Source organism: Cetorhinus maximus, chromosome 30 (genome assembly GCF_964194155.1).
Source record: "Cetorhinus maximus chromosome 30, sCetMax3.hap1.1, whole genome shotgun sequence".
NCBI classification, from domain to species: Eukaryota; Metazoa; Chordata; class Chondrichthyes; order Lamniformes; family Cetorhinidae; genus Cetorhinus; species Cetorhinus maximus.
The window spans coordinates 20,591,740-20,642,241 of record NC_135908.1 but is presented as its reverse complement, the minus strand read 5'-3'; the positions used below and the strand labels follow the sequence as shown (position 1 = coordinate 20,642,241).

The 50,502-nt window shown below is 46.3% G+C and overlaps 1 protein-coding gene across 1 annotated transcript; it reads right to left on the bottom strand.

The window, feature by feature from the left end:
• Positions 1–17,164: 17,164 nt before the first annotated feature.
• On the bottom strand, positions 17,165–48,254 carry LOC144670126 (uncharacterized). The gene is made up of 11 exons (XM_078532573.1): positions 47,526–48,254; positions 43,140–43,199; positions 41,006–41,058; positions 37,184–37,328; positions 35,825–36,252; positions 31,155–31,383; positions 26,838–26,955; positions 25,862–25,982; positions 20,551–20,662; positions 19,124–19,236; positions 17,165–17,429 (listed from the first exon to the last, which is right to left on the bottom strand). The coding sequence occupies exons 1-11, from the start codon at positions 48,243–48,245 to the stop codon at positions 17,357–17,359; spliced, it is 2,172 nt and encodes a 723-aa protein (XP_078388699.1). The 5' UTR covers positions 48,246–48,254; the 3' UTR covers positions 17,165–17,356.
• Positions 48,255–50,502: the final 2,248 nt, after the last annotated feature.

Here is a 50,502-nt window from a genome sequence, read left to right as displayed (position 1 = left end):
TGGTGTAGTGGAACATAATCCCAGAGCACCTGAAGAATGGTACTGGAGTGATCGGCAGTAAAACCCATCACTCCTGCCACCTCCTGGAGGCTGAGAGTATTGACGGAGCCAAGCACTTCACACAGTCTCTGCTCATGAATAATAATGAGGTGACCTCAGTGCCTCTTTGTTCATTTTTGCTGCCTGAAGGATACTTCCCACCACAATTGATATAACCTGCGGTGACCTATTGCCGACCTCTTGTGCTTCACTCAAAATATTTGCTCTAAATGCAGGGCCTCCTAATTTGGTGCCAATGGCTCAGCAATCTCCCTCAGCAGACCTGCTAAATTCTTCATGTGGAACATGGTTCAGAGCTGATCTGTCTAATGCTTAAAGTCCACTTTATCCCTGCCACCTGACCTCTTTACAAAGGGCAGTGTTTCTCTGTCCTCGGGCCTCTTTAAGAATAACGCAGGCTTTGTGGAAATTGAAGTTGCCCTCGAGTCCGGTTCCTCCACTCGAGCCACCTTGAGTGCATGGACTAGTCGAGCAGCGATTGGTGGTAAGTTCGCAATAAACGTGGAAGTGGAAGTTGAGCCGGAGACGTTTGAGTCAATCAGAAATCATTTCCACTCAATTCCCAGGTGGGAAAGCCATTGTTTTAAAAAAAACTTATCAATTTATTCATTGGTTTGATGTAGCTGTGGATGGGGGAAGAAAGTATCAACCAAATGTTCAAGCCCCTTTCAGGTATCACTCTCATTTACCCAGTATGGACAACCCAAATTAACATTAATAAGATGGATTAGACAAATTCAACAACATTAATGACTGTCACAAGCGCTCTCTGTCCCATTCTAGGAACTCAGTTGTGCTTCAGCCTAGAGTTTGAGCTTCCATTTGGGACTAGGTCAGTTAGCCGAGCGTCTGTCGTTGGGAGATTACTAGCGTCTCTAACTGGGGGTAGGATGACTAAACACCCTGTGAATTTTCAGCTGAGCAGGGAGAGCCAGGGTGGATAAAGGGTCAGTCAATACCTAATGGACCAAATGGCACTTTCTGAAGAGCTGATTAAAGTGGCAGACAGGAAAACGTCTAGTGAAGCTCAACGTAAACTGGAGGAACAGCACCTCATCTTCCGACTAGGCACTTTGCAGCCTTCCGGACTGAATAATGAGTTCAACAACTTTAGATCATCAACTCTCTCCTCCATCCCCACCCCCTTTTTCCAATAATTTATATTTTTTCAATATATTTTTCTTTTCCCACCTATTTCTATTATTTTTAAATTTATTTCCATCCATTGTTTCATCTCCACCTTTTAGCATATTTTGATCCCTTCCCCCCACCCCACCCCCACTAGGACTATCTGTACCTTGCTCGTCCTGCTTTCTACCCTTAATTAGCACATTCCTTAGATAATATCACCGCCTTCAACACCTCTTTGCCCTTTTGTCTACGACATCTTTGGCAACCTCTCCTTTGCCTCCACCTATCACTGGCCCTCTATCCAGCTCTATCTGTCCCACCCCCCCTCAACCAGCTTATATTTCACCTCATTTCTATATTCCCTCAGTTCTGTTGAAGAGTCATACGGACTCGAAACGTTAACTGTGCTCCTCTCCGCAGATGCTGTCAGACCTGCTGAGATTTTCCAGGTATTTTTATTTTTGTGTTAGAGATTCATTTGTATCGAATTCCAGATGGGGTCCCCCCCCCCCCCCCCCCGCCCCCCCCGCCCCCCCAGCGAAAGTCGAAGCTTATGGCGCCGAGGGTTAAATATCGACCCGACCAGCCGATTGTGCAGCGGGCGGCAGAGAGTGGGGAGAATGGGCTTGGACTCCAATCGGCAGGATGTGACTAGTGATGTCCCACAAGGATCTGTGTTGGAGCTTCAACTGTTTATTAATGATTTAGGCAACAGGGCAGAAAGCCACATACCCAAAGCAAGCGGCGGTCAGCAGATTAATGGGCTGGACGAAAGAGGCCGACACACAAATGGGACGATGACACGAAGTGGTGTAGATAGAAACATAGAATTACAAAGAGATGTTCATAGATTAAGTGATGGGCAAAACTGTGGCAAATTGGTTTCACACAAATAGGCAGTGCGCGTGTGAGATCATTCACTTTGGAACTAAAAAGCTTAGAATAGGGGACTTTGTAAAGAGTGAAAAGCCAGAAACCATGGAGGCCTGAAGAGAATTAGAGTCCAAATGTCATGGACAAGTGAAAAGTAACTGAAAGGCTTTATAGATAGAGGACTAGAACCCAAGTTCTAATGGAAGTTATGCTTCAGATGTACAAACTCTTAGTTACATCATAGCCATTAATCTGTGTTCACTTCTGGGCAGCACACCTTTTGGAAGGATATATTGGCCTGGGGTGGCGGTGGGGGGGGGAGTGCTGTGTTAATTTAATGGAATAATATGTGGGCTCGAGGGTTAAATTATGAGGAGAGATTACACAAACTCTCTGGAATTTAGAAGATAATTTGATCAAAGTTTTCAAAATATTAAGGGTAAAATATTAGAGGAGTTAGAGGGAAACTATTCACTGGGGAGACTAGGGGCATAGGGAACAACGCCTGCAAAAAAGAGACAGACTTTCAGGACTGAAATTAGGAAAGACTTCTTCACACAAAGGATGGCAGAAGTTTGGAATTCTGTCTCACAAATGACAATTGATGCTGGGATGTGGGTTTATTTCTGGGCATTTATTGCCCAACCCTAGAGTCAACCACATTATTGTGGGTTTGGAGTCACATGTAGGCAAGGACAGCAGATTTCCTTCCCTTAAGGGCATTAGTGAACCAGATGGGTTTTTAATGACAATTTGCAATGGTTTCACAGTTATCATTAGACTTTTAATTCCAGATTTTATTGAATTCAAATTCCACCAACTGCTGTGGTGGGATTTGAACCTGGGTCCCCAGAGCATTGCCCTGGGTTTTTTAGATTACCAGTCCAGTGACAATACCACTACGCCACTGCTTTCCCCTAATATGTTAGCTTTAAATCTGAGATTGATAAATTTCTATTAACCAAAGGAATATGGAGAAAAGGATGGGTCTTTGAAGTTGGTTTGCAAATCACCCATGATCTCATTGAATGATGGAATGGGCTCAAAGGGCTGAATGGCCTCCCCCTGTTTCTATAAATGTCGGAGATTTCCAGCATCGTGGATGAGTTCTGTGGTCATGGATGAGGAACAAGTGACAAGTAATATTCACACCACATTGACCATCTCCAACAAGAGAGGATCTAACCATTACCCCTTGACATTCAATGGCATTACCATCACTGAATTCCCCACTATCAACATCCTGGGGGTTACCATTGACCCGAAACTGAACTGGACTAGCCATATAAATAGTGTGACTACAAGAGCAGGTCAGAGGGTAGGAGTCATGCATCAAGTAACTCAGCTCCTGACTCCCCAAAGCCTGTCCGCCATCTACAAGGCACAAGTCAGGAGTGTGATGGAATACTCTCCATTTGCCTGGATGAGTGCAGCTCCAACAACATTCAAGAAGCTTAACACCATCCAGGACAAAGCAGCCCGCTTGATTGGCACCACATCCACAAACATTCACTCCCTCCACCACCAACGTGTAGTAGCAGCAGTGTGTGCCATCTACAAGATGCACTGCAGGAATTCACCAAGGTTCCTTAGACAGCACCTTCCAAACCCATGACCATTACCATCTAGAAGGACACGGGCAGCAGATACATGAGACTACCACTATCTGGAAGTTTCCCTCCAAGCCACTCACCATCCTGACTTGGAAATATATCACCATTCCTTCACTGTCGCTAGGTCAAAATCCTGGAACTCCCTCACTAACAGCACTGTGGGTGTACCTACACCACATGGACTGCAGCGGTTCAAGAAGGCAGCTCACCACCACCTTCTCGAGGGCAACTACAGATGGGCAATAAATGCTGGCCCAGCCAGTAACACCCACATCCCATGAATGAATAAAAAAACTGTAGACCAATACTGTCCATATATAACCCATATCCCACAGCAACCAGGTAGGAATGCATTCTTCAGCTGGGATTGAGGAATTCTGAAGAATTTTGAGTGGATTTTCTGTGAGAGGGAGAGATGCTTAATTGAAATTGCAGTTTTCACAGCTGTGGCTCAGTCCATAGCACCCTCGCCTTTGAATCAGAAGGTTGTGGGTTCATGTCCCACTCCCGGAAACCGAGAACTGTGATTGTACTCAAAAGAGTTGCAATCTGTGACTGTTGATAACTCGAAAGAATTTTTAGGTGTCAGCTGTGGCTCAGTTCATAGCACCCTCGCCTTTGAATCAGAAGGTTGTGGGTTCATGTCCCACTCCTGGAAACCAAGAACTGTGAATGTACTCAAAAGAGTTGCAATCTGTGACTGTTGATAACTCGAAAGAATTTTTAGGTGTCAGCTGTGGCTCAGTTCATAGCACCCTCGCCTTTGAATCAGAAGGTTGTGGGTTCACGTCCCACTCCTGGAAACTGAGAACTGTGATTGTACTCAAAAGAGTTGCAATCTGTGACTGTTGATAACTCGAAAGAATTTTTAGGTGTCAGCTGTGGCTCAGTTCATAGCACCCTCGCCTTTGAATCAGAAGGTTGTGGGTTCATGTCCCACTCCCGGAAACCAAGAACTGTAAATGTACTCGAAAGAGTTACATGCGATCTGTTGATAACTCGAAAGAGTTACAGTACCCAGATAACCTCGCACAGTCATGAAGTCCAACCTGTTTCACTCCTGTGAATTGGACACTTGAGTCTATATGTAGTATCGAATGTGTAACTCTCCAACATTTATTATGGTGCAATTCAGTTTAAAAAAAACTTGATCACAAACTCGGTTGCATTTGAACTAACAGGAAAAGGCTTAAACGTAAATACCTTCTGATTTTACAATTCCAACTTCAAGTTTACTCAGGATAGACACAAGAATGCCAAATTTCAAGGGGGGGGGGGGGGCAACAATTGCTTGGGGGACAATAGTTCCCTGGTGCATTCTCCATGGCAATGACTTGACCAATCAGAGTCAACTTGCCAACCAATCAGCACCCTTTTCTCATGCAGTATAAATTGTTGTTCCCCTTGAAATTTGGCATTCTTGTATTTGTCCTGGCGAGTGCAAGACGAAATCCTTAAACAGCCTGTCTCTTTTTATCAGCGATACTTAAGTTCTGTATTTACACATAGCCTTCGGCTCTCAGTGAAACATTAGAGCTTTGAATTCTCAACAGAAAAGTAGCAACGAGTTGATAGTGGGTTGAGCATTGCCTTTCGTGAGATACTAAGTTAAGTTGACGCGAGGTTTGTAAGTACAGATCATGAAAGTCTGGCTCCTGTTACCTCGCAGTCTTTAGGAGTGTCCTCCTCCCACAGAAAAGATACCCAAGAGAATATTTGACCTTCTTTGTTGACCTATCAAGGACAATTTAAAATATTATATTTCACTGACAATTACAGCTTGGTGGAAACACTATGAAGAACAAGAAACTTTTATAAATGGTTGTGCCCATAGCTTATAGCAGCCCAGAGCCTGATATCTTTGCAACAACAACTCCAGTTAAAGTCATTTTGTTCCCTCCAACTCCAGGCTTGCCCTGGAGTTTTCTGGAAGAGAAGGTTAATCCCCAGAACACTTCTGCGAGGGAGGAAAAAAAATCAGAAGAGCATTAAAAAAAACTTTGAAAACATTTCTGAATGCTTTTATTAGTCATAAAATATTGGGAGATGGGGAAGGAAGGCTGTATGATTGAGAGTCAAGAATCAGCCAGTTGGATAGAGGCAGAGGTGAGAGTTCATTGATGAAACCTCCAGGAATACGTCCATCCAGAGTTGGCAACACTACCCACGGATCTTCCAGTGTCCGGCAGCACTGAGATTCCAGTCTGAGGTTAATGCAATCTGAAAGAAGCAATTCAATAACTTTGCCAACAAGTTGGTTTATGTATTTGCTGAATGGATAATTCAAAGATTTTCAGAGCTATATTGCCCCAAATTTTCCTCTTGGTTTAACTAAAGCAGTGGATACTTTTGACAGTTTCTTTGTGACAGCTTTGGAAAATTTCTATTTCTAATAAAACTGTTTAGGTCTTGTACTCCTCATAGTAAAAGGTCACATCCCAGATTCAGTGCATATAAAGCATAATTCAATTCAGATCTTTGCTGCATTATCCTACTTCTCCCAGAAACAAATAGCGAGCCAACCATTAAAATATGCCACCAAACTCTTTATTACTGGCTTTCCAGCACTATCAAACAGGACTCTCCAGTTCCATCTTAAACTGCTGATGAAATCAATTGATTTTTAACTGGAACGTTCCTCTCCAAGCCAAATATCACCAGTTGGTGGAAATGGCAAATGACCCACATCTGGGTTCCTTTGATTTGAACCCACATCTGTCTCTAAGTTCAGAAAATGTTGGGAAAACTCAGGAGGTCTAACAGCATCTGTGGAGAGGGAAAGACAGAGTTAACGTTTCGAGTCCGTCTGACTCTTCTTCAGAACTAGAGAAGTAAAAATGTGATGAAATTTATTATGTTTGAGGGGGAGTGGAGCAGGTGAAGCTGGATAGAAGGCCAGTGATAGGTGGAGGTAAAGGAGGTGCTGATGGTGACATTAAGGTCAGAAAGCAGAATGTGGTAATAGCAGGACAAGGGTAAGCACTCTGGAAAGAACAACATGAACAAGTGACAGATGGCCCTATTGGGGGTGGGGTGGGAAAAAAGATCGAAAATAGGATAAAAGGTGGGGATAAAACAATGAATAAAAATGAAAATAAATAAAAATAAGTGGATAAAAATTTAAAAATATAAATGAATACTGGAAAAAAGGGAGTGGAGGAGTTCATGGTCTGAAGTTGTTGAATTCAATATTAAGTCCAGAAGGTTGTAAGGTGCCTAATCGGAGGATGAGGTGCTGTTCCTCCAGTTTGCGTTGAGCTTCACTGGAACATTGCAGCAGGCCAAGGACGGACATGTGGGCATGAGAGCAGGGTGGTGTGTTGAAATGGCAAGCGACAGGAAGGTCTGGGTCATGCTTGCGGACAGACCGAAGGCGTTCTGCAAAGCGGTCACCCAGTCTGTGTTTGGTGTCACCAATGTAGAGGAAACCGCACTGGGAGCAGTGAATGCAGTAGACCAAATTGAAGGAAGTGCAAGTGAAATGCTGCTTCACCTGAAAGGAGTGTTTGTGCCCTTAGACAGTGAGAAGGGAGGAGGTAAAGGGGCAGGTGTTGCACCTTCTGCAATTGCATGAGAAGGTGCTTTGGGAAGGGGATGAGGTGTTGGGAGTGATGGAGGAGTGGACCAGGGTGTCATGGAGTTGGTGGAAATGGCCAAGGAAATTCCAGCATTTTCTGTTTTTGTTTCAGATTTCCAGCATCTGCAGTATTTTGCTTTTATCTGTCTCTAAGTTTCCTTCTATGCCCTCTCCAATCCATAAGACTATGGCAGCTGGTGGAATCGAAATTTAGTTAATAAAATCTGAAATTATAAAGCTAGTCTCAGTAACACTGACCATGAGGCTATCATTGATTGTTGTAAAAACCCACCCGATTCTCTAATGCCCTTTTGGGAAGGAAATCTGCCATCCTTACCCAGTCTGACCTCTATGCGAACCCAGACCTGCAGCAGTGGCATTGACTCTTAACTGCCCTCTGAAATGGCTGAGTAAGCCACTTAGTTCAAGGGTAATTAGGGATGGGCAATAAATGCTGGCCTTGCCAACAACATTCACACCCCATGAAAGAATTTTTAAAAATATATTCTTACTCATGTGTGAATCTCTCCAATCAGAGTTCCAGTCCTCTGAATGTCCCCTAACAGGTTTAATCAAAGTTACATAATCATGCCCTCTTTGACAATGATGTCTTCCCTTAGCCACAACATCTTCAGCAATGGCTTCTCTTCCTGTATTTCCTCCTTCCCCCATCCCACAATTAACTTCTGGTATTCCCCCAAGGATCTACCTTTGAGTCCACACCTACATGCTGCCCCTTGGCCATGTTATCTAAACGCATGAATCAGCTTCCACATGTGCGCTGAGTCTCTGCTGCCTCTGTGATGTCGGACTGATTTCCCAGCATCTCACTCCTCGATTAGCTGCAGTGTTCTTGGGTTAAACATTGAGAAGATCAATAGTATCATCATTGGCTTTTGCAACAAACTCTATATCCTCACCATTTCAGGGGTGGCCAAACTTCTGAATCTCAGAGCCACAAACAATAATCTTCAGATATTAGAGTCACAAGGACATAACCAACCTTTAGAGATATTTTATTACTATAGCACACACTTATTTGAGAAAATACATTTAACAAAAATGTAAGTGCAAATAGTGTAAAAGAGTATATGTATACAAAAATGTATTTCTTTATATACCCTCCCCCTGTAGCTTGTCTGCTTGCAGTCCAGCAGTCCTTCTCCAGCTCAACTTTACTCTCTGCACCAACCTCCAGCACATCTTCCTTGGGCACCAGCCCACCACCTGCAAACTTGCACATAGTCGAGGAGAGCCTCAGTGTCTTGCTTCTGTTGCTGGAACACCCACTGTTTTCAGCAACGCTTCACACTGTGTGTAGGTTCACAGTGAAGGTTTTGCATGCATTTTCCAAATGCTGAATGAATGAACGAACGAATAACACGATGGGCCGAATGGCCTCCTTCTACATTCTGTGAAACACAGGAAAGGATCCCAGGCGCGGTCACCATTCAACACACGACATTCACATTTGCACAGAAGGCTGTTCAAGCCATTGTGCTTGGGCTGGTTTTCTGGAAGAATTAGCTATCGAGTCCCATTCACCAGCTGCAGTTTGGCCACCCCCTAATCTATTCAGTCACCTTATGCAGTAAGTGTCCCAGGTTGAACAAGATTGCATCAGACCTCGGTGCCTCATCTAATCCTGAGCTTCTGATGGTGTCTCCTTTCCGTTTCTAGCTTGGTGACATTGTCTGTTCCCCACCTGCTGTTGAAACCTTTACCTTGTGCCTTGGTGATCTCCAGCCCTGACTATTCCAATGTTCTGATAACTGGCCTCTCATCGGACTCCCTCCAGGAGCTGCAGCTCATCCAAATCTCTGCTGCCTGTTTCCTATCTCACAGCCAGTCCCCTTCCCCTTCATTCCCAGTGCCAACACACTTCCATTTACAAATTTATATCCTTAGCTTTAAATTCCTAGAGAGCCTCACCCCTCCCTGTCTCTAACCTCCTTCAACTGCGAGAACTTGGAATTCCTCTGGCTCTGCGCTCTTAATTCATGATGACTGTACCTTCAACCATCTGTGTGGGTGTCACACATTTTAGGATTCTTAGCTCCTCTGGTGGTAGTTCCTCCCTTAAAACCTACTCTTTTTGATAAGCACTCCTAATACTTGCTTGACTCAGCATCCATGTTACGCTCACCTGAGTCAGATGATCTGGTGGTCTTATTTCGTTACTGTTTCTGGGATCTTGCTACATGCAAATTGGCCTTTCACACATTATACAAAAGTGACTGTACTCCAGAGAACAGGACACCCGCAGAGGAGGCCTTTTGGCCCATCAAGTCTGCACCAGCTCTTTCGAAAAGCAATCCAATTAGTTTCACTCCCCCGTTCTTTTCCCAGCTCCCTACAAACTTTCTCCTTTGTTTATCCAGTTCCCCTTTTGAAGCTACGATTGAATCTGTATCGATCACCGAACCAGTCAGTGCATTCCAAATTTGAATGAATTATTCAGTGGCTGTGGGATGTCCTGATGTTGTGAAAGGCACTGCAATGCTAGAATTCGACAGCAATCAAGGCCATTCGAGCCATTAAGCTTAGGCTGGTTTTCTGGAAGAATTCCTTGGTGCAGTTGTGGGTTAAAAAAGGTATGATGAAAAGCATTAGGATGGTTACAGCCTAGAACTATTCAGCCCATTGAGGCTGCGCTGGCTCACAGCAAGAGCAATTCATCTGGTGACACTCCCCCACCTTTTCCTCACAAAATTTCCTTCAGATAATGATCCTGTTCTTGAGTATTGATGAAAAAAGAAATGCTGAAGCTTTTTGTCTTGCACTCATCAGGACACTTTGCAAGAATACCAATATAAGGGGAAAACAATCATTTATACTGTACACGAAGAGAGTGCTGATTGGTTGGCATGTGGAGTCTGATTGGTAGAGGAGTTGCCATGGAGTAGGCACCAATTGATAGTGACTGATAGTTAACTACCAAGCATTGTTTGAAATTTAAACCAGACGGCCTGACCCTGATTAGTCGAGGCACTGTCCTGAGAAATAATTCAGCGAATGGCTGTCACTTAATTTTGTGTAGCTTAAACAGGTGGAATGTGTGTACATGTTCTTTCTGTCTGCAAAGAACAGGGCCCTGTGTATTAATATAGGTAGCTTCCAGTACACCTATACTATTCTCTTTTGAAAGGCATAATAAACCTTCCTCCACCACTCTCAGGCAGTGCATTCCAGAGATAAAAACAAAAAAAACTACTGCGGATGCTGGAAATCCAAAACAAAAACAGAATTACCTGGAAAAACTCAGCAGGTCTGGCAGCATCGGTGGAAAAGAAGCCACCCCCACTAGAGCTGTACCTTGAGTATCCTGCCATCCATTCTTAATTAGCACTTTTCTTAGATAATATCACCACCTTCAACACCTCTTTGATCCTTTTGTCTGTGACATCTTTTGATTATCTGCTCCTATCACTGCTTGCTTATCCCCACAATTACCCCACCCTCAACTTCTCTCTCCCCCCGCCCCCCCACCTTAAACCAGCTTATATTTCACCTCTCTCCTAACTATACTCAGTTCTGTTGAAGGGTCATGTGGACCCGAAACGTCGACTCTTCTCCACCGATGCTGCCAGACCTGCTGAGTTTTTCCAGGTAATTCTGTTTTTGTAGTGCATTCCAGATCCTAACCACTCGCTGCTTGATCATGTTTTTCCTCATCTCTCCTCATTGCCTCTTAAATCACCTTAAATTGGCACCCTCTGGTTCTCGAACATTCCAGCAGTTTCTCCCCATCTACTCTGTCCAGACCCCTCATGATTTTGAATACCTCTATCAAATCTCCTCACAACCTTCCAAGGAGAACAGTCCCAACTGCTCCAAATCTATCCACATCTCTAAAAGTTCCTCATCCCTGGAACTTCTGAGGCCTTTACTAAATGGTGGAACCCGTTTGTTAGGTAAATTAGGCTGTGGGCCATCAGCAGCAGCAGAATTGTACTCAAACACAATCTGTAACCTCATGGCCCGGCATATCCCCCACTCTACCATTACCATCAAGCCAGGAGATCAACCCTGGTTCAATGAAGAGTGCAGGAGGGTATGCCTGGATCAGCACCAGGGATACCTAAAAATTAGGTGTCAACCTGATGAAGCTGTAAAACAGAACTACTTGCACATCAAATGGAATATGCAGCAAGTGATAGACACAGCTAAGCGATCCCACAACCAACGGATCAAATCTAATCTGTGCAGTCCTGCCACACCTGGTCGTGAATGGTGGTGGACAATTAAACAACTCACTGGAGGAGGAGGCTCCACAAATATCCCCATTCTCAGTGATGGAGGAGCCCAGCACATCAGTGCAAAAGATAAGGATGAAGCATTCGCAACAATCTTCAGCCAGAAGTGCTGAGTGGAAGATCCATCTCTGTCTCCTCTGGAGATCCCCAGCATCACAGATGCCAGTCTTCAGCCAATTCGATTCACTCCACATGATATCAAGAAACAGCTGAAGGCACTGGATACTGCAAAGGCTATGGGCCCTGACAGTATTCCTGCAATAGTACTTAAGATTTGTGCTCCAGAACTTACCATGCCCTTAGCCAAGCTGTTCCAGTACAGCTACAACACTGGCATCTACCCGACTATGTGGAAAATTGCCCAGCTTTGTCCTGTACACAAAAAGCAGGAAAATTCCATCTGGCCAATTACCGCCCCATCAGTCTACTCTTGATCATCAGTAAAGTAATGAAAGGGGTCATCAACAGTGCTATGAAGCGGTATTTGCTTAGCAATAACCTGCTCACTGATGGACAATTTGGGGTCTGCCAGGGTCACTCAGCTCCTGACCTCATTACAGCCTTGGATCAAACATGGAAAAAAGAGCTGAACTCTCGAGGTGAGGTGAGAGTGACTGCCCTTGACATCAAGTCCAAATTTGACCAAGTGTGGCATCAAGCAGCCCTAGCAAAACTGGAGTCAATGGGAATCAGGGGGAAAACTCTCCGCTGGTTGGAGTCATACCTAGCACAAAGGAAGATGGTTGTGATTGTTGGAGGACAGTCATCTCAGCTCCAGGACATCACTGCAAGAGTTCCTCAGTGTCCTAGGCCCAACCATCTTCAGCTGCTTCATCAATGAACTTCCATCCATCATAAGGTCAGAAGTGGGGATGTTCACTGATGATTGCACAATGTTCAGTGCCATTCACGACTCCTCAGATACTGAAGCAGTCCATGTCCAAATGCAGCAAGACCTGGACAATATCCAGGCTTGGGCTGATAAGTGGCAAATAACATTCGCGCCACACAAGTGCCAGGCAATGACCATCTCCAACAAGAAAGAATCCAACCATAGCCCCTTGATGTTTAATGGCGTTACCATCACTGAATCCCCCACTATCAACATCCTGGGGGTTGCCATTGACCAGAAACTGAACTGGATTGGCCATATAAATACTGTGGCTACAAGAGCAGGTCAGAGGCTAGGAATCGTGCAACGAGTAACACACCTCCTGACTCCCCAAAGCCTGTCCACCATCTACAAGGCACAAGGCAGGAATGTGATGGAATACTCCCCACTTGCAGCTCCTACAACACTGAAGAAGCTGAACACCATCCAGGACAAAGCAACATTCTTGACTGGCACCACATCCACAAACATTCACTCCCTCCACCACCGACGCTCAGTAGCAGCAATGTGCACCATCTATAAGATGCACTGCAGGAATTTACCAAGGCTCCTTAGACAGCACCTTCCAAACCCACAACCACTGCCACCTAGAAGGACAAGGCGGCAGATAAATGGGAACACCACCACCTGGAAGTTCCCCTCCCAGTCACTCACCATCCTGACTTGGAAATATATCGCCATTCCTTCACTGTCACTGGGTCAAAATCCTAGAACTCCCTCCCTAACAGCACTGTGGGTGTATCTACACCACATGGGCTGCAGCAGTTCAAGAAGGCAGCTCACCACCACCTTCTCAAGGGCAATTAGGGATGGGCAATAAATGCTGGCCCAGGCAGTGAAGCCCACTTCCCATGAATGAATTTTTAAAAAAATACACATGCAAAGTACATTGCCCTATACTGTGCTAGTGGTTTTCCACTAAAATGAGTGCATTTGTCTAAAACGGTGTCACCATAGTCCCATCTGTGCTTGGTTAGTGATTTCTGCTGGACAATGGTAGCTATTATTCACAACAAAGTTGGTGCACATTGGCTTCACCTTTGGCATCAGCTGTATTACAAATTCAATGTACCCAAAGTAACTTTCAGAAGTGGCCTGTTTCTTGCACTGGGATTATAACCAAAGCAAAACGCCAAACGCCTCAAAACTGACAAAACTAAAGTTTATTTTAAAATACAATCAACTCTACATTCATGCAAATTAGTATTTTTTTTCCTTTTTTTAAAATATCTTGCCAGTATTCACCACATTAAGTCTTTGAGTGGCAATTTTGTACCAAAATCAGAAATATGACCCGATTGAATCCTATTACTGCTCCCAAAAAATGCAATTAGTTTAGCCACAGCAACATCGTGCATCAGGCTAACCTGCCCCATCTCGCCATACACCTCTGCTTTCTAGGAAGACGTAATGGGGCTTTAACCAGTTTCCTTTCAGTTGAAGGAGGCAGCCTCAGGTAGTGCAAATCGGAAACTCAGGATAGTACCACAGATATTGCACCAAAAGATGGCCCCAAAGGACCCTCCCCCCACAAAGCCCACCCCTCCAAGTAGTGCCTAAACTCCTGGTCTGTTCTGCTAGAAAACAAGGCTCCTCCCCAAGGTTAAACTCCCCAGAGATACATTACTGCACAAACTCCCCTTGCATAAAAGTGCTGACCTTTGATGAGAAGCTGCCCTGGTTTGTGTGTGGGCCCGACTGGAGTAGTGTGTGTTACTGCATTATGCAAATGGCTTTTTCACTGGCAGTGGTCAGGTCGGGGGGAGTTCTAGGGGTCACTAGCTAATCACTCCTACGCTTCGGAGGATGGAAGCTTGGCCGGGGGTGGGGTGGGGGGCGCAGGGGAGGCATTGGGGAGAAACAGGGGGACGGTATTAGCTGATGGCGGTTACCATCAAGAATCCAAAAAAAAAAGGCACTCATTAGAAACAGAACATTAGTCATTTCTTAACATGGAAAATCTCATCATAATTAGGGAGTGCATGGGGGGGGGTTAAACCCCGAGAGAGCATGGAAGCTCAGGTTACCACATGTTGAGAACTAGTGACGAACATCACTGAGATGTCATAAGCTTAGTTCCATACATTTCATGTTTAGACTGGCACTGGGGACCCATATGGTGGTTTATTTATACCAGGTTTAGCTTTGGTTTAATTTGAGAAAGTTTCCTTTTGACTTCTCCCCCTCTCTCTGAGAGGTGACACCCTGGACATGTTCGGGTGCCACAACAACTGGCAGTCGAGTGGGGAGAGAGTGGAAGAGATGGCAAGCAGAGTGAGCAGCAAGACAGAGAAACTAAAATAAATAGCAACTCAAGTGCGGAGGAAAGAGAAAGCGGAGAAGTATTTTTAAAAATGGAAATGAGACACAGGAGAGAGACAGACAGACAGAGAGAGGATCACACACACAAAAACATGGGAAGAAGATGCTGGAAACCTGACAAAAAAACCCAGAAAATGCTGGGAAACCTCAGCAGGTCTGGCAGCACCTGTGCAGAGAGAAACAGAGTTAACGTTTCGGGTTGATGACCTAGCATCAGAACCACTGACCTGAAATTTTAATTGTTTCTCCCTCCACAGATGCTGCCAAGCATTTTCGGTTTTAATTTCACATAAACATGGGCACAGGGAAGTAAACTCAGAGATACAAACACAGACTTGGGTGCAGGATGCAGCCAGCATTAGTGTCAGTAATAATACCTGTTTGAAACAATTCAGAAACAAAGGGTGTTCAATCTCCAACATTCTGGTTGGGTGCAAGGAAATTACAACTGGGCCTTTCTCTCCGAGTTGCAGGGAGTTTTTTTTTAATCCCTGTGACCACTTGCAGATATCAGTTGTGAACCCAATTAGATGTGCTATTGATAGTTTTGTTGGTGAAACTGTCAGTTGATTCTCTTATTCAGGTTGACACCTGAGAAAGGATAGGGAGGAAGGTAGGTGGGACAGTCAGGATAAGATCGAGGGAATAGCCTAAACAGGGCCTGGTAGGGATCGGAAACTTTGTATTTTAACCATCCAAAATTCTCATTACGGGCAGCTTCAGCTTTTCAAATCAGGATTTTTAAAACTTTAAATTTATTCTGCGTTATTCACATAATAGAATTCCAGGTGGTAGCAATTGTCAGAGATTAAGAGAGATGGATTTGCGACTGACACTGGGTGAAAGGTCAAGCTGCAGTTATAACTCACCGACTGGCACCCTGAACACACCAACATCCTGGTGAAATTAAATTCACTTTCCTAAATTTCTACAAAACTCTGTAAAACGATTTAGCCTTGAAGGACCTGGATGAGGGTGCCCTCCCCTCACTTCAACAACAGGAGTTATCATTTCCCGGCTGGGTAGCTGTAGCAGTCGGCTGTTCAAACCAGGAAGGCTGGGAGTCGGAGCGCTGTCTGAACTGAGTCAGTGCTGTAGTGACTGTGATAAGGTTCTGGGGCCCACGACTTGGAAAGGAGGAACCGCTGCCACCTGCTGGAAGGCACACAACGTGCACATGGTGGTCAGCAGCAGGATTGGGGATTGGGCTCGACTGTGCTGCCTCATAGCCCATCACTGTCCAAACTCAAGAGCCGTGGCGCTTTCACTGCCCTTGGGAGCTTTCAAAGCCACCGTCCACAGATTTCTGTCGGGTTTCAAGGGAGACAGGTCAGCCGTGATCTAATTGAATGGCGGGGCGGACCTGAGGGGCTGAATGGCCTCCTCTTGCTCCCATGTTCCACTGACGGATTATCGGGAACAGATGGACATGCACAATAAAATGAGTCACAGGCCTCTGGAGGGACAGGCAAAAAAACATTAGATGGGGAACAATGAGTGGGAGTCCCACTCATCGACATTCACTCAGTAAAGTGTTTACTCGTGTCTCGCACTCTGACAGCTAATGGCAGACTGTGAAAATCAATATGAGCAGCAGTATTATTCATGCAGTTCTATACAGGGTCTGCCCCACCGCACTAGCATCTGCGCTTGGCCAAGGAAGGGTTATAATCTTTCCTGCCCATGTCATTTCCAGGGTTTCCCTGCTTATTGTTGGCACGGCAATACATTGCATAGAACAAGATCTGACTTCATTTTATAAAATGCCCAAATTAAATGTAAATCACCACAGTGATAACCTGTAACATTCAAAAACCAAATTAGAACACAACTTCCAACTGTACACGTCGGCAAACTCCAGTCTTCTCTCATGGAAAGCAGGCTGGAGCTGAGTTAAGATACCATCTGCTCTGAGAGAGTCTGTGCACAGGGTCAGTCCTGGGCTGCCCTACAACGCCTGAATATCACATATGAATTTCTACACCCAGTTTAATCTGTACAGAACCTGAGCAATGATCTGTGTGAAGCCTGGCCCAATAAAAGGGAGGAGGTTCCATGGTATTACTAATGGCAAGGTTAGGTCTGGCATTGTATTTGTGTGACTTCTGCGCCAGGCACCTTAGTGCAGGCGCGGCTTTGCTGTTTTCAGTGTAATGCAGTTTACACGAGCATCATCAACACACCATGAACTTCATTCCGATCCGACAGCTCGAATGGTATTAAGTCCCCCGCTCAAACAATGATCTTCCGCCAGACTGTGCCTCTCACTTGCGGTTAACCATGTTAAAGGCAGACAGAGGAATTCCCTGCAGCCTATGCGCATGAGCAGGCACTCAGAGGGGAATGATGGCTCCGACTGTATCCTACTGAGATCAAACTAAAAGGTGCCCGATTCCTCGCCTTGGGCTGCTCACCCTACCACCCCCCCACCCCACCCCCCACCACCCTACCTCCAGAGAACCTCTCCTCTCTTTAAAATTTGAAGAGCATTTACCCTTTCACCACCTCATCAGAGGGAGAAAGAATAAACCGGGGAAAAAAAGGAAAGAACCACGCAATCACACCAAACCCACTCAGAGTCGTCACTAAGGCCACAGTCCAAGTTAGGGGTCCCTAGTCAGGGCCATGCCGTTCATTTCTGGTACTGACGCTGGGATCGGCGTGACACAGTCTTCGCAGAGTTCGCATATTTCTGTTTGTCTTTGCTGTAAGAGGAAGAACACACAGAATGAAACGTAGAATTAAAAAACAGGCCGAACCGTCTGACAAACTGAGCACAATGTCACGTGTTTGATAGGCCGTGCATACAAAGCTATCCTTTAAGAGCACACCAGCGCCTTTCAGCTTTTGGCTGTGAATCCAAAACCAGAGGGCAAGGCCTTAAATAAATGAGAGGTTTTATTTCTTCTGGTGTCTGGAAACACTTTTCAAACAGCAGTTTCTAATTTTTTTCTTCACCCTTTAGCCCCTCAAACCTGCAAGAAATTTCAAAGAGAGTTGAGATATTAGTGGTTCAATGCGGCTCCGCAGAGAAGGAAAGCTGCCATCCTTACCTGGTCTGACCGGTAAGAGAGACTCTGGTCTCCACACCAGTGTGGCTGAATTCCCTCTGAAGTGGCCCAGAAAGCTTTACAACTGCATCAAGTAGGGAGGCCATCACTTCCACAGGAAACACAGGAATGGGCATTAAATGCCAACCATGCCGGCAACATTCACACCCCAAGAATTATTTTATTTTTTTAAATCAATCTCTGCCCTGTCTGCTCTGCGATCTGATCTGGAGACATGTGTAAGAGGACTGGTTGGCTCACCCTCCATACTTCCTTCTCTAGAGGGCATCACAAAGACCAGGAGTTTGCAGTCCTGTGAACAACAGGGCTCCTCCTGTTACTGCGCAATGCAGCACATTCACGCCCCCAGGCCTCAGCAGCTCATCATCTGTGCCGCAACATCTATCATCAGGTACGATTAAATCATGGCCCGGTTGGGTCCAGCTGCCTAGAGGTCCAACAATCTGTTGGAAATAATCCTCGTTGACACAGAGCCAACGAAAGCCGAACCCAACACTTTAGCTACTTGTCTCAGTACACGGCCCACATACCCTTTTCAGCAAATTTATTAAAGATCTATCTACACCAATGCTCCCAGTGTCTGGTGCTCCAGTGTCCTGGCCCTTGGAAAGTCACATTTCACTGGTTCTACCGGGGGAAGCAAAGCACCAGCGAGGGAGGGGAGGAGGGACAGTATAGCAGGGAAATCACAGTGAATTGTCCCACTAACGAACCGAATGACAATGTAAGGAAAAAACTCTCCACGTTTGTGGGAAAGAGAGGATTGGAGTATTTTGCTGTGAACAAAAGTGCATTAAATTGGTGGACTGGGTGGGGTGGGAGGCCAGAGGCGCTGGGGGTGGGGTAATGGCCCAGGGGCTGGGCGAGACAGGAGGCAGGAATCAGGGAGGGGGGGGGAATCAGACAGCGGGGAGACAGCAGGTGAGATGGGCATACAGAAGGAACAGAGCTACCAAGGTTTAAGGGAGACAAAGTCACCAGTGACAGCAAGGTAAGGCTGACAGAGAAAAACACATGAGGCAGGAGCTGCGTATTAACTGTGAAGCAGTGGGACTCACTAGAGATTCATAGAAGATATGCAAGGTTCAGCTTGAATCCTTTTTACTGACTAATTTTTAAGGCTTCAATAGAACCGGGAAGTAAAATGCTTAAAGGGAGTTGTGTGGGAATCCTGTTGAAGTTAGATTGGTGTGTGCTTTGTTTGGGTAAGTTACAGTGGAGAAGCAGGACTGACTCTGGATCTCGGTTCCTGGTGTTTTCACTGTGACTGCGGTGGAGACAGGGAGGTAACTGAGCTCTGCTTTTCTGACCAGTGGCTGGACACTTACTGACTCATTTTGATTCTGTTGCGACAACCTTGGCCTCCTTCCCAGTGGCTGCTGTAGGGCCCTTTGGTCATCATGGCTCCGCAGGCAACACAGGGCTTCCCGTTGTTGTACGGCTGGAAAGAGAGATACTAAAATGAGTTTGATGCAAAACAGGACAGCCAACTTTGACAGACTAGACAAACCCAATAGCACAATGTCATTTAGCACTTAGACTCATTGTTATGTAACTTAAATGGCGTATTGACACCAAACAAACTACATAGTGATAAACTGACATGCGTAATCCAAGAAAAACAAACACTTGCTTAATTTGCTACTTGTCTTTCTGTCCCTGTCGCATTTATAACATACTTTCCACCCCACCCCCACTCCCCACTCAAGTGTATTACAGCCAATTTTGAAGTCCAGTTATTGTAATGTTCCTTCCCAAGTCCCAGGAAATGTAGCAGCCAATTTGCACACAGCAAGCTCCCACAAACAGCAGTGGAATAATCTGCTTCAGTGACCCTGGTTGAGGGATAAATATTGGCCAGGACATGGAGGAGAACTTCCCTCCACCTCTTCAAAATACCACCATGGGATCGGATCCAAGAGGTTAGATGACACCTCAGTTTAACGTCTCATTGTAAAGACAGTGCAGCACTCCCTCAGCACTGCAGTGGATTGTCAACTTAGATTTTGTGATCGAGTGAGTGAGTCTCTAGAGTGAGATTAGAACCCACAACTTTCTAATTCGAAGCGTGAGAGTGCTGAATGGCAAAGGAGGCTTGAGGGGCCAAGTGGCCTACTCTTGATCCTATTTATGTTCTATCCATTGAGCCACGGCTGACCCCTCATCACTGGCTGAGAGGAGGAGTGGCAAGTAACTTGTGAGAGCCATCCTTCCCTACCTGCCTGTGGGAAAGTACTAACCTTCCCTTCCTATCGTGTTCAGGCTGGGGAGGAATTATGTGTTGGAACCAAATGATTCCACTTCATTGCAAGCAATGCAGCTCCTGTATTTCAAAAACCTGATTAGTACTGACAGAGCAAATGAGAACTTTTAAAACTAAAATGATCCCATTGAGCATCAACAGGCAAGCCAGTTCTTGCAAACTGGACACGGCAGGTACAATTTCTCAGTCAAAACCAGGCTCTCGCACAAACTCGGGATTTTTAATTGTCTTTCTCGGTGCACACACCAAGTAGGGGACTGCGCAATGCACTGCACGTATGTCTAGACTCCAGAGAAAACCAGAAGGGCGCTCGACTCTCATCTGCCCTTCGAAATGGCCGAGCAAGCCACACAGTTGTATTCAAGGCGGGGGGGCTCACCATCGCGTTTGCTGGGCTCACCAATGCTGGCCTGGCCACATCTCATGAATGAATTAAAAAGAACGGTTGACCTTCAGACTCTGTCGGGTGTACGGTCAGACAGCTGGTCTCACCTGCTCCTTCGCGCAGTACCCACAGAGCATTCGACTGGCCAGCTCCATCACATGATCCTGATCATCATCATGGCACATGTCACACGGATAGGCTTTACCACAACATGGAAACCTGAAACCATCCAGCACAAAGGGAGAGTCTTATAGCACAGTACATACAAACAACACACAACAGGAATACAATTCCACCTAACGCACCCGTGTCTCTGATTCCCCCTTTGGGGGAAAAGTTAGTAAAACATTTATGCAAAATGATTTTATGTGGTCAATTCCTGCCCACCAGGAAGTGGATTCAGCTCCTCAAACTCACTCCCCCTTCAGCAGAGGGGAGTGAGATCTTAATTCTTTCAGTTGGAGCTGGTTTGAGACCAAGCCCTGTCAGTGAGAAGCTTTTGTTCCAACTTTCTGTACTAAACACGTACCACTTAACTTCTAAAAACAGATTATATACAGCAGGCGATCTAACAGTTTTCATTACAAAATGCAAACAGAAAAAATGAACAAAGACAGTCAAAATCTAGCTGAAGTATTAACAGTTCATACTCATCAACTTATCTGGGTATTACAACCACTGTCACATCCTTATTCTCAGCTGTGGCTCAGTCTGTGACACTCTTGTCTCTGAGTCTGAAGGTTTTGCATTTAAATCCCACGTCAATATAGAAATCGATTTAGGAACACACAATATTTCCCACGTGCATCATTTACAGCTCGGCTGATCACTGCAAAGTAATTCCCTGGTAACCTCCTCTTGCAGAGCAGGTTATAATGGAACATCCGCATTAATGGATGACCAACTTTCACACAATATGCTCAACAGAGCAGTGCAGATACAACCCCTCGCAGCCAGCCTGCCCACTACACCTGCCCAGGGTGAGTGACAAACTGCACCACCCCACTGGAGCCAGAAAAGAAAATCAAACTATTCAGAGCGTGAGTACGGTCAGATCTCAGGAGATACAACAATCCAGAACAAGGCTTCAAAGTAACATCCTGCTCCCTTCATCCATAAGGCTTATCAGATTGCTTGGGTGTGGTGCAGCCTGTCCACGTAGTCCTGCAATCTTTCTTCTCTTCAGGTGCTCATCCGATTCCCTTTCAAAAGCTACAATTGACCCTGCCTCCCCCACACTCTCTGGCAGTGCATTCCAGATCCTAACCACTCGCCGTGTGAACATTTTTTCTTCAAGTGGCTGTTGTTTGTTTTGCCAATCACTTTAAATCACTGCCCTCTGGTTTTCAACCCTTCCGCCAACAGGGGCACTCTCTCCCTATCTACTCTGCTAGGTATCCCTGGATTATGAACACCTATCAAATCTTCTCTCTCAGCTTCTCCACTGAAGTTTATCATCCCTGGGTCCATTCACGTAAATCTTTACTGCCTTCTAATGCCTTCACAACCTTCCTAAATTGCATTACCCAGAATTGAAAATAATACTACAGTCCGAGCCTAACCAGTGATAATAAAGCCTCATCATAACTACCTTGCTTTTGTACTCCCTGCCTCAATTTACAAAGTCTAAGATCCCGTATGCCTCTTTTTAAACACTTTCTCAACTCGATTGATGTGATTTATGACCAAGATTTTGGATAGAAATGAAAATAATCCCACAAAGAACAGACTGTCCACTTCAATCACCTGTGAGAATTAGGAATAGGAACTAATACCCTGGGTGTGTAACAAAGCAAATCACTGGTTTCAGATCGAACCCAGTTCTTTAATTGAATAATGGGAACTGTACAGGAGGTGACTAACTCACCTGGTTTTACCTTCCCCCGAGTGGGCAAGGGTCTGACAGGACAAGTGCCTCCCCGATGGGGTGAACAAGGGCCAAAATGTGAGGTACGTTGGATTGCTTGGGTGGGGTGCAGCCTTTCTCCATATGTTATACACTGGTTCCAAATAAAAAGTGTATATAGTCACTGTAAAACAGGAATGGGGGCCAAGAGCCAACAAATCCCCTGGGCATGAAGGTCTACTTCCTAGGGTTTTAAAAGGAGGTGGCTACAGAGATAAACAGTGAATGCAATGGTCTCGATGCTCCAGAATTCCCTAGAATTTAGAATGATCCCCACAGATTGGAAAGTAGCAAATGTTGTTTCTTGAATCTCAGGGTTACAAATTATAGTTATACAATGCCTTTAACGTTACAAAGCATTCCAAGGCTCTTCACAGGAGAGCCACAGAAGGTGATATCAGGGCAGACAACCAAAGATTTGGTCAAAGAGGTAGGATTTAAGGAGAGTCTTAAAGGGGGAAAGAGAGGTAGAGAGGCAGGGAGATTTAGGGAGAGAATTGCAAAGTTTAAGATCTAGGCAGCTGAAGTACAACCGCCAATGGTGGACCAAGTAAAATCAGGAATGCATAAGATGCCAGAATTATAGGAGCACAGACATCTCAGAGTCGTGTGGCTGGAGGAGATTACAGAGATACGGAGAGGCGAGACCACAGACAGCCCGTTGCGCGAATGGAAGCAAATGTAGGTCAGCAGGCACAGGGGTGATGGGTGAACAGGACTTAGAGCAAGGGTTGCAGAGATTTGGGTGACCTCAAGTTTATGGAGTTAGCATCAACATGCTTGTCGAGCAATCCCGGGTTCTCTACTACTGTCTACCACAACCTACCTCCACTGGTCAACATACACGTTAAGATTCCCACACCTCCATGTGCTATAGGATTGGCCTTATCAGCAACCTCAGAAATAAGGCCTGAGCCATTTGCTCACCGTGCAAGCTGTGCGAAATAGGGCACATCAAATATATCCTGCAGGACAACGACCACTCCCGATCAGATCATTGTATATCAAGTAAACGCACGAATGGGCCTAAGGCCGCCACTTTCGGTCCTGAAAAGGGTCCAGTCTACCTCAGGTCACCCTGGAAGGGCAAGGTGTCTCAAAAGATTTGAGCAACAGATGAAGCTAGCCATTTCACACTGCTACTATGCAGTAGCAACACAAGTGGTGTTCGCGACTAACAGGGTGTTGACATCAAGCCAAAAGACGTTCTGCCTACCACACCAGTGAGTAGTGTGGTATATGAATTTTGGTGCCGGTGTGATGCCAGGTATGTACGCCGTTATGTGCCAGCGACTCATGGATCATATCAAACAGCATGTCTCTTTGGCTGTGCGTAACAGGCAAAATACTGACCGCACTCAGCTAGCCCATGCTTGCAAAATTCAGAACAGTGTCCAACATTAGGTGCGATTCCATGATTGGACGGCACTTACTGAACAATCCTGAGTGTGCTAAGAATTACACTAACAATTTAAGATTATCAGTCGGGCTTTCAAAGTAGCTTACTTATACATGCTATAAGCTACATATATTCGTACACAGGGCCCTGTCCTCTGCAGATAGAAAGAGTGCGTCCAGGCATTGTGCCCTTTTCAATGAAACAAAAGCATGGGAGACAATGGTTCATTCCCTAGTACATTCGCCATGGCAACTCCTCAACCAGAGTCCACTTGCCAACCAATCAGCACCCTTTTCTCATGCAGTATAAATTGTTGTTCCCTTTGAAATTAGGTATTCTTGCATCTATCCTGACGAGTGGAAGACAAAAAGCTTCGACAGTATGTCTCTTTTTTCAGCAATTCTCAAGTTCTGTACTACCAGAGACTATTTGAAAAGCCAAACCTTTGTTGAGCTCTGGGTAAAGATCAGGGGAGTTGGACTAATTGGATAGCGCTTTCAAAGAGCTGACACCAGTACTGGGGGATCAAATGGCCTCCTTTTGTGCTATAAGATTATATGGACTCAAACATTTCTAATAGAATGACCATTTCAATGGGATCTCTTGAATGACAATACTCATTTATATCAATGTCACCAGCCTGTCTCAAAATTTGTGCCCAACTGCCAACATTCTGTCAATATCCTGCTATTCTAGCTGATGGAGTTGGGTGAGTTGAACAAAGGAAGAAAATGGAGAAATTCACCAATGGAGGTACCACTGTTCCCTGTTCAAGCTCAGAATGTCTGCCTGTACAGCGTGGCCTAGCTCCTAACAGCAGTGACATGCTGTGCTAGCTCACTGTGAACTCTGCATGCAAGAATTATCACCTATTCATCAACTGGGTCATGGGTGTGGTTACACTCTATTTTTGCTTAGTTCTGTTGAAGGGTCATTTGGACTCGAAACTTTAACTGTGTTCCTCTCCACAGATGCTGCCAGACTTGCTGAGTTTTTCCAGGTATTTTTGTTTTTGTTTCTATCCTGCACTAGTCTGGTTTGTGGTTTGGCTTCCACTTTTTGAATACTATTTGGATCTCTCTTCGGGTAACTTGTGGCCTTTTCTGGATTGGGAAGGTTTCACACTACTCATGAGTGACTTAGGTCTAACTCCGGTAGATTTCTTTAAAAACTCCTTTATTTACATTATGGTACATTTTAAGCTTCTAGGTAAGTACATCTCTCTCTTGTAAAGACTATTCCATCTTATCCTCTCAGTCTCTTGCACATGACTGATGTTACTGTTACATCACTATCTCATGACCATAACTATTAGCCCATTATTCTACATAGTCCGCAGAGAGTGACATAATTAAAACTATGGGCAGAGGCCATTTCTTTGTAACTGTAGATTACTGCACAGAAATCTACCATAGGAATAGGAGTAGACCATTCAGCTCCCTGGGTCTGTTCTACCAATTAGATTATGGTTGTCCGGTATCTTAATGCCTTCGACCTGCTTTGGTTCCATAACAATTCCACTGCTTTACTATAATCGCCCAAACTCAAGTTTGAAATTTCCAATTTATCCTCAGCTCAAGCAGATTTTTTGTGTGCGCATGCACTAGTTCCAGAGTCCCACGACCCTTTGTGCCAAGAAGCGCTTCTTCATATCAAAGCTGAACAGCTTAGCTCTAATTTAAAGTTTATTCTTATGGCAAACTCCCCCACCAGAGGAAATAGCGTCCATCAAATCCTTTAATCATCTTAAGCAACTCAATAAGAACACTCCTTAATCTTCTATATTTAAGGGCAACACAAACCTATGCAACCTGTCCTTGTAATCTAACCCTTTTAGAAAAGTCCAGCGTTATTCTAGTGAACCAGCACTGCACCCCCTCCAAGGCCAATATATCCCTCTTGATTTGTGATACCCAGGACTGAATGCGATATTCCTATCAACTCAGACTGTGTGGGAGGAAGGAAGAGTGCAAAGGTAAATCAATGCTAACCAAAATTCCACTTCACCCCCACAGCCCAAAGAATCCTGGGAGACAGATAAACTATTTTCTTTCTCACTCAGAAGTCTAGCTGATCTCTCTCAGGGTCTGGGAGACTGGCAGCATACCCTTACCTGAGCCAGCGGTAGCTCCTCTTGTAGTGCTTGCAGGTACCAAACTCGGGCAGGGGTTTCCCAAACTGAACAGTAGATCCAGGGGGCTGTCTTTTCCGCCGATGAGCTGAATTGCTAACATCTTCGGTGATAAATTGAAGCAAAGAACTGGTTACTGGATGTTTTTGAAGAGGCAGATACTTCGAGATATACAAACTATAGAGACAAGGCAAAGGAGACCTAGAGGGAGAATTTCTCTCCCTACCTGGGGCTAAGTCTATACTTGTTCACTCTCTGGTATTCAGTAAACTCTGTCCATTTCTTATCTGACTGATTCAACCAAGCGTATATTCAGTATGTCAGATAACAATCTATTCCTTCTGTCAAGTTTGTGTGGGGTAACTCGTTAAGTTTATCTTGAAATTTCCTTGGGTTACAATCAGAACTACAAAGCTTTAACCATTGGGGAAGGATGAACAGGTTGAGTCTCTTTTCTCTTGAAAAGAGAAGGCAGATGGGTGACCTAATCAAGGTCTATAAAATTATAGAAGGGTTTTGATAGTATAGAGAGAGAGAGAGAAATATTTCCACTTGTGGAGAAGAGCCATGAATATAAGATAGTCACCAAGAAATTAAATACAAAATTCAGAAGAAACTTCTTTACCCAGAGCGAGGTGAGAATGTGGAACCCGCTACCATAGGGAGGGGTTGAGGTGAATAGTATAGATGCATTTAAGAGGCAGTTCGATAAACATATGAAGGGGAAGAGAATAGAGGGTTATGCTGATAGATGAGGAAGGATGGAGGGAGGTTCAAGTGGAGCATAAATGCCAGCATGGACTGATTGGGCTGAATGGCCTGTTTCTGTGCCATATATCTCATGTAAATCGACAGACCCATACACTAAATCCAAGTCCTCTCACATCACGTCTCCTTGCCCATAACCTTATGGTCACATCTCGAGTGAAGACAGGTTTCTTTACTTAGTTGGTCTCACCTGTTTCATCCTGCGACTGGGCGTGGGTCTGGTAAAACTGGGCGGCCTCCACCAGAACGCGGAGTTTGCTGTGACAGTGCAAACAGTTTGACTCCTTGTATCGGCCATAGGACAGGCTCTGGACAACCAGAAAGAAACAATATGACTAGTGCAGTCAGGCACGGATTGCCCCTCCCTCCCACTCCACAGCTTCTTCATTTTAAGCTCGCTTCTGAGGGATTCTCAATTCTTTGGTTGGGAAAATCAGCGGTTGAAAATTATTAGCCTTCATTTCATAGTGCAAAATTCAAGACTTTTAAAATATTTTGAACAGTTACAGGAGGGAATTATGCCACTTGTAGGAATGTTAATATTGCTCGTCTTTCAATAGTCAGACTTCGTAAATTGAAGTTAAATTCAGATCAATTAAAAACGCCACTGAAATTCAGCAGTTAGGGAGTTGCTCTTTGATGCTCCTCTCTCCTCACAATGTGAGAGACAGAATAGCATGCGAAACAGATTGCAAGCAAAGTTTCATGGCTATAGGTGCGCGAGCAGAGTTCCAAATGGGGACTACACAATTAAAAGCGGCTGACAAAATGTATACTACTTATTGCTCATAGCACCATAAGTGGCTGGCTTTGGGTTAAATAACTGGATGGGCAGCCTTTCTGTTCTGATGACTGGCTTTAAGTGCAGTGCTAATGTGTCAGGAGTAGATGGCTTCTGGAAGACATTGCCTCCAACTTCTGCTGGTTAATCTGTCATCAATGAATGTCTAAGAAGCAACTGGAATGTGAAACTCAGGGTTTTAATTGCAGTCTCAGTGTAAGTCTATATTCGCAACTTGCATTTATATACAGCCTTAAATGAACCATGACAAAATTTGATACAAGCCACAGAGGCGATTTTAGGACAGGTGACCAAAAGGTTGGTCAATTGGGTAGGTTTTAATGAGCAACTTAAAGGAGGAAATAGAGGTAGAAAGGTGGAGAGGGGTGGAGGGGAAATTAAAGAGATTGGTGTGTAAAATTAAAGCGCATGGAATTGGGGGTAGTGCACTGAGATGGATAGAAAACTGGTTGGCAGACAGGAAACAAAGAGTAGGAAAAAAACAGGTCTTTTTCCGAATGGCAGGCAGTGACTAGTGGGGTACCGCAGGGATTGGTGCTGGGACCCCAGCTATTCACAATTATTAATGATTTAGATGAGGGAACTAAATGTAATGTCTCCAAATTTACAGATGACACAAAGCTGGGTGGGAGGGTGAGCTGTGAGGAGGATGCAGAGATGCTTCAGTGTGATTTGGACAAGCTGAGTGAGTGGGCAAATGCATGGCAGATGCAGTATAATGTGGATAAATGTGAGGTTATCCACTTTGGTGGCAAAAACAGGAAGGCAGATTATTATTGAGAGGGAATGTGCAACGAGACCTGGGTGTTCTTGTTGAAGGTAAGCATGCAGGTGCAGCAGGCGGTAAAGAAGGCAAATGGTATGTTGGCCTTCATAGCGAGAGGATTCGAGTACAGGAGCAGGGATGTCTTGCTGCAATTGTACAGGGCCTTGGTGAGACCACACCTGGAATATTATGTACAGTTTTGGTCTCCTTATTTGAGGAAGGATGTTCTTGCTATGGAGGGAGTGCAGCGAAGGTTTACCCGACTGATTCCTGGGATGGCAGGACTGACATATGATGAGAGTTTGAGTCGGTTAGGATTATATTCGTTGGAGTTCAGAAGAATGAGGGGGGATCTCATAGAAACCTATAAAATTCTAACCGGACTAGACAGGGTAGATGCAGGAAGGATGTTCCCAATGGTGTGGGAATCCAGAACCAGGGGTCACAGTCTGAGAATACGGGACTGAGATGAGGAGAAATTTCTTCACCCAGAGAGCGGTGAGCCTGTGGAATTCATTAACACAGAAAGTAGTTGAGGCCAAAACATTGTATGTTTTCAAGAAGGAGTTAGATATAGCTCTTGGGGCGAAAGGGATCAAAAGGTATGGGGAGAAAGCGGGAGCAGGCTATTGAGTTGGATGATCAGCCATGATCATAATGAATGGCGGAACAGGCTCGAAGGGCCGAATGGCCTACTCCTTGTTTCTATGTTTCTAAAGAGCTTGAGGCCCAGGCAATTGAAGGCACGGCCCCCAGTGGTGGGAGCAATGGAAAACAAGGATGTGCAAGAGGCCAGAACTGGAGGAGCGCAGAGATCTGAGAGCCTGTAGGACCGGAGGAGATTTCAGAGAAAGGGAGAGGTGAGGCCATTGAGCAACTTAAAAACAAGGAGGCAATTTTAAAATCGACGTATTGCTAGATTGGGAACCAATGCAGTTCAGCAAGCACATGGGTGATGGGTGAACAAGGGTTGATGCGAGTTAGCATACAACTTAGATTCTGTGCTTTTAGTGCAACTCACTCTAAAGCTTTTCTCTGAATAGACAGTGTGTGAAACTTCATTGATCAATCTGTAATGAACTTTCTCACAGATCAGCATAGTCCCGAGATCCACCAGTCATAATGGGGAATGTACAAATAGATGAAGAGTTTTACCATACTGGTATTTAGCTTTTCCTTAACCCAGTGACTCTTAAGCCACTATCTGTTTCTCTCAAGCTGTTTAATGTTAGGAGGAGGGTTACGGGTCTAACACAAATTATTGGAAACAATTTTGAGAAACAGGGTCAGCTGTCACTTAGAAAGGCACAGATTGATCAGGGACAGTCAACATGGTTTTGTAAGGGAAAGATAGTGTCTTGGCTAACTTAATAACATTTTTTGAGGAAGTAATAAGGAGGGTTGATGAGGGTAGTGGGTGTTGTCTACATGGATTTTAGTAAGGTATTTGACAAGGTCCCACATGGCAGACTGATCAGAAAAGTGAGATCCCATGGGGTACAGGGGAAGGTAGCAAGTTGGATCCAAAATTGGCTCAGTGACAGGAAACAAAGGGTAACGGTCGATGGATTTTTTTGCAAATGGAAAACAGTTTCCAGTGGTGTTCCACAGGGCTCAATGTTAGGCACTTGCTGTTTGTTGTATTTATTAATGATTTAGACTTAAATGTGGGAGGCATGATCGGGAAACTTGCAGATGTCACAAAAATTGACCATGTAGTCGATAGGGAAGAGGATAACTGTTGACTCCAGAATGATATCAATGGTTCGGTTGAGCGGGCGGATAAGTGGCAAATGGAAATCAATCCGGAAAAGTGTGAGGTAATACATTTGGGGAGGGCAAACAAAGCAAGGGAATATTCAATAAATGGGAAGTTATTGAGAGGGTTGAAGAAGTGAAAGGCCTTGGAGTGCATGTCTACAGGTCCTTGAAGCATATGGAATGCTTTCCTTTATTGGGCGAGGTATTGAATTCAAAAGCAGAGATGTAATGATGGAACTGTATAAAACACTGGTTAGGCCACAGCTGGAATTGTGTACACCTTTCTGGATACCACATTACAGGAAGGACATAATTGCCCTGGAGAGAGTGCAGAGGAGATTTACAAGAATGTTGCCAGCGCTTGAAAATTGCAGCTATGAGGAGAGATTGGATAGTCTAAGGTTGTTTTCCTTAGAACACTTAAGAGGTGGCCTAATTGAGGGACACAAAATTGTGAGGGGCCTAGATAGGGTAGACAAGAAAGACTTGCTTCCCCTAGCTTAGGGTTCAATTACCAGGGGGCACAGATTTAAGATGATTAGTAGAAGGATTAGAGGGGACATGAGGAAAAACCTTTTTCACCCAGAGGGTGGTGGGGGTCTGGAATTCACTGGCTGAAATGCTCAACTCATTTAAAGGTACCTGGATCTGCACCTGAAGTGCTGTAACCTGCAAGGCTACGGAGCAGGTGCGGGAAAGTGGGATTAAAATAAGCAGCTAGTTTCTTTTCTCACTTCTTGGCCAGCACAGACACGATGGGCTGAATGGCCCCTTTCTGCACCATAACTTTTCTATGGTGCTGCAATCTTGGGGACAGAAAGAAATAGCAAATGCCAGAAATACGAAATAAGTAAACTGGAAATGTGCAGCAGGTCAGTCAGTATCTGACTAATACATTCAGACTGACATAGTGGATACAACCCTTCATGCGAATGAGACTTTTCAGGTTACAATCTGAACGAGTCTGTTCTGTTAATTGGCACTCTCTGCATTTCCAGTGGGGTCCAGGTGTCAGAAGCCTCTCAAGTTCTTTGGTCATTTGTGACCACTACAACACTACTCTTGCAGCTTTGCAGTGTGGCACCTCTATTGATCTGTGCAGGAGAAGCAGATGGGTACACAAATCCCTGGCACAAGTTAGACGCTGCTTTAAGATGACCTGCATTTTATCTACTGACCTGCAGTACTCCCTCCTTGGAACAGTTTAGACAGCCCACAGCGAACTGACTGTCCTGTAACACTAATTCGACAGGGACACATCCACACAGGTCCAGGTATCCCATGACGTCTGAGTGTTCGTGAAGCATGCTGGGTTCAAATGTCACACTGATGTCCGTGTTACATTTCTCACAGTTCACAACTGCAGGGCGCTGCTGGGACACAGTCAGGTCTGAAGCTACTTTGCACCTTTGAGAATAAAGTGGAGATGGTCAGCCCATGGAAACTGCTGGTTAGTACGCTCTATACCCCTGCCGTTCACATTTTGAAGCAACAGACCCACGCAAGTCAATGAGAAATGAATCCAGTGCAAGGCAATCTCACTGCTGCAAGATTTAACGGGTTACCCGTTAAAGGTAACCTTTAGGGCACTTTTGCAAAGCTGCTGCCATGTACAGACAGATCAGGTCAACCCAGGATCATAACATAAGACAGCTTCCGACTGAAGTCTGGGACAGAGTTTAAAATAATTAACAAATGAGAAGATCGTTGACACAATAATGGGACATGTACCTGGTCTGACAGTTTGGGTTCGACTTGATTACGAGGTTGCTAATAACCAGCCAATTAAGAAGGCCAAGCAATTGTGCTTGACTAAAGTGGGACTTTCAGCAACTGATACTCATGGGCTCAATTCAGGATAAAATAAAAGGACATCAAAGCAGGTTGGGGCTAGCTTCCGTGGGAATACAAAGAGATCTTTCAAGGAAGATTTCAATGCATTAACTTCAAACGCAAATGGAATAATCACCCAATAGCATTTACGACACTCTCCAGTTTAACAAGGATGTATGAACATGTGAGACTACTGCTGTATGAGCAATAGAATGCTGAACGACATGTTGCCTTGCATCTTCCTCAATCGCACTATTTGGGTCTAGGTTACTCTGGTACTACTGACAGTCTACAGAAATGCTACACTGCCCCCAACACGAGCAGAATAGATTAGACGCACAATTCAGATGCCTGCAGTTATACTAGAGGGCTTCTTTTTTTTAAAATGGTCATATACAAAATGGAAACAAATTGGTCTTTGCAAAATAAAAATTCAAATGAGTTCCTGAGTCAGTCTATAATCTAGGGGAACATTACTGCAGCGTAGAACGTCAAGACAGAGACCACTACATCTTTAAAAAGAAACGTGATTGAGACTCAGGAAGAGAGGGAGCAGTCGGGTTTGTCTCAATTGCTCCAGCAAAGAGTTAGCACAGACACAATGTGTAGATTGGCCTCATTTTGTGGTTCTCTTTCCCAAATCCTACCAATAATCATCATAAGTCCCGCATACCCCTCAAATATTTCCCTACAAAATGTCTCGAGCGCTAGATAGTGGCACAACAAACATCGGTTTCATTTACTCTTGTCTAGATCTGTACTGCCTATCACAGTCGCTGACACTGTTTCAGCCGCACTTATAATTCTAGTAGAAACCTCCACACACACAGGTGCGCATGCACACACAGCTAAATGTACTCACACGTGTAGTATCTACTAGCACTCTCTAACCAAAGAAAAAAAATGCACATCAATCCAAAAACACTCGCAAACTCTTGATTTTTGCCTTATCATTTAACCAACAAACTCATGATGTGTGTTTTTTAAGTCTGAGGTCACATGTCTAACAACAGTACCTACTACTATTTTTAAAAAATTAAGCAGAAAGGCAATTTGCCACATGGCTAGGTGCTCGATACTTGGCAGTAATAAGTTAGAGTAGTACTAATGCCTACACTCAACACAGCTCTCTCCTCAACCTGTATCCTGTCAGAACTACACAAGACTGCTCAGGTAGCCCAGTGGTCATGGTCCTGGATCAGCAACCCAGAGATTGCAAGTTCAACTCCCACCATGGCAAGTTAGGAATTTAAATTCGTCTATAAAAAATGGCTGGATTGACTCAAAACCCTAACTGGGCTCAGAGGGAGCTAGCCACCTCTACCTGGTCTGGCCTATATGGGATTCCAGATCCAGTTCACTCAAAGCCCACATCCCAAGAATAAATTACAAAGAAGTGGATTTGTACCCAGAGTTGGATGGCAACCATAGAACACGACAGCACAGAAAACAGGCCATTCGGCCCTTCTAGTCTGTGCCGAAATATTGTTCCGCTAGTCCCATTGACCTGCACCTAGTCCATAACCCTCCAGACCTCTCCCATCGATGTATCTATCTAATTTATTCTTAAAATTCTTAAACCATATCTTATTCTTAAACCATATCTTACATTCTTTTTATAAAACTGTTTCATGCATGTTATACACAAAAATACCACATTTTTTGAAGGTGGTTTTATTAACATGAGTACAAAAGCAAGGAAGTTATGCTTGGCCTTTCTAAGTCATTGGTTACCCCTTAAATGGAGTATTGTGGCCAATTCTAGGCACCACACACTTTAGGAAGGTCATCAAGCAGGGTGACTAACTCTGGGCAAAAAAGGAAAGGGGCACTTTGCCATGAGATGCTGTTAACGAGTCTGTGGGAGTGAGGTCGTGGAGGTGTTGGTGAGACTGTGGGAGTGAGGTCGGGGAGGTGTTGGCTAGTCTGTGGGAGTGAGGTCAGGAGGTGTTGGCGAGGCTGTGGGAGTGAGGTCGGGGAGGTGTTGGCGAGGCTGTGCGAGTGAGGTCGGGGAGGTGTTGGCGAGACTGTGGGCGTGAGGTCAGGGAGGTGTTGGCGAGTCTGGGAGTGAGGTCGGGGAGGTGTTGGCGAGACTGGGAGTGAGGTCGGGGAGGTGTTGGCGAGTCTGTGGGAGTGAGGTCGGGGAGGTGTTGGTGAGTCTGTGGGAGTGAGGTCGGGGAGGTGTTGGCGAGTCTGGGAGTGAGGTCGGGGAGGTGTTGGCGAGTCTGGGAGTGAGGTCGGGGAGGTGTTGGCGAGTCTGGGAGTGAGGTCGGGGAGGTGTTGGCGAGTCTGTGGGAGTGAGGTCGGGGAGGTGTTGGCGAGTCTGTGGGAGTGAGGTCGGGGAGGTGTTGGCGAGTCTGTGGGAGTGAGGTCGGGGAGGTGTTGGTGAGACTGGGAGTGAGGTCGGGGAGGTGTTGGCGAGACTGGGAGTGAGGTCGGGGAGGTGTTGGCGAGACTGGGAGTGAGGTCGGGGAGGTGTTGGCGAGACTGGGAGTGAGGTCGGGGAGGTGTTGGCGAGACTGGGAGTGAGGTCGGGGAGGTGTTGGCGAGACTGGGAGTGAGGTCGGGGAGGTGTTGACGAGTCTGTGGGAGTGAGGTCGGGGTGGTGTTGGCGAGACTGGGAGTGAGGTCGGGGAGGTGTTGGCGAGACTGGGAGTGAGGTCGGGGAGGTGTTGGCGAGACTGGGAGTGAGGTCGGGGAGGTGTTGGCGAGACTGGGAGTGAGGTCGGGGAGGTGTTGGCGAGGCTGTGGGAGTGAGGTCGGGGAGGTGTTGGCGAGGCTGTGGGAGTGAGGTCGGGGAGGTGTTGGCGAGACTGGGAGTGAGGTCGGGGAGGTGTTGGTGAGACTGGGAGTGAGGTCGGGGAGGTGTTGGCAAGACTGGGAGTGAGGTCGGGGAGGTGTTGGCGAGACTGGGAGTGAGGTCGGGGAGGTGTTGGCGAGTCTGTGGGAGTGAGGTCGGGGTGGTGTTGGCGAGGCTGTGGGAGTGAGGTTGGGGAGGTGTTGGCGAGACTGGGAGTGAGGTCGGGGAGGTGTTGGCGAGACTGGGAGTGAGGTCGGGGAGGTGTTGGCGAGACTGGGAGTGAGGTCGGGGAGGTGTTGGCGAGTCTGTGGGAGTGAGGTCGGGGTGGTGTTGGCGAGACTGGGAGTGAGGTCGGGGTGGTGTTGGTGAGACTGTGGGAGTGAGGTCGGGGAGGTGTTGGCGAGACTGGGAGTGAGGTCGGGGAGGTGTTGGCGAGGCTGTGGGAGTGAGGTCGGGGAGGTGTTGGCGAGGCTGTGGGAGTGAGGTCGGGGAGGTGTTGGCGAGACTGGGAGTGAGTGAGGTCGGGGAGGTGTTGGCGAGACTGGGAGAGAGGTCGGGGAGGTGTTGGCGTGTCTGTGGGAACTGCTGGGGGCGGGTAGGTATACCCAGTGGATATTCCCGAACTCAATCACCAACCTGCCGCGGCCGACAAGTGCACGGAAATAAACCCTGCAGAGACTGAAGAAATCCAGGACAAAACTTGTCCCGGGAAGTCAAGACTCTGGGGGTGATATGGGATGAAAATCAGAATAACAGGACAGTCTCAGAAATTATGTGATGGCTGTTCACCCTGATGGCAAGGCTTTGTACAGGGTGCAGAGGAGATTTATCAGGTTGAGGGACTTAGGTGGAGAGACTGGAGAAGGTTAACGGGAGATTTAATGGAGGAATTCAGAATTAGGAAGGGTTTTGATAGAGTAAATAGGGAGGAATTGGCAGAGGAGTCTGCAGCTGGAAGATATCAGATCTGGAATGCACTGACAGGGGCAGTAGAAGTAGATTCATTTGGAGCTTTCAAAAATAAATTTGATATATACTTGAAAAGATGTATTTGCGGGACCATGGGGAAAGAGCAAAGGAAGTGGGACTAACTGGGCAGAAATCACAGGCAATGGTGGGCTGGTTATCTGCCTTCCATTCTGTATGATCCTATCTCTCTATGACATGGTTTTGTTCTGTTTCACATGCACACACATCATTGATCATTCAACATACCTGCTACACTTCAGTGACATGGTGATCTTCTGAGCTGCCAGTGTTGCCGTTCCTTCGCCCAGCTCTAAGCCAACCAGCCGCACTGCAGTGCCCTTACAGCGGTCAGACTCCGGTGCCAGCCCCCCACTGGTGCTGCCAGCTGGGTGCAGCTCGCGCCTGTGGACAGATGGCGAGTCAGTCCTTAAGCAACTGTCATCCTCCTCACTGGAACTGATTTCGCTCCCTGTGCCACTCATTTCGGGGCTCTCCGACTCTGTGACCTTGACTTGCTGCAGCTGCTGTGACAAGCCCTTGAGGTCATCCTCCTTCCGAGGGTCTGCAGGCGAGTCTGCTGTCCGAGGAGCTGCAGCTTCTGGCAAACATGCTTGAAGGTGCTGGTAGGGTACAATGCGGATCCCAGCTCTCTCTGCGTCCAACTCCCTCTTTATCTGGAAATGCAAGAAAAGACGAGAATTATTTTCCTTGAAAAACACAATGACATTCCAAAGATTTTCTTCAACAATAACTTACATTTATGGAGCAATTTCAGCAGAGAGAAACAACTATTGAACGTCACAGTAGTGTAAAAGAAAGATGTGCATTTGTATAGTCCTTTTCACGACCTCAGGACATCTTGAAGTGCTTTACTTCAAGATTACTTCATTGGTTTTATAGTCTCTGCTGTTATAGGAAAACACAGTATATAATTTGCATACAGCAAGCTCCCACAAACAGCAATTAAATTGTAAGCAGATAATCTGCTTTAATGATGTTGGTTTTGAGATATATATTGGCGAGCACTGAGGGGAACTTCCTTGCTCTTTCTTCAGTTGGCGTGGTGGGACGTTCTCCCTGTACAGGAAATATTTAACATCCCATCTGAAAGACTGCACCTCCGCCAGTGCAGCACTCCCTCTGCCCTGTTCTGGAGTGTCAACTTAGATTTGGTGCTCAAGTCTCATGGGTGGGGCTTGAAGCCCATGACTTTCTGATGCAAGTGGCGAGAATGCTACTGACTGAGCAGCGGCCGACACCTAATGATGTTGATCCCTGAATTAATAAAACTGCAGTGGAAATGAATGGAAATCCAAGATTTCACTTGAAGCCCTCTGAAATTTCCACCTGATGGTGTGGAATGAAGTCGAGTCTGACAGAGTGAGGTACAGCATTACTGAATGGATACAACAGCATGTAAAGGAGGGACTTACCAACCAATCAGCATTCTCTTCTCATGCAATATAAATTGTTGTTCCTTTACATTTGCTATTCTTGCAAGGCAAAAAGCTTCAATAATGTGTCTTTTTTCAGCAATACTCAGGTTCTGTACTAACAAATAACTAGAAGGGATAGAATTATCCAATGGAAAGATGTTGGTTTTACCTGTCTGGCTCCCTCTGTGAACAGTTTCTCCATGTTGCGATCCAGCCACCGCAGGTACGGACGAAACAGCAACTCTAACTTGCCCATCAGTCTGTTGGTGGCATGCTTTGCCCGCAACCATTCCTCGGAGGCCATACGCACATGCCTAAATTAAAGAGAGGGATGAATATAAATGTGTGGAATTACAGGACACAGCTCAGAAACAGGAACGAACACAATGACAATGTACAACTGCTAACACGAGGTTAATGACAAATTTAAACTTCAATTACTTCACTCTTCAGGCAAGGCAAGGACATGGGTGGGTACGAGAAATGAGAGATTTACTTTGCCATTCATCCCTTTAGTACTCCTCTATCTCCAAATTATCCTCTCAATTTAGGAGAGAGATCTTGCTGCTCTCTCAAGCAATGGCGATATACGCCAAGCCCCAGGAAAGGTTTCCAGACCAATTCTTACTGATCACCAGGAACTCCAGCTAGTCTAGTGATCAACAAGATCTAGGTACAGAAATCAGTCACCTTCAAATGCCATCAGAGCTACGACTGGAACCTAACAACAATGGGTCACAATGGGTACACCCTACCAAGAATGTAACTACTCGTACATATATTGGAACTGAAAGTTATTAACTTCACATCCCACTAAAGTACAGTATATCTGTCAGGATCAAACCTCTACATCATCATCAGGTATAAAAGTGAAAAAAATTATTGTTCTATACAATATGTTCACATCATGAAAACTACAGAGATCTGCAAAATAAAGTAGAATTTGATAACAAACTTCCAACTGTTATTCCCCAATTTTTATTCTAAGTACAGGATGTGAGCTGAAAGCCCCACACTGACTTCCTCATTATTCAGAGGAGACGAGTGGAGGGGCTGACAACAGGGGAGGCTGCTCCTTGCTCACTTGCACACATGGCACAGCACTTGCTGAGAGCGGAGGGGGAGGTTGTAGACTGGTACAAGGCACCAAGGACAAGGAAAGAGAGAAAAATCTCCCAATAGCAAAGCCTTATTTCAACACAACACAATGCACGGTATACAGTGTGTTGTTTGACCTTCCACTGACACACAATTAAAAACAGTGCCGTTCATTCTCCACCTATCTGATACCGATTCCCAGTTCAGGCTCATGTCAATCTAAGAGGATCAGCTTCAAACGATCTTGAGACAATGGAATTTTAAAAAGACAGCGAGCATCCAATCAGTGTCATACTGCCAGGTTGGAACGACTCCCACAGATAGAATGGTTACAGTAGAGAAGGAGGCCATTCAGCCTATCGTGTCCTGCCAGCTCTCGAAGAGCAACTCAGCTAATCTCACTACCCCTTTTCCCGGATTGCCCTGCTATTTATATTTATATTGCCTCTCTCCGTTCTTCCTAACAAAATGATACACTGCACACTCCCCAGCTGCCACTTGCCTGTCCGAAGTGATTTGCTCAAGCACCCAAAAGCCAGAAGCTATTAAAAACGGGACTCTTCTGGGGGCTGGGAGCGGAGGGACACTTATAAGAAGCTAACTTTTCCGTTTATTCCCAATAGTTAAATCTGTGCTTTGATATTCAGGTTCCATGAGAAAACTGTCAGTTCCTTCCCCCTCTTACTGCAGCTGCAAAGGATTATTGACTAACAGTTCTTCAATGTGGACCTGTCTCCACTAGCTACTTTTCTGAGTTAATGCGGATGTCGTGCTTTAGGGCAGAAGCAATAAAAGCTGACAATGTGGTGGCCAGAACGAGCACACATCCCACACAAATTATGTTTGGGATGCATTTAAACCAATTTATATTTTAAAGGCTTAACTTGCACACTAGTGAGGAAGGGTCATTAGTGTAACTTATGGCCCAATTGTGACACTGCTAATAGCTCACTCTGGACCTTACCCCTCCTGAATGATCACATCACACCACCCAGGTGACAGAAATCACATCTCGCATGTCTTCACCACGGGGTAAATCTTAAGATTTAGCACTTCCACAGCAAGTTTTGTGCATTGGGACACACATTAGGAACTGCGCTCAGAAGCTAGTGAACTAGAGTGATAGCTCATGTGATTTTCTATCTATACATTTTAACAGAGTGCAACCAGGTTCTTGCACTGAGATTCCTGATACATGCTCTTGACACCAAAACTCCCAGCTGAGAACACTGGATTGTAACACTTCCTGGCAGTTTATATATCACACACCATTGCCAGGAAACAGAGAACAGGAAAAGTGCTGTTCACAAAAGAAGGTTCCCTATTTGTTCCTTCCAATTGCAAGGACAAAGGCAGTCCTGAGGGGCACACTGGTAACACATTAAAGAAACAATTTGTGCATTCAATTTTTCTATGTGTGTGTGGTGTCAGATAGCGTACATGGATCTTGCAAAACACCAAGGTCAAAACAATACACCTTTACACTTGTGGTTACCAACAGCTTGGCAGTCAGAGAATGTACAACACAAAAACAGGCAATTCAGCCCAAATGGTCCATGCTGGTGTTTATGCTCCACAAGTCTCCTCCAACACCTCATCATCCTGTCCGATCAGCATAATCTTCTATTCCTTTCTCCCTCATGTGTTCATCTAGCTTCCCCATAAATGTGTCTATGCTGCTCAACTCAACCTCTCCCTGAGAATAATGAAGTGCTTTCCATGATTGTGGGACACAGTGAAGACACTTGGGGTCTTCACTTAAATTCCATGAGGTATTGCAGATGAACGTCAGAGACTGCACAAACAACAACAACTTGCATTTATGTAGCCTCCTTTCATTATGCTTAAACATCCCAAGGTGCTTCACAGGAACAGAAACTGAACAAAAGGGATTGTCATGGAATCAAAAACGAAGACATCTGGTGACTAAGCAGGTAGATTTTGAGCAGCATCATAAGGAGGTGGAGGTGGTGAGCTGAAGAACTTCAGGAAAGGATTTCCACAGCTTCAGGCTGAGGTGACTGAAGGCACGACCAACAACTGCACAAGAGGCCAGAGTTGAAAGGATGCAAAATCTAAATCTGGGAGATGCCATTGTGAGAGAAAGAGTAAGGAACAAATTAAATGAGGGCAGAGGTCACCTCAGAGCCTCTCAAGTTCAGCTGATCAATAAGCAGTGCCGACAGAATCGGGAAGCAGATCTGCACCCAGAGTCGGAAGTGCTACATTGAATGAAGGGTAATTTTTAAAAAAATAAGTGGAGAAAACTTTGAATGGAAGCATGATGAGTTTCAATCTGGTTGAATTTGTGTCCTCAAATTGATTTGGCTCAGTAGCTGCACTCCCTCTCTCCAAATCAGAAAGTTGTGGGCTCAAGCCTTACTCCAGACTTTGAGTGCATAATCCAGGACAACATTGCAGTACTGACAGAGTGCTGCATTGCCAGCGGTGCCATCATTTGAACTGAGGACTACTGGCCATCTGCTCTGATGAATGTAGAAGACCCAACAGCTCCCCTCAAAGAGCAGCATTACCACCAGCCCAGATTAACTGGTCGTCTATCTCGCTAGTGGAATCGTGCTGTGCACAAGTTACCTACAAAACACTTCAAACTCTGTTAATTAAGCTTCCTGAGGCATTCTGAAGATATAAAAAGGTATGCTATATAAATGCAAACTCTCTCTTCTTTGCAATGTGCTGACATGCGATGTCCATTATGTGGCCACTGATATAAGCTCCTAGGTTCAGATACAGTCACCCTAGAATAGTTGTTTAGGTTTGAACTGCACTCTGTGCTTCCACTAAGCATACATTAGATTTCTCACCCAGGATAAAGCCCAAAAAGACTACCCATTATCATGAAGTTAATTTTTTCCTTGATTTCCTTCCTTACCTTCCCATAGAGGCCGGCAGATCCTGATCCTCAGGGATATCCACAGTAAATACCTTAGAATTAGAGAAAAAGATAATAGGATCAAGTACAAAACTATTACCTGTTAGATGGGAGGAATTAACGGATATTAAGGTGACTACTTTTCATTTCCAAGTGAGAGGTGTTGGTGGTGAAACACTTCAATATTTGGGATGTCAGATCTATCGCATAGAGGTTAGAAGTCAGAACCGAACACCTGTTGACACCAACAGAGGCATTATGATCCTTGTAATGTATCATAATGCCTCTGAACTTCCAGCATTTCTGCTCCAGTATTAGTGATTGAGACTGGTGATTTTGGTGTCAGTTAATGACTAGAAGACTCCTACGAGCATGGGAATAAGGATGGGAATAGGTCATCATACAATCCCATCCAAAGACAGTGCAATCTTTATACAGCCTCATTTGCTGCATAGACGAGGAAAAAGTACGGTGGCCAATTTAAGGTTTAAAACTCAGTCACAGGGAACGAATTTCATCCCATTTTTACTGGAAATGGGACCAGCTCACAAAGCGTTCAATGCTGAGGGTTTCCTTAGGGCACTGATAGTGGGGGAAGCAATAGGATCCGACAAGTTTTGATTCAGGGCTGTGCACAGACAAGCAAAACAATCCAAGATACATTTTTTATTTGTTCTTGGAACGTGCATGTCGCTGGAAAGGCCAGCTTTTATTGCTCTTCCCCAATTGCCCTTGAACTGAGTGGTTTTCTGGCCATTTCAGAGGCTTGTTCATAGTCAACTACATTGTGGCAGGTTATTTTTTTATTCGTTCATGGGATGTGGGCGTCGCTGGCTAGACCAACATTTATTGCCCATCCCAAATTGTCATTTAAGAGTCAACCACATTACTGTGGATCTGGAGTCACATGTAGACCAGAGTAGGTAAGGACGGCAGATTTCCTTCCCTAAAGGACATTAGTGAACCGGATTGGGTTTTTACAACAATCGACAATGTTTTTATTTATGGTCATCATCAGACTTTTAATTCCAGGTTTTTAATGAATTCATGGTGGGATTCGAACACAGGTCCCCCGAGACTCTGGGTCTCTGGAATACTAGTCCAGTGACAATACCACTAAACCACCTCCTGCCCTCCTGAGTCACTTGTCGGCCAGGCCAGGTAAGAGCAGCAGATTTCCTCCCTAAAGTGAGCCTGGTGGGTTTTTACGACAAGCCGGCAGTTTTTTGATCATTATTATTGAGACTAGCATTTTATTCCAGAATAATTAAATTAACAAATCCCTCCAGCTGCCGTGGTGGTATTTAAATCCATGTCTCCAGAGCGTTAGTCCAGGCCTCTGGATTATTAGCTCAGTAACGTTACCACTATGCTGCCACCCCACATTTGTGTTGTCATGCCTTCTAGTTTGCACCTTACAATAACAACTTACATTTAAACAGAGCCTTTCCACAGAGTAAAACGTCCACAACTGTGTTATCAAACAAAATTTGGCACAGAGTAACTTTAGGAGGTATTAGAGTAGCTGACCAAAAGAGTAGACAAACAATAGGTTTTAAGGCATCTCTCAAAGGAGAGAGAGAGGTAGGGAAGCTTAAGGAGAGCAATTCCAGAGCTCGGGACCTAGCCTGAAAGCATGGCCGCCAATGGTGGAGCGATGCAAATCAGGGGTGTCCGAGAGGCTAGAGCTGGAGGAGTTCAGAGATTTGAGTGCTGTAAGGACCTGAGGAATTTACAGCAATAGGGAGAGGGGAGGCCATGAAGTGATTTGAAAATGGAGGCATTGCTGGATGGAAAGATCACATGCATTCGGGTAAAGGGTTCTCGGTTGCCAATTGTTACTTATGACAAGATGACCTTTTTCCCCCCATCCATTTGCACGGACACCAACGTACCCCAACAACATGGAGCACATTGAGAACATAGGAAGGGAAATGAGACAGTAACCAGGGGGATATGGATGGCTAATCACTACCCCATTCTTGTTTTATAACTGCTTCGGTTAGACAGAAATCTTCAGCAGTAAGGTGCAGCCAGACAAATGCAAAGTGTATTCAACACCAGTGCAAAATAATTCCAGCACTGAACATGAGACCCCAGAAACGATTGTGCAGTTAGAACTATTACCTCTTACCTCCAAAGGATAATCGTCTGGGAAGCAGATCTGAATATCCATCTCCTTTAAATCAAAGGGCTGCAACAGATAAAGAGAAACAGAATCAAATGCCAGGGAAGCAAAAAGAAAACCAACAGGTTACACTCCATCATAGAAAGACCCCAGGACATTTTGAGGGGTTGTGGGGTGGGGGTGGTGAAGATGAAATTGTAGACAAAGTGAAGGAGTCTGACTTTTAGGAGTTTCTTAAAGCCAAAGTGATTTTAGAAGAGAGTGTTGCAGAAAGCAGGGGTTTAGCAGCTGAAACACTAATGGTGGTGAGATGGAGAGTGTAGAGTCAGAGGGGTGGTGAGTATGGGCTGAGACAGATGGTTGGAGAAAAATCCATAGATGGGTTAGGGTGAGGCAGCAAAGTGACATGAACATAAGGATCTATCATTCTGGCAGTAGGGACAAGAACAGGGTTGGGGGTGGGAGGAAGAGCTGGATAAGGACAGACTGTCATATGGCTGGGGCATTGTAAGGGTTGAGGGGGGTGGGTGGTGAAAGCATCAGACTATGGAGGTCAGATTTACCTGGGGCTTGCGAAGAACAGGACGGGGGCTGGTCAAAGAGAGCCCCACCGGAACTCAACTACCAGTGGCAACTTAGAGACTGAGTGAACATTTGAAGAGTGGGGTGGCGTCGACAATAAGGCAGATTGGGTTAGAAAGGGCCCAGCTTTCATACAAGCAGCCTTTAGCTCAGGCAAGGAGTCACTGGCATCACTGAGATCAGCACCAGGGTACGCAAGTGCTGGCGAGGGTGGAACAGGGGGGTCGCAACTTTGTCAGTGCTCAGCTGTAAGCAGTTGCAAACACCATCTGTGTTCTGTACTGTTGGCACTATAGCTAACCCAGCCATTAAGAGGTACCAGGTTGGTAATAGAAGGGAAGGTACACAAAGTGCAGGGAATACATTAGAAATGGCCATGTAAATACAGGAAGAGATGTAGTGAGATCCGGAACCACAGAGACGGAACAGTCAGCAGAGATTCTCCAAGGGTGTAGAGAACTTAAGGGAGACCCTTGTTCAAAAAAGTAAAGATAAGCCCAGCAACTACAGGCCAGTCAGTTTAACCTCAGTGGTGGGGAAGCTTCTAGAAATGATAATCCTGGAAAGAATTAATAGTCACGTGGGCAAATGTGGGTTAATTAAGGAAAGCCAGCACGGATTTGTCAAGGGCAAATTGTGTTTAGTTAACTCGCTGGAGTTTTTTGATAAGATAACAGAGAGGGTTGATGAGGGTAATATTGTTGATGTAGTGTACATGGGCTTCCACAAGCCATTTGATAAAGTGCCACACAACAGACTTGTGCCCAAAGTTAGAGCTCGTGGAATAGAAGGGACAGGGAACTAAATTGGCTGAGTGACAGGAAATAGAATACTGGTGAATGACTGTTTTGCAATCTACAGGAAGGCTTATTAGAGTTCTCCAGGGATTGGTGCTCTTCCTGATAAATATTCATGACCTAGACCTTGGTGTAAAGGGCACAAGTTCAAAATTTGTGGAGGACGGGAAACTTGGAAGCGTTGTGAACTGCGAGAAGAATAGTGTTAAACTTCAAAAGGACAAAGACAGGTTGATGGAATGGGCAGACGAAATTTAATCAGAGAAGTGCAGAGTGATTCATTTTGGTAGGAAGAACACAGAGAGACAATATAAAATAAAGGGTATAATTCTGACGGGGATGCTGGAGCAGAGGGGCCTGGGGGTATATGGGCATAAATCACTGAAGATGGCAGAACAGGTTGAGAGAGTGGTTATTAAAGCAAACGGGATCCTGGGCTTTATAAATAGTGGCACAGGGAACAAAACTCAAGGGAGTTATGATAAACCTGCGTAAAACACCGAAATAGAAGCAAAATACTGCTGGAAATCTGGAATAAAAACAAAGTACTGGAAATACCCAGCAAGTTTGGCAGTGCCTGTAGAGAGAGAAACAGTTAGCGTTGAGCTAATGGTTAGTCAAAAGAAGATCATATTGGACTCGAAATTTTAACTCTGCTTCCCTCTCGACAGATGCTGCCAGACCCTGCTGGGTATTTCCAGTAAGGTTTTTATTTCTGGATAAGACGCTGATTCAGCCACACCTGGAGTGTTGTGTCCAGTTCTGGGCAACACACTTTAGGAAGGAGGTGAAGGTGTTCGAGAGAGTGCGGAAAGGATTCATGAGAATGGTTCCAGGGATGAGGAACTTCAGTTACGTAGATAGATTGGAGAAGTGAAGGTTGAGAAGAGATTTAATAGAGGTGTTCAAAATCATGAGGGGTCTGAACAGAGTAGATAGGGAGAAACTGTTCCATTTGGTGGAAGGATCGAGAACCCAGAAGTCACCAATTTAAGGTGATTGGCAAAAGAAGCAAGTTGACATGAGGAAAACCTTTTCTAATGTAGCAAGTGGTTAGGGTCTGGAATGCACTGCCTGAGAGTGTGGTGGAGGCAGGTTCAATCATGGATTTCAAAAGGGAATTAGATCATTATCTAAAAGGAAAAATGCACAGGGATACAGGGAAAAGGCAGGGGAGTGGCACGAGGTGAATTTCTCTTGCAGTGAGCCAACATGGATACAATGGGCTGAATGGCCTCCTCCTGCACTGTAACCATTCATTTAGGGCTGAGATGAGGAGAAATTTCTTCACCCAGAGAGTGGTGAGCCTGTGGAATTCATTAACACAGAAAGTAGTTGAGGCCAAAACATTGTATGTTTTCAAGAAGGAGTTAGGTATAGCTCTTGGGGTGAAAGGGATCAAAGGATATGGGGAGAAAGCGGGAGCAGGCTATTGAGTTGGATGATCAGCCATGATCATAATGAATGGCGGAGCAGGCTCGAAGGGCCGAATGGCCTCCTCCTGCTCCTGGTTTCTATGGTTCTTTCAGACAAGGGCACAGGGTGAATAATGGCTGCAGTCATACAGGACGTCACTGGTGACTGACCAGGATGGATTTGGTACGGCGGACTGGAAGCCAGATTAGAGGGAATGGTGAACCCAGTTTGATGGCAACATGACGCGGGCAGGGACTCGGTAGCTAAGTGCCAGGTTCCAGCCAGGAACAGTGGGCTATTTGTGATGAGAAAGATGATGCTGGTTATCAAAGGGCGCAGCCATTGCTTGAGAAGGAAGATGGACTCATCAGCCTTGCCTGTTCTGAATGATTTGATCAGAGCTGGGATGAAGGTAGAGACACTTCAATCAGTATCCATCCCTCAGGAGGGCAGAAACAATGCCTTGACACTTACAGTGATTGTTATCAAATGATGTCTGCAAGGGTAACATTGAAACATTGGCTGTGATACCCTCCCTGGTTCACAGGCTGCCAGCACCTGTCTGTGGTCATTTTACTGGGGGCTCCATCAGGCTCCCTGTGTGAAACGGTGCCCCAGGAATGGGGCAGTCTCTCAAGAATGGAAAACTGGGACTGCTGTGGCAGGTCGATTTTTGCAACATTGGAACATCCACGGAGCAAGAGTGATCTATCCAGTCTATTCAATTTGTGCTCTTCGAACAAGGCTGAGTTGCACTCTCAGCTCTATTTTCCTGCCTTTGCTCCATATCCCTCAACACTCTCACCTAAAACACATTAACATGGCAAATACGAAAGCTGCAGTTATAAACCCCCCTACCTCCCCGTATCCCCGGCAGTCCGGAGAACAGCGTTCCAGATTTCCACTGCTTCCTGATTTCACTCCTGAACAGCCGGGCTCTAACTCTGACAGTAAATCACTTTGCTCTTGATCCCTAGAGGAAACGCCTGCTCTCGTCCTACTTTATAGACATGTTAACATAGGTTTAACCCTCTAAGCCCCCACTGTGGTGAACCGCTTCCCACCCGAGGCCAGTACATCCTCCCGAGATGCAGTAAGCAGAAGATGGAAGACAGCTGGGGCTTTACCAAGTCTTGAGACAACTGAAGCACCAGTGCCTCCCCTCTGGGGTTCCAGACTCGCCTTTGGAAACCAGCTCCTGGTGACAAGTCTACGCCACCAATGGGAAAACGGGCAGGGTCTGGGGAAAGAGCTGGAGGGGGACGGGGACTAATTGGAAAGTTTTTTCACAGAGCCAGCACACAGAGGGATGGGCAGAATGGCCATTTTCTGTGCTGTGCATTCCTTTCTGCGATTCAAGTGGAAGTGCATTGCGGGTGAATTTAAGGTGAAACTAGAGAGGTACAAGGCGGAGAAATAGAATAGAAGGAAATGCTGATGGGGTGAGATGAAGTGAGGGGGGAGGAGGCTGGTTGTGTTAATAACACCAGGACGGAGCAGTTTCTGTCCTGTGCATTCCTTACTTGAAGCCGGACAGAGACTTTTAACTTGCTCATTCTGACGCTCCCCCGTCCCTCAGCGAGTCCCCAGAACTTACCCAGTCTGGGTCTGTAGGTTCCACCATGATCCGGTAGTAGGTCTGCTTCCCGTCCTCGCTTTCCTGGACAATCAGCTGGTCTTTGGGGAAGCGTTTCATCAGCTGGCTGATCTCAGTCTCTCGCAGCTGCCGGGCAACCTCTTGGGTCAGCTCGGTGAGCTTGACCTCGTCCTTGACCATGGCGGGGCGGGAGATGGGCGGCCGAATGAGGGGCCCCGTGGGGCTCAGGCTGACCCTGGCAGGCTCGGGCTCCGCACAGTCTCTCAGAGGAGGCTGCCTCTCAGGGTGCCAGAAGCGGCACCTCTCTTCCATGGCACAGTAGCCGGACAGGTAATAGCGACACGGCCTCTTGGGTCTGTCCCGGGGACCCAGGGTCTTGGGCACCCCGAGTCGCGCCCGCCCTTGGGCACCGGAGTCCTCTGCCGGCTTGACGGCGCTGCTGTCGGCGGGGCTTTCCACGCTGCCCTGGCACTGGGAGATGTTGGCGGTGCCCTCGCTGTGGTTTTCGGGCCCGCTCGGAGCAACCCGCGGTTCCAGGTGCTCGTGCAGGAACCAGCACCTCCGTCCAAACTGGCAGTACTTTCCCCGAGAATAAAAGCGGCAGATTGGGGGCTGCGCATTCACGTTTCTGGGCTTCAGCTGAGATGTGCTGAAGGTCCTGGTTTTCTCCATACCGTCACCGGTCCTGGCCTCAGGTGCCGAGCTGGGGTCTACCTCCATCGCCTCTGGATTCTGTGGGTAGAAACAGCAGCTGGGGTCAGTGGGGAAATATCTGCAGCAAGGCGTGGATTAGAGGAGAAGTGGGGGGTAGGAGGGGGGCAGGAATGGTGCTCAGAGGGCATCTGGCCTGACACCCTCAGATTCCCTTCACTGGGATGGTGTTAAACATGGGAACGAGGGTGAGGTAGCTCCTGATATATTGCCTGCACAGCTGGCAGAAGCTGCAACTCACTGACTGCTCACGTTACAAGCTAAACTTTGGATTCCATACCCTTGCACTAAGGCCTTGGAGAGCTGTGTGACGTGCCAGGAGCATGATGTCAATGCTCCTTCTGTGACCATAACCAGTTTTACACCTACCCATAGTGTGATTAGACCTACATGGCAGGAGAACCTTATGGGACCCCACAACCTGTACCAAAATGATGGGCAGGGTGACGGGGAGGGGGCAAGCACCCAAAAACCACCAGACTCAAGTATCCCGTTAGATGCCAACCTACAATTTAGAGCCAGCTCTCCAGTGTCTATGAGGAAGGGTTCGATCCTGACTCAGGGGTAGGAATGCTACCGCTCAGTCCAAACTGCAAGTTAGAATAAGCAATTTATAAAGAAAGCCAGTGCCTTTCAAAATTTTGTAAAGATTGCTGAAAAAATGTGAAATATCATTCCCCGTCAACTAAGTGCACCTCTGACACTGAAGGAAGTCAGTCACTGGAGCAGTCGTTGTAATATTACTAGACCAGTAACCCAGAGGCCCGGTCTACTGCTCTGGGTTTGAGGCTTCAAATCTCACCACTGCAGCTGGTGGAATTTTAAATCAATGTATTAATAAATGTGGAATGAAAAGCTGGTCTCGGTAAGGTGAGCACTGTGAGTGTGCCCACACCACACGCACTGCAGAGGTTCAAGATGGCAGCTCACCGCCACCTCCTCCAGGACAAACAGGGATGGGCCATTAATGCTGGTCTTGCCAGTGACGCACACAAGCTAGGAATAATTTTTTTTTAAGTAGTATGAACAATTCTTATGCTCAGTGAGCACGACAGTATTTTACCAACTGGCCATTCTGAATGAGCACAGGAATGGTGAACGCTGGCCTGTGAGGCAACACTGCCAAGCCTGATCCTAACACACACTCACATTTTTCAGCAGACTTTACTACCATCAGAAATCAGGGGACAGAAAGTCTGACTAAGTGGCTGCAATTCCAGCGCTGTGTATTTCAGGAACCCAGACGTAAACGTTAACAAGTATCTGCACCACAGCACAGAGCACCGATCAAATTTGCAGGGAAAGGAGGGGGTGAGACATGGGGAAAAAAAGAGGGGGGTAGAGAAGGGAGGGAGGGGGGGGGGAAGAGAAGGGAGGGAGGGGGGGGAGAAGAGAAGGGAGGGAGGGGGGGGGGGAAGAGAAGGGAGGGAGGGGGGGGGGGAAGAGAAGGGAGGGAGGGGGGGGGGAAGAGAAGGGAGGGAGGGGGGGGGGAAGAGAAGGGAGGGAGGGGGGGGGGAAGGGAGGGAGGGGGGGGGGGAAGAGAAGGGAGGGGGGGGGGAAGAGAAGGGAGGGAGGGGGGGAAAAGAGAAGGGAGGGAGGGGGGGAAAAGAGAAGGGAGGGAGGGGGGGAAAAGAGAAGGGAGGGAGGGGGGGAAAAGAGAAGGGAGGGAGGGGGGGAAAAGAGAAGGGAGGGAGGGGGGGAAAAGAGAAGGGAGGGAGGGGGGGAAAAGAGAAGGGAGGGAGGGGGGGAGAAGAGAAGGGAGGGAGGGGGGGGGAGAACAGAAGGGAGGGAGGGGGGGGAGAGGAGGGAGGGAGGGAGGGGGGGGAGAGGAGGGAGGGAGGGAGGGGGGGGAGAGGAGGGAGGGAGGGAGGGGGGGGAGAGGAGGGAGGGAGGGAGGGGGGGAGAGGAGGGAGGGAGGGAGGGGGGGGGAGTGGAGGGAGGGAGGGAGGGGGGGGCAGAGGAGGGAGGGAGGGAGGGGGGCAGAGGAGGGAGGGAGGGAGGGGGGCAGAGGAGGGAGGGAGGGAGGGGGAGAGGAGGGAGGGGGGGCGAGGAGGGAGGGGGGCGAGGAGGGAGGGGGGGGAGGAGGGGAGGGAGGGAGGGGGGAGAGGAGGGAGGGAGGGAGGGGCGTGAGGAGGGAGGGAGGGGAGGGGGGAGGAGGGAGGGAGGGAGGGAGGGGCGGAGGGAGGGTGGGGGGGGGGGGAGGGGGGGAGGGGGAGAGGAGGGGGAGTGGAGGGAGGGAGGGGGGTGGAGGGTGGGAGGGGGGAGG

What these genes read in the sequence shown, in the direction of transcription:
- LOC144670126 (XM_078532573.1), bottom strand. Translation starts at nt 48,245, where the DNA reads ATGGAGGTAGACCCCAGCTCGGCACCTGAGGCCAGGACCGGTGACGGT. An exon ending in CCAAGGAGGGAGTACTGCAG is followed by an intron (nt 26,956 to 31,154) that starts GTCAGTAGATAA and finishes CTGGTTGTCCAG; the next exon opens with AGCCTGTCCTATGGCCGATA. An exon ending in CCAGTCGCAGGATGAAACAG is followed by an intron (nt 25,983 to 26,837) that starts GTGAGACCAACT and finishes TTATCACCGAAG; the next exon opens with ATGTTAGCAATTCAGCTCAT.